We start from the raw sequence: 72,089 nt of genomic DNA, 5'->3' as shown, positions 1-72,089 counted from the left end.
TTTGGCCTGCTTGCTTACATTTCTTTCAAAAAGGGGATCTGATTATTTGCACTGTATTTACAATTATATATTTGGTCAAATTGAACCCAGATGTCAATAATGCCCAGATGTAGAGTAAAGCAGAAAAAGGTAGCAGAAGTGGAAAATTCTACTAGTGGTGGTGAGTAAAACGACCTTACATAATGAACTATCAGCCAAAAGAAAGCTGAGATTTCATGTGGATCTTGTCTCAAAAGTAGTGTTTGGGATTAAGGTAGGTAACAAGCCAAAATTATTGTAATTTATATCTATTAATATAAAAGAAAAACATTAAATCAAGATTTAAGCTAAATTTCTGTTCTTAGTTTAGAGTATGTGCAAAATCTATGCAGTAATTAAACTCTGAAAGAAGATCTAAAATGTGACCCGCTGAGATGCAGCCATCCGTTCTTTTCAGAGATGTGTTTTAGTGATGTTGGATACTCTGGGTGTCAAAGCCTTGCTTACCTTATGAGTTTCGTGAAGGCAAAACTTTAGTTTAACCCACACAAATTTCCAAAACGTTTCTCACTCACTGCACAGTTAGATCACCTGTTCACTGAGTGACAGTTCATAGCTACACACAAGAAACCTACCCCATGTGAACAGAGCGCAGTTTCCAAAGGTTCACACGGGTCAAAACACAGCCAATATGTACCAAATCACTTCCTCTCAAAAGAGGCTATTTCCATGGCAAGTGATGTCCCAAATTTCCTGCACGTGAAAATGACCACAAGTCCCGATTCTCCTATCGACATTTTCCTATTGATACCAGCAAAGTATTTGGCTCTTTATCCTCCTCCTGAAGCTATTTTAATGAAAGCTGTTCATAAGAGATAGACTTTTTTAGTTATTCTTTCTATGGGAAAAATAATGGTTTTGTGGGATTGTTTTGAGTTTTGTTTTGTTTTGTAGTTTTGTTACTCTCAAGAATTGCTGGAACATTTTTTACATAGATTTCCACAAAAAAAAATCACTTTCGGACAGAAACTATGAATACAAATGTTGGGAATGGATAGTGATCAATTAAGAAAACTATGAGAGAATTAAAGAGGATAGAATGGAAGAGTTATGCAACATTAATTATATTTGCATTGCTCTTCCCGCTATCAGCATCACTAAGGAAAAGTAAATTATGGATTTTTTAACATTAATTTGTATTGTTGCTTCACATTATTCTTGTTTGGCTCAATTAAATAAAAAATAAATACATAAGAAACAGTTTATGTTTGAAATATTGGTTATTTCAAACCAGCATATTACTAACCCAAGAATATCCAACCAATAGGGAAATTAATTTGATATTTAGAGTCATTAGCTTCACAATATCCATTTTGTCTAACAGGCATTCTAGAAATGTTCTAAAGGGATTGTTAGGACACAATATATATAATAGCAGATTGAATGAATGATGGTAGGAAAATGCACAAGAGGACAAATGAAATCTAACTATGCTTTAGGCTTAACTTTTCATTACCTTGTATCTTACATACTAATTTAAAGGATTAACCAGAAGAAAAAAATCAGCGTAAAACATGCATCCTGATGTGCAAAATCTGGACAAAGTATGAGAACAGCAAATTTATTTAAGAAATATGGAAGCAAAAAAAAAATTAACAAGAAGAGAAAAAAACAGGTTTTCTTAGCCCTCCCCTAAATGGGATTGTGTGGTTAATTTTTTCTATAGTTTCAAGGACAACAAGCAGTCTGACTTATGAAGAGTACTGCAGGGTTTTCCCTCGCTTTCCTCAGTGTAAGCAAAGAGTCAGTGGAATTGCTGTGGGGTAAAAACCCAATCTCACACCGATGAGAAACAACCCGAAGCTGCAGAGAGAATCAGTCATGCAACCTTCATTGCAGAATCAGAGCCTGAAACAATGGTAAAGTTGTTGCTAGGAAACAAACCAAAAAAAAAAGCAAAAAAAAAAGCAGAAACTGTGATTGCATCTCCTCAAGTAAATAACACAGGCCAGGACCCAATCTCTGGCTGCGGGCCAAAGGACGTGGCGTGACTCACACCCTCACCACATCAGGATCCTTGCAGCCAGATCGCTCAGGCGGTTCCCCAAACCTTGCCAGGCGTTGTGCAGGAGTCTGCTCGCCGGCCGGGGCCAAAACCGTGCCAGGGACCTTGCTAACAATTTAACAGCAACTGCATGCAAGTGCCCTGGCCTGTGGCCTTCCGCCATGGGGAACTGATTTGAGGAGCAGTGGTGGAGTGAGGTTTGTGCAGAGCAAACCAGTGCTGTGACTGTACGGGGAACTTTTGTCTGTAAGCTTTTGTTATTCGGCTGAAAGGCCTACTTCCCGGGCAAAGCTGTACGTATTTCAATAGAAGATCAAGTCTCACAAAGGGTTGCCCGAGTTCTTACTGTCTAATAAAGAGTCAGCAAATTTATGTTGTAGTAAAAACAATTGGGAGTAAAATTCCTTTAAAAAAAAATACTCCATTCATCTGACTACAAAGTGAGTTGCAATAAATACAGTATTGAGAAACAGAGCGGCCTAGCAGGGTTTTAAGTAGTCTCTGCATTCTCGCTGCTGCTCCCACACACGCACACACACACAGGCTGGCACACACTCTTCATCGTGCTGCTAAAAGCAAACAGTGGATATGATGGACAAACATTGTAAGCACAGATGTGTCCATTATAACCAGCATGAACTATGCTCATGAGGAGCGCTGTCACTTCTGAAAATCCAAGTGTCTCCGGCTGCGAAAAAGCAGTGGGGTGTGAGAACAAAAGAAAGAGATGTTGTGATTAAGGCAGGGCTAATGGTTCATTAACAGTATCCAAGGCCTGGTTCTCCAGCTTACAAGTTAAGGATTTATTTCAAAATTACCTTTTGACTTTTTTTGTTGTTGTTGTTGTTGCTGTTCATTTCTTTTCTCTGCCTTTTGAAAAGGATTTGTAGCTTCCTCTCTTGCCCTTTTGTCTGATGGCTCCTAAAATATGAAGCAAATGAAAACACGGATCTAGAGAAAACAATCTTTTTTTCCTTTCTCATCTCTTTTTTCAACTCCCTCTCTGATGTGCAAGTCTAAGGCAAGGATGGAGGGGAGAGGCAGCATTCCTTGCTTCGAGGATGTCCCTACCCTAGCTTTTGGGGTCCAGCTTGGCAATCTGAGGGCAACCTTCAGAGCAGGTACGGTACTCACCTGAGCAAAAAGCACCACAGAGACCGTTCCCACAATTTAAGTTACATGGTTATGTTTCAGTCCCCTTTTTGGCACTGGTTCATTTACCATAGAGGCATGATGTTAGCTTGTGTCTACACAGCTAAATGAAGAAGGCCAATGAGTGAACTTAGGTGCAGCAGGGCTGCTGTCAGCTCACACTCCCCAAACAGTGCCCAGGGACAGTTCACAAACTAGCTTGTGCCAAAAACCTTTTTCCAGCTGGCACTGAGAACAACACTGCATGAGATTTGGCTCCTTGGGCTCTCTGGCATTGTTCAGCATCGTCCTCAAACACCACCATCAGCCCCCACTCATACCTCAGGCGTGCAGCACGGACTTTCAGTTTGATGCTGCAAAAGCACCTTGCTGATGGGCTGCAGTATGGCCCTAAAATTGTTTCCGTCTGAACTAGGAAAAAACAAACACACACACAACCATAATTATGTCATAAGGCCAAGGGAGGAGCCACAGGGTCAAGTGTGATATGCTGGGAGGTCAGTCAGTCTGCTGCAGAGGGAGCCAGTCCCAGAGAGCCAGTGCACAAGCGGGTGTCTGGGTGAGGCATTGCTCCCTGCTGCGGTAAGCAGTACAGACAGTTGTTGATGCTGGCTCTGCAGCTCCCAGAGCAGTTCTAGAGCACCCATTGGTGCCTCCTAGCAATTCACAAGGTTTCCTTGATTTGCATGACTCTAAGATGTGCTTTTTAGTATGTTGGAAGGGAGGAATCTTCCTGTCCTTCCTCAGCCACTGGCCCAGAAATGCCTTCAGATATTTCCAGGTCTTCTCATTCCTGTCTTCCCAGCCAAAGGCATGTTGCATGTCACAGGCCTGATCCTTAACTCTTCCTAATTGTGCTGGTAGTACAGAGAGATGTAGACAGGAGAGTACAGAGGCACTGAAGAGTATTTCAGACATGATTTCAGACTTCTCTAGGCAACAGTGAATATTGGTGAGGTCATCTGCAAGCTTCAGGCTCATGTGGAAATCACTACTGTGCCCCCTTGCTGCTGCAATGACTCTGCTGTAGGTCAGGGGGGACCAAGTAGTAGATGTTATTACCATGAGGAATTCACAGCCTTCAGTTAGGCACTTCCATTTCCTATATGATACCTGGCCTCCAGTAAGAACTAACAGGTAGAGCAGAGAAATCCTAAACAACAGCACATTTGACCTGAAATTGCTTAAGCTGGTTAGTTGGGAAGCATTATACACAAGGACATATCTTAAATCTCATGTTTTATTGTAATTCATCAGGATATTCCTTTATATCCTCTTCTCATCCAGAACCTTCTCTGGCTGTTGCCTCCCATACATTTGCTATCAGAACTGTGGTGAGGGTGACTCCTTTAAACTACAGCTGGAATTAGAAGACTGAGATTTACCACAGGGGTTCAGATACCTCCTGGAAGGACGTCTGGTGGATTAATCCTTTAGTTTACACATTAACCTCTTACAAAGGTACAGGCTGGACACTGCCTGGCTGGGAAGCACCTCTGCTGAAAATGCCCTGGGGTCCTGGTGGGCACAAGCTGGTCATGATCCAGCGGTGCACCCTGGCAGCACCCTGGGCTGCATGAACAGGAGCACAGCCAAGACATCAGTGAAAGTGACTTTCCCCTTTACTCAGCACTTATTAGACCACACCTAGATATTGTGTCCAGTTTTGGACTCCCCACTACAAGAAAGATGTCAATAAACAAGTGAGTTCAGCAAAGAGCAACCAAAATGACTGAAGGACTTGCCCTCTAAGAAGCTGGGGGAGCTGACCCTGTTCAGCCTAGAAAAGAGGCAGCTTCAGGAGGACCTAACAGCAGCCTGCCAGTGCCTACAAAGAGATTACCAGAAAGACAGAGACAGGTTTTCCATGGTGCCGCATGGCACAGGATGCCATACTGACAAATTACATAAATTGAAACAGAAGAGGTTCTGACCTTATATATGGGAAAACCTTTTCACTATTAGGACAACTAGATTTTGGAACAGGTTGCCCAGAGAAGTTGTGCAGTCTCCATTCTCGGACATTTTCCAGACCTGACTGGATAAAGCCCTGAGCAGCCTGGTCTGACCTCATAGCTTACCCTGCTGTGAGGAGGCTGGACTAGAGATCACTTGACGTACCCTCTGATCTGAATTATCCCATGATCTGAAAGTTGGATGTGTTGAGCCTGTGTCATCGCAGGGTCTCCTCTTAGTCAGTGGAGAGAAACAAGCACCTCTAAAGGGTTATTCATCTGACCTAATTCAAACGTCTACCTAGAGTTGAGGTGGCTTGCCTGTGAAAGTTGTTGTTTCGATCCATAAACAGAACCTAGGGTAAGTAATTTAAACTTAGTAATCTAACATATACATCGCTAAAATTTGGTGGGAAGTATCTCAATCTTGTATCCTATCCTTTCTTTTGCTTGCTGAGATTCAAACTTTCCTCTCTAGTGATCATATCCTAGGATGCTCCTGGAGGCCAAGGGACATCCACAGGATATCTTGTGCAGAAAGCTGTTGTAAGATACATGGGCAATGTCTGTATTAGCAAATAAAATGGGGAGAGGTGATAGCTAAAGGAGTGAACAACAATTGCCTGTACTCTTGAACTGTTAACACCCTCTGTCATGGCTGTAGCTCCTGCCAGATGCCACTCTAGACATAAATCTTGGCAACGTTTGGGGACTATCTTGTTTGGGAGAAGACAGAAAGCCAAACTGTGTGGTTGCAAGCCATGCTGTCCCAGGTCAGGGACAATCCCTAGCCCTGCAGTAGGCAGCCCTGCTGCCCTAACCATAGCCAGTGGACAGTCCTGAGCAAAACTGGTAAGAGTGTAATCCTTTCATGATCACCAAACTTCAGTTTATAAAACCTGTTTTATTTTCCTAATAACTAAATGACCTTCCTGTGCTAGCTTCATGACTGGAGATTAATACACTCTGGGATCACTGCCCAGTCACTTCTGCCAACACAGGAGCCATTCCAGGAGACATGTTCCTCCGACTCCCTGGTTAGATTTCAGTATATTTCAATTTTCCATTTGTAAATTATAATTTTTTCCAGCCCATGGTGTTCTGGTAATGCACTAGATCTATTGGAAAGTAGAATCAGCAGCACTTTCCCATACTAATTCATCTGCCACAGTGGCAGTATCTAAACGTCCACTTGAAATCTCTCTGGATAAATAAATCTTCCCCTATTGTAGTGAACTATGCAGTAGTTTGCTCTTTGCATCATCCTGCTTTAGAAGTTTAGCACTAAGGCTGATTGTTAAAGAAAAATTCTGTAGTAAAACTGTGCACTACAGTATTCTGCATCAAAAAACGGATCACAAATGTGAACAATGCATCACTCTGAATCTGATCCTGCCCAATCCTTCATGTATTTTCAACTTAAAGTTCCTGTGGGAATGCCTACAAGTTATTTTAAGACGCTCCTCCAGAACAAATTAATTGCAGATACAGGCAGCAAATCTACAGGCACTTCCCAGGCATGACTGGAGGCCACCCTCTCAAGTGAGCAGACCCATTTAAGCTGTGGAGATGACTCCACTCAGTTTAAAGCAAGAAAACCACTAAGTGGTGTAATGGATTAGAAAATCTCTAGGCTTGCCTGGACATGAGGTAGGTGGCTTTCTGAGCATACTTCCCCACGCCTCTTCTACTCCAGATGCCTTTTTACCAAATATATGTGTATACTCCATAATACTAGTGGAGTATCAGAGAAGTTTGGGATGCTAGTGGCATAAGAATCTTGCAAAATTAGGATCTTAGCCAGCACCTCAGAGACCATTCACTTTAATAGCAGTAATAATGCTAATTATAGCTAAACTCTTCATACAAGAAGTTCATAAATCACAATATGTAGACCTTTAAAACTGTTTTGCCAGTGCTAGCACCCAGTTCTTCCCATGTGTAATATCTAAGGATAGCGTTGTAAGTGCCTCACCGATCCGATGACAAAGTGTAACCCTGCAGAGTAAGGAGCTGTGACTGCCACTGCCTTGCATGTAAACAAAACTGCAGCTGACTCTCTGAAGCTGCTGTCATTGATGTACCATTCTGAAGTCTGTGAGAACTGCTCTTCTCAGACCAACATTAGCGCAGGTGTGTGGCAGAATAAGGCGAGGTGCCTGGGACAGAGATGGTAGTACTGGCCTGTACACCAGAAGGGTGTTAGGATCCTAGGGCAGTTTGTCATGATAGGTGCATAGAGCTAAATGAAGGAATATATGTGGGCTAGAGGCTTAAACAGGCTTGACAGAAAGATCGGCCGGGTGAGGGGCATGGGATTGGAGTCCTTGTTTGAGGAACGTAAAGAAGACATGGAGGTCAGAAGCCAGGAGACCAGGAGCTGCTGCTATGCTGCTTCTGAGGGCAGTCCTCAAACAAACTCAGTTTGAGAAACCCCTGGCTTATTTCAGACTTCCTCCCACCATTGTATGCAGACCAGAGCAGCAATCCTGTGTATGCTCAGCTACAAATCTAGGAGAGATCTTGCTGCCAGCATGAGAACTAACATGAGTGACATTAAACATGTTCATGCAGTTTGGGTGCTACTGTGATATACATAATAAATAATAACAAGTATAAAAACAGACCTACTTTTTAGCAGCCGTATCTCATCTATATTTGTAGATCCACAGCCATAAACATTATAAATACAGCTGAAATCATCCAATATGTATTGAATGCAGATATTCCAGGATGTCCATAAAACACATTGAAAAATGTGAATTGATTACATAAGCAGCTTTTTTAATGAATAAGGTCTATAGATTTTATAGTATTCCTCTCTCTCGAATCTTGTAAAATACATGGAAGTCTTAATTATAGCTGAAGATATCTGAACTATGTTGGCCTTTGATTTTATAATGCAATATGTAATTCCTGCTGGCATAATAAACCAATAAATTCAGTATTTGTTATAAATGAGTTTAAATTTATAAGTCTATCAAAATACCTCCTGGTTCCTGTTAATATTTAGGAAACATTTCAGAAATGTTTCAGGTTCCTGGCTGAAAGAATCGCCTCACTCTTTGCTGAGCTTCTGTTGATCCAACGTCTTGAAGTAATCAACAGTTATATGTACTATACGAGTAACACACACACAAATGTTGTATATGTAGGTAAGAGAGATACAGAAGGAACGGAAGGAAAGTAGAAGTAGTAGTTTATGTGTAAGTACTTCCTCCAGTGAGATGTTTGGACTTAAGAGGCCCATCCTGAGCCAGCTGTAAATCACATTTTGCTTTGGAAGGTATGAAATAGATGGGCTGCCTTTCAAATAGCACCCTCAAATCCCTGCAGCTCCTGGCCAAGGACATTCAGTAGTAGACAGCCAGCTGGTGAAATTCATACAATACCACTGTCGTGCTTGACTTTGCGGCTTTGTACTGAGGCTTCAACTTTTGCTTTTTGGTCATGTTCATATCAGTGCACATGTAAAATGAGTTTCACTTCTCACCCTGGAGATAATGAATATCTGGGTCCCAGCAAAAGGTGACAAGAGTCAGGTGTTGTAGCTGAAGATGGTTAAAAAATGTTCCTTCTCATTCTATGAGTTGGTGCCCCTTGACGTGGCTCCTGAAGCTGCAAACAACCAAACCTGTAGCAGGAAGGAAGGACAGTGAAAGGAGATGAGACTTGTTTGCTGATATTATTAGGCTAAATATGTAAAATGAAGAAGCATCTGGATTCTGCTTTTAAGATTCAAATTTAGAGCATATACTAGCATAGTCTGGTAATGTTTTGTGACAGAAAACCAGTAAAATTTTCTTGTCAAAATACTAAATACCACATAAAGGAGTTATGGATGCTGTATTTAGGTAGATTAGCTAAAGCATGGCATAAACTGTAGTTTCTTGAAATTCTATCCCCAAGGCAAAACTAAAATGTTCAATGGTTGGGGTTTTTTTTGTTGTTGTTCCTCAACAAAAAACAACTTTAAAAATATGATGCATATAAAGTGTTATACTTTCTAAATTATGCTGGCTTTTGGCTAGGTACATGTTTTCTATTGAAGTTCACACCATAATTTGAGACATGTTAATTTAGGGTAGGCGTCTACTCAGTCAGCTGTTCAGTAGAACATATAGACATATCCATTCAAGGCCTTTCATTCCCTGGAAGCCCAAGGAACATTTTGGATATTGCCTTTCAGCACTAAAACCGGTCAGCTTATGGTAGCATTTTCTCATTTCAGTTTCTGCAGGTCCAAACCACAACGATCCACAAGGGGATTAAAGCATATATTAATGAGCTTTTTAGCCCCTGTAGATTTCTCCTTCTAATTTGCCAGAATTTTATGTACCCCTTTCCTGACCCTAGAAGTGATATTTTCTTCCATCTGGAATGATTGTTTCATGTTAATATGTTGGTTTGAATATAAAACATAGGAATGTTGGTTAGCACAAAACCTAATGAAGGCTCTGGGGCTTTTAGCTTTTTGGGCTTTATTTTTTTCCTTAAAGAAACATTACTCATTTGTTCAGGCCAAGAATGTAAGGTTTCAGATGTTACTCATGCAAATCTAATGTAAAATCCATATTTAGGCACCTAAATAAGCAGCCTGATTTAACGCATTAGTATTCTGGTAAAAGCCTATGTTTTATTTCCTGATCCCTGTCATCTGAATTCAGTCAAACTTATTAAGAATTGAAACCCCATCTTATAAGAGGGACCTGTGTCTACTAACTGCTGTAACTACCATTATGACAATTACACTGGTATAAGATCCCAGGGAAAGTTAGACATGGACAAACAGATGACATTTTATTTAGGTCTTTTCTCTTGGACTGCAGCTTCCATCTGAAATGGCCATCATAGCATGGAACCGTACCTCCCACTGGATGAAAATCCAGCTCGTGTGACTTTCCTCGTAAAGGCTCTGGTAGCTGAGTACATTTTTGAGGGCAGAATTTTGTTGCAATGTTCTCTCGTTGAGAATTTCCATTTGTTTGATTTTTTTGCTTTCTTCCATGTGTTCTACTTACTCTAAAGTAAAAGTGTGTGTTTTCTCTTGAGTTAATGAAAACTCAACTATCATTAGGCCCACTGAATTTTTAACTAAGCAGTTCTGCAAGAATGAAAAGGAGAAAAATATGCACATGGTAAACACAAAAGTGCTTAAGTAGATACCCATATATGGCAATACGTATGGGTTAAATACTAACATATTTGGCAGAAATGCATGACAAGAATCCCTGTCCAGAGCCAAAGCCTCATAGACAAAGGGCAAAATTTACCACAAGCTTCCCTATCTCAGCTGCACGCAAAGCACGTTTCTTTTTTGGATGCATCTGGACCATCATCCGTTATGCATTCCATATGACATACATCTCAATGGGGTTTACTTCACCTGCTTTCATGAAATGAACCTTATTCTTGCTCTCATATAATAAGAATGTTTGCTACCGAGTATTAAAATGTGTGCAACATGTGGCAGACATCTGTGGTGTGCTGCCATTGCACTTGACACACAACAAAGTGAGCCATCTCACCTTCTAAAATCAACCCTGCCCTTCTTCAAACTACATCTTATTTCAGAAATGCAGGTGCAAAGCAACACACCTCAGCAAACACTGAACACATAAAGAGCTTCAAAGAGGTTTTGTCCCACTGTATTTTGTTTAGACGTGTCATGGAACAGCACATATGTAGAAATCAGTTTTCACTTGGTCTGGTCCAGGAGTTTTCAGTCAGTTGGGCTTTGTTTTATCTTTTGTTTTGTTTTCACTTATTCTTTTTCACCAAAATTTAAAATTATTCTCAAGAGTGCAGGTCACTGTTAGTGGAAGGCAGTTTCATAGTTCCAATACACAGCGCACCACACCAAGCCACTCTCTGCCCATCAGCCAAAATGTGGTAATGACTGGATTCTTTAAACTCTCTGGTGAGTGTGACATAAAATGCATTAGCTTCGTTCACAGTAACAGTGGTTTAAATTAATACATCTTACTTCATATTTGCAATATCTTAAGTGCATGCACAAGCTGAAACTTTGGTAGCTTGTGTTCTTTTGGGAAGCAAAGTAAAATAAATATAATTGAGCTCCTTTCCTTTTGAATGGGTTCCTGAAGCCTTTTAATTACCCTTAACTCATTCACTTTAACAGCTGATTCACGCTGCCTCTCCTGAGCATCCTTGTGTCACCAAGTTCTGGCTCACAGGTATGGAAAGTAGAACATTTTCTGCTGCTTTCAGACTGCGCCCGCAGAAGATGTATGTGCAAATGTCCAGCCTCTCATGCCCAAATGTTGGCATGTGCTGCCTCTGCTCACATAGCTCTGGAGTAATCATTTACACCTGTGCCATGAGTTCAAATCTCAGGGATTTCACTCTTATTTACTGTCTGGCAATGTAAAGGACTTGAAATTATGTCTTCTTTAAGATCATTCTAATATAACAGGTAGTATAAAGGCATATTAAAGTAAGGCCTCTCTCTCTCATCCATCACCTACCATAGTGGTGGACATTTACACTTGCTTTGTACTTGCCTAGTCACCGACTTGAGGTGCAAGAACCTGGAAAACGAGACCCATTTTGTGCAGAAGCTGAACATTTGTCTTGTGTTACTTTCTTGTGTTGTATTGCATCAGAAATGCTTCTCCTGATAAGATATTAATACATAAATCAAAAGGTATTCAAAATGTATTTGTCTTGCATGAGAATGAAAGAGATCATTAAAGCAATTCAAAACAGACTGATGATTTTTGGAATAAGTCTTTCAAAAGGAAAATAAAAAAACTCCAACACATAAGGAATTTCTAGAAGCAGGTAATGGGTCGTTCACATCTGCTATCTGCAGCGGATAACTTAGACAAGCACACTGCTCTAGTACAGCTGCAGCTGTACTACTATCACCTTACTGTAACTCTGTGTAACCTCTGTTACTGCAAGAAGAGGTGATGCTCTGACTATTCACAGGCAGGAATGGGAGCCACCTGTGTGAGTATTGCGTGCCACGAGTCTGTTTCAATACCGAAAACTGACACACATAGACACATATGCAGAAATATATGTACCCTTTGAAAAACTGCTGAAGGAATTTCTGGCATTCACCACTATACCTGGCTCTGCAAGGATTACAACTGTGAGCCATGTCATAGGTGTTGCAGGCATGGAACATTTGCAGTGTGTCAAGAGAGCATATTGCCATTATTACATGAATGCAGTGATTCAAAGCAATTTCGACTGAAAAGGCCTCATTTTAATTTACAGTTAGGGCTCTCCCACCACGCCTGCAGTATAAAAATGCCTTCAAATGGATATAAGTAATCCTAATCAATCCCACTCTAAGTCATGTTTATGCTGCTTTATGGCAAAAAAGAAAGTTCAGGCTGTCAAGAATTATGTGTGTAAAGCACTTACTGAATTGCACCCATTGCTATCTTTTCTTTGATGGCAACACTTTAGGGCAAAGTACAGAATCACAGCATCATCATATCAAACTCTACATAAAAATAGTGTGTAGAAAAATTATAAATCGGTGGAAGATATATACAGCCAGATCCATACTCAGGCTACAGTAAAGAATTTCTAAAACCACCTTAAAAGCATGGTAGGAATCAGAACAAATAGGGAAAAAAATCACTCAGAAATATTAGCCTAGTCTAAGGAAACATCATGCATTTACTTTAAGTTAATCTGATGCTTTATGATATCTGATATCACAGTATTGTATTCATAATAATTTGATTGTGTGAGGGAACTAGTCTCTGAAGGCTTGAGCATGTGACTTCAGGCATCTCTGCATTGTATTTTCAGGTGAATCCTAAGTTATTCCTTTCCCAAAGTGCTGCACACTTTGTGCTTGCCACAGTGTAAGCATGAGAAACCAGTGCTTGGCTATCATTTCCCTGTAAGCCTGCACGGCACTTTGCAGTAGCTAGGTAGGCAGTATGGATACAGCCATTGGTTGTGCCGGTTGGGAGAGCTTGTCTTGGTGGCCATGAGCTGTGCCATTTGGCCGCAGGGCCACAGGACAGCCCCTACGTCAGTATTAGGTGTCTGTAGTTTGATGGACAGCAATTGGGTCATAGTACGCGACAGGTGTGATGTGACTTCTCTTGGAGTAAGCTGCCTTGCACAGAGGCACACACCTCTCACAGGCAACACCCACAGAGGCATGGGGGAGCTAGTACAGTGCAAATTCAAACCCCAGTGTACCACACATTAATCTGCTGTTTTAAGCGAACACTTATTCCTCCTGGTCTATTGGGATGATGAACTCTTCAAGGCGGAGACTTTTATTGGATGTCCATTCACCACCTAAGTTATTTGAGACAGCTGTGTTTGAAAGCCGATGTCAGTAAGCGATGAATAAGACCAAATTCATGTTTGCATCCACAGTGAAAACCCTGCTGTGGACACCTAGTCAGAAGAATGAAACAACAACCGAAACACTGAGTTAAGGAAGGAGGATGGGGTCGGTGGTCAGGGTAGTGGTCCCTGTTGTTGGCATGCCTGGGGGTAAGCCTTTGTCCTCCTGGATGTGACACATTGCTTCATCTCCATTCATAGAAATGGAGACAGGAATGTTTCCTACCCACTTCAGGGGTGTGAAGGTTAAATCCAATAAAGAGGTTGATATAAATGTGAATATGGGTATCTAAGAGGAGGCATGGTGTAGACAGGGCACCTCTATAAGTCCTTGTACCACTACACACAGCAGAGCCGAGCAAGGCACGGCAAGGCTTTGCAAGGAAAATTATGTGGATGTTGGAAGCAGCAGAGCCATGTTAGCACATTGCTGCACCTGAACTAATAATACTGGCACCTGAACTAACAGTGCCATGCTGAGGTGATCACATACTGAAGCAGGCAGCGTTAGCTCAGTAACTCTGCCTTACACTTTGTAGTGTACTTATGCGACAGGCTGTCCTTCCTCAGAAAAGTCATCATAACATGGCCAGCTACAAGCTTAAAGTGGGATACTTTTTTATCTGACTAAGCAAGGAAGATGGCATCCATCTGTGCTGAAGGCACAGCTGTAAGACAGTGTTACCCATACCAGAATAAATGAGGAATAGCTTCCCTGAAGACATCAGAGTCAGACAGAGAAATAGGGGAAGTGATATGTGAATTCAGCTCAAGAGTTCAGTTTCATTCACTTTTTTCCTGTCCCAACTGATGTGTGCAGAGAGTGAATGATCCTTGGCAGCAGACCAGGATGAAGGATATTGAGATCAAAGGAGTACCAGCACACCACTGTACACAGAATAGTGTGTATTTGGCACAGAAACACCTCTGATAAGCATTAAAAATATCTTTTTAATGGATATTTTATGCTCTTGACAGAGGCTATTTAAGATTTGAAAGTGACACAGAAGTAATTTATCCTCACATGTAAAAATGCACCCTCCAGATAGAGATATCACATTAATTTTACTCATTCATGTAACACTCTGAAAACTAATCTTAGGTTCCTCCCTCAATACTGTGGAAAGCAAAAATTAATTAACTTAGGTACAAGGAAAGGAATGAATCTGCACTTGCTTTACTTTAGGATTCTGCTTTCAAAGTAGCAAACCTAGGTCATCTGCAAACAATCATTTGTTTTCTACTACAAATTCTGCTTCGTAATGTGTTTAATATGTCATTTGCTGATCAGCACATTTGTTCATTAATTTCTATTTAACAACACACTCTACGGTCCATCATGTTTTTAATTTCTCCAGTCATCCAATATACAGTACATAATGTGGTCATAGTTGCATAAGAATGACTTTATATTTATACACTGTCTTTCAACCAGGAGAATCCCAGAGCAGGTTCATAAACTTATCTTCTGTGAATAGGTTTGTAAACAATGGTTTAGGGCAAATGTAATCATGGATCTGTTATACCTTTGTATACATATTTTCAACTGTTTTGTTTTGTTTTTTTTTAACTGGACATGTATTGCAGGTCTGTCATAACATTGGCCATTTAATCCTTATGTTCCTTGCTAATCAAGAAGTTTCTTCTCCTATTCTCCACTTTGAACTTTCTCTTGGTTACTCCTGGTGTTCTTCTCAGGATTCTGAGGCGTGGAAAAATTTAGCAAAAAATTGCAAAACAAGAAAAACTGACAGTGAAGACTACAAGAGAGAACATTGTGTGTTTTCTTTTCAAGACTTCATTGCACCAAAACAAAAATGGAGGCCTGTCTTTGAAAACAGAAGACTCCTTGAAGGAAGTAAGTTGCAGTTCAGAGATAATAAAGACAGAAGGGTATTAGAGTTATGTATCTCCCATGGGCCAAATTTCAAGAGCTATTTGCACAGCTCTATGAATTATCTAAGTCTCATGGAGCAGAATGAGGAGATTCTCTTATTATGTATTCCCTAGACTTAAAGACAGTCAGACCCAGAGCATAAAAGAGTGTATTTTTGCAAGCTCCAGAAAGGACAGTTCTGTCATGTGGAGAAAAGACAACTTTGCTTAGAAGTGAGATTAGCGACTCCAGTTCAGTGTTAAGTTTGTCTATATATATAAATATAGACAAATATTTGTACTATATTATATAATATATATTATATATATTGTGCTATATTATATACTATAATATATATTATATATATTATATATAATACTATATTTGTATTTTTTAATATATATACTATATATAAATATATTATAAAGCAATTGATGTAAGTACATTCCTCATATTTTTGTACAGGCATCTTTAAACATGGGAGTTTTTTCAGGGAGAAGATCATATAAAATATATGATTTGAACAGAAAAATATTTCATGGAAAGGATTTATCTCGGAAAATGTTAATGAAAATAAAATTTTTTAATCTAATTTTTCAAAGGAAATCAAGTAGTCAGGAAAAAAAATTTTAGGAAAAAAATGTCTCTGAAATGCTTTTTGGGGCTCAAAAACCTGCAGTTCTGATGCCACCTGCCATCCCCTTCCTCAGGCTCCAGAGCCAGACTACATTTTTCATTATAGCCCCTTATTTCCTCTTCTCACTGAGCTGCTGTGTTGCAGTATGGGAGTCTATGGTCACTGTGTTTTTAAATGATAATGCCTTCATGAGTAATCCAGCTGAGTAATCTAGCTCCTAGAGAAGAATAAAGACTTGAGACTCCTAACCTCCCAGAAATACCTCAGCAACAATATTCTCCTCTGTTTCCTGAGCTACTCTTTAAATAAAAAGCCATCATTTTATAGGAAAAGCCAACATTTCTTCTTACAGGGCTACATTTAGAAACTAAAGGCTTGAAAGTATTAGTCTGGGAGATTTTTGATGAACTATGCAGGGTGGTGAAGTTCATCAGAACTAACCAAGTCTTTCCCTACTTAACTTTGGACCTTGTTCTCTGAGACAACAGCAGCTGGTCAGCTGGAGACAAGTCACACACACACACTTTCCTTTACTAGTATCATTTCCAGTATATAGGCTGGAGAGATTAAAGTCCCTGTCCATGAACTTCGTCTGCATTCCTGATAAAACAGGGCCAGTTACAGGAGCAAATGTTGTCCTGTGATTGTCCCTGCTGTTGAATTGCTAGGATGCTCCAAGGCATAGCCTTGGATGTGATGACTCGCAGTGCCAGAATACAGCTTGGAAACAGAACAAACCAAGCAAAGCTGCCAACCAGCAGCCTGGACACAGCCACCCTCTTTGAGGGGACAAGCCAGATTGGACATGTGGACAGGAATCATGCTCTGCCACTTAGCTTCAGGGCCAGACAAGCAGCCCTGGCTTATTTTATTTAAGAATATGGATATAGTCATAGTGGTTAAATGATTGACCCCATGGGAGTATCCTCCCACTTCATGTGCTCTTCTGTTCAGATGCTGAGGACACTCTTCAGCAAACACAGTTAGAAAGTGTGCTGAATTGACAGCCAAATGGCCAACTGTATTTTATTGTTTCCCCCAAGTTTTCACGTCACAACTCAGAATCATCACCCTGTGAGTCTGATAGAATTTTAGGTGGCAGTTTTTCATTCTCCAAGATAGACTACATGTCTCCATCGTACATATTTTATTGGTGGATGTGAGTCTACTACTAACCCATGCTAGAAAGTCTAGGCTCTTTGCTTCATATTTTTAGCTCTGGAGGTCCTCAATTTAATCCACAGTGCGTCAGGCAGCATCACAGCTGTCACATTAGTATATTAATCTTCAACTGCTGATCTTACACCACTGTTAATTGGTGAGATGAATTGTCCCGGCTCTCTAATCTTACAAGGATCTGATTTCTCGATAAGCAGGTTATGAGATATTCATATGCATATGCATGTTCTAGATAAAATGATCACAAAATGTTATTTAATGACACTGTTACTTACCTGAAGTTATTCGGCTATTTAAAATTAGTCACTTGTAAATGACTTAACTGCATATGAAAGTATCCTTTCTATGCCAAAATGCCCTGAAATGCAGTAAAGGCTTATGTGCAGAGTAAGGTTAGATGAGGTTCACTGAGGTTCATTCATTCAATGAGCATGCATTGAACTTCATAACATACATATAAGGCTTACTGTCTTCCACTTCAAAGAGACTTGGACCATTGCTTCAAGTCAAACTTGTGCTGAAGTGTTTTTCTGAGCGGAAATGGACTTTTGTACATCTCTCATTGGTCTGCTGAATCAGCAATTCTAACACTAATTAGTATCAGCATTAAAACCCCCACCAAGACATGACGCTGAAATTCAGTGAAGGCTGGATAAAATTGCAGCTTGCATTCTTTAAATATTTATACAGTACATCAAAACAAATGAAACTAGAGATTCCATTTCCAGCATGAGCTGCAACATTGCTAGAATGGGGTCTACTGTGTCATGCCACTTATTTTCATTTCTTTGATTTTTTTTTATGACACTTCTGCTGAATTAGTAATCAGGGACAAGGGACAGAGTCATACTGTTTTAAATCTTCAGTATTCCTAAGAGTAAACAGATATCCAGTGAAGCAAGTTAGAGAGACCTTTAACTCTATGAATTATTTTGAGAGCATGAAAGTCACTTTCACAGATCAAGTTTATCACAGCATGGAAAAGATGTAAGTATTTCTATTAAAATTTGTATACTTCAAAGAAAAACACCTAAGAAAAATCTGTCCTTTTAATACAAATTCCTCATTTAGTTAATCAGGTCTGAGTGTCTCAGGTCTGAGACACAGATTCTCATGGAGGTTAATATCTCTACAGAAAAAAAATGGCTGTAGAGTTTGATAGCAAGAGCTATTTGTCTATTACTTTTTTTCTCTGTTTTGGTGCAACATGAATGCAGTAGTAGATCAGCTGTAATATCAGTGACTTCCAAGTGACCATGACATTTACCAAATATTTGGTGAAGTATTTAAATAAAATGTAGAATAGTAAAGACTACTCCTGCCACTCTGCTCTTTCGCAAGCTCCTGAACACTGTGGTTACACAGAGCCCTGGAATCCAATCCAAAGCTGTGCTCTGCATGGGTGAAGCACTGCACACACACAGGTCTCTGCTGTTGTTATTACTTTTGAGATAGAATTTTTTCATCACTTACACAACATATATTTTCTTTTACTAAAGATGGAATGGAGTAACCAGAGTAAGGTCTGATCCCAAGTGCGAACTAGGACTTTGTCTACAAAATAAAAGACTGAAAGAAGGACATAGAGTCATAGAATCATTTAGGCATAATAACATATAAAAGACCGCAACAAAGAAAATGGGAATAACACACTTCCTGTTGAGGCTGAACAGACAAAAAAATAGTATGATGAAACTGAAACATTGAAGAGTCATGTTGGACCTTAGGAATTCCACATTCTAATGGAAATAGAGTATCTGCAGAAGTTGTAAACTCTCCATCATTGAAGGTCTCTAAAATAGATTAGAACTACTTCTGTCAGAAATGACAGAAATACAGCACTTTAAGGCAGGAGAAGTGTGGGTGATTTCTTGAGACGCCTCCCAGCTTTGTGATTCTGTAAGCAGTTAACGTGTTGGTGCTTGGAGGAGGAAATGGGATGCTCTGAGTTTCCCTCTTACAATGGTGTCTGTAAAGTTTGTCTAGTTGCATATTGGAGAAAATGTCATTTTTCATTAAAGAAACAGCAATATTTTGGCCAAGATTTTTTTTTTCTCAGTTCCCTGAAAGTGTAGGAACAGAGCACTGTCATCCAGCATTTTGAATAATGAGGCTTTCTACATGAGAACAACCACAGTACCAAGTCAACCAAACACCCAGCTAGTTCAGTAAATGGACTCCAGTAGTGCCCAGTAGGGAGATGTCCATAGAAGAACAAGGAGAGCACAGTGAACAGTCATTCCTTATTCACTTTTTCCTTGCTTCACAAGATTTTACAGACCTTTTCCAGTCCATTTAGTTTCTTTCACTGTAGTGCATCGTACTGCCCCACATTGAAATTCATTTGGGGGAAGATGGACAGGAGAGAAATGATGGCCCAACTCTCTCATCTTTTTTGGTAGGAATTGAACACTTTCAGTTACAGTAAGACAGTTAACTGTAGTGAGCTAACATCCCTTATTAAATGTTTGAAACCTTTTACACTGAGACCCTGTGGCCCCAGCTCTCATTATTTCTTTGCATGGGGAGGGGAGCCTTAGGTTCTGTCAACATTCAACAGTTCATCTTCTAAAAGAAGGTCTAGAAATTGAGATATGCAGGGGAGCAGTACTGTTACCTACCTTACAAAATCCCATAAATGACATGCCATATTTTAGGCCTATATTAAAGAAGATTAAATTTCTAGTAGCTTATGGCAGTGAAAGCAAATATTTTCTTGTAATTTTGTTGATACAGTTACAGTCCACACACAAACTATCCAGACTTACACTGAGCTGGAAATAAAATTTCAAAATCACCTCCCACATCAACTGTATTTTCCCAACAAGAGCGTCTCGTGTAGATCTGATCTCAGTGCACTGAAACTAAAACCTCTGAACTCCCTGGGCTGAACTCAACTCCAGTGTAAATCCAGTCAAAATGTGTTTGTGCCATTCCAACAACTTATGAACTTGCACAGAGTTTCTGCAAGCCCTTGTTAGTTCAGCCATTTATAGGCCTGAGTTTCAAAGAATTTCAACTTCCAGAAGCCTCCCGCTGCAAACTCAGAACTAAACCAAATCCACCAGCTGAATCTCATTTGTTTATGTGTTTATTTATGTGTGTGTTTCATTGATTTATTTATTGATCCTAGAATGGAAGGGGTATTAAATCCCCTGCCTGCTACTGGGTTTTGGTAAACACCATCTGCTTCAGCCAGGCTTACTGAAAGAATTGCTAAGGTTCATGTTCTATCTGATGAACCTTCCTCAGTTCATTACAGCAATGGCCGAAGGCCATTTCTTTCTTTTCTCTGTTTTCTCTCCCCAGCCTTGTAACAGTACATTACAGTGAACTTACAGAGTCTCTCCTGCCCATGATCTGTGCACGCTCATGAAGTTTTTCAGCTCTCAAGTTCCTAAAGAAAATTCTGATTTGGCACAGCCTCAAGTTCTTCTTTTAAACACAAACACTATCTCCCTTGCTTTGGCACTCTCCTTGTTTTTTCTGTCAGCCTTTTCCCCTCCCTTTTTCCTTGCTATGTCTACCTTCCCTCTATCTCTCACTCAATTCCTCAGTGAAGAAAGCTAACACTTAGAAAAATCCATATGTATGTGGCGATTGTCTTAGCTTAGAGCAATGCTACTGGGCAACATGATAAATAAAACACTTTTCTGGGGCATTGCTAGATAATTTCTATCTCGCACTTTCCAAAACTTTCATATGCTTCACTCATTTGGAAAATTGTTTTACTTCATGTCAACATTCCCATCTGTTCTAATTTTGTATGTTTGTAATAATGATGCTGCTTAAGGCTTTGCCTCACTTTTGCACTGACATTAGGGAAACTTTAGAACTTGAGTCTGAGAGCTGTGATCTCCAGCAAAGAGAAAGTACTTTGAAATGACCTAAATCTTTCTGTGGTAAGTAGGTGCTCAGAAGAAACATCTGTATCAACATCAGGAACATCAGCGCAGACAGACCAGGAGCTCCCAAATGATACTTCAGGCAGCCCCACTCCTAACTGGGAGCATTCTGCATTATGTGCCAAATCTCCTGGAGGAACTCTGAATATAGCTCTTGCATTTTCAAGCCTCTGGATATAATGGAGATGAACAAATAATGTAAATGAACTTTGCCAACCTGTTATACAAAGGTCATGACAGAAGGAGGCTGCTTTGCACTTTCCCAGTCTTTCTTATGTGTACATGGCCATGCATAATGACCTCTCACTTAGTGAAAAAGAAATATTGCAGTCTTTACACAAAGGAATCTTTGCCTGGTAAAAATAAGGCTGGGAGAAATTGCTGCTCTTCTGATTTCCATGGCAATTTTGCAATTGATCTCAACAGCATGATGATTTTCCTCTTTGGATAAGATAAATGAGGCCTACAGAAAGTTCTCTGAAGGTGACAGACATTTTATGGACAGAATAGAACTTGCAGACCATATTTGGTCTTTTCAGTTATTTTTCTGACATGCATATTCATTTACTAGATTAAACCGCATTAAAAATAGACCTGCTCATATGCATATTAATGTTACTTTTTAAATAGCGTATTTCCATATATTAAATTACAAATATATCCTTCTTGTTCTTCTTTTCCTTAGGAGCTACATCAACAACTTATGATGGTTTCTTTAGAGTGTTCAGCCTTTTAAATACAAATGTAGATGAAAGACTTTCATAGGAGCAACTGATTGCTGCATTCATAGTGATTTATGTGGAAAGGGAAACATATTCATATTAAGCATATAATGAGAGCCCTGGAATATTAGTTTACATTTTGCTGGAAATCACAGTGGCTTTGGCAATGGATTTTAGATGACCTTAACATTCACGTCTAAAACATATGCAATAACTAGCTTCAGCCTTCACCTTACCGTTGATCTTTTAAAACAGTGAACATAAGATAAAGATCTGTTGTGGTTCTCCTCTCAGCTCTCCATAACATTTCATAAATAGGTCAGTTTTAGCATGTTTATATACATTGATTCCCCTTCTGGGAATGGTGGGCTGTGATAAACTGTTCTTTCCAATTAGTTTGTTGTTTGGGGTTTTTTTTGAAATAATTGGGAATTACTATTACAACTAAAAATTTTTTAAGTAAGTATCGTCTAAGTCAAGAAAAGGTTTTCTGTCTGTTACCGACAGATGAACTGCAAATGCCCACTCCTGCTCCTTTTAAAATCAATACTGCAGTCTCTACACCTGTGGACGACTTCTTTTTGACAATACACAGCAAAATAAAGATCTAGTCCTGCACCACAGTGCACACTACCATGAGTCCTTTTAACCATAAGGAAGGAATGATTGAGGCCAATGAGACTCCTTTGGTTTGTAATCCCTGCGCTTAACAAACATTTACAGGATGAACTCCGTTTTGTCATGCTTGCTTTAGAAGTCATTCTGTTGGCTTACAGATTTGTACATTCCTTTAGATGCCAGCTGTCCTTTTAATTCTCATTAACAATCCATTTGATTTGATTTTGTTGTCAGGGCCATTTCTAGAAACAATTTGCATGGTAAGTCAGGTCAACTGGTGAATCAGTTGTCCAGTAACCTCCCTCAGCAATGAGTAGCACTAGATGCATCAGAAGAAGATGTAAGAAATGGTAAGAAATCATTACGCGGAACAGAGTGGACTTCTAGTTTATGGTGATTATTACTCATCTTGATGATCATATCTTTCTTTGGAATTCTTAACAGAATGATGGTGACATGTCTTGTGCCTTGACTCCCACTTTTTCATACCATTGCAGCTTTAGGGGAGAGACCAAGTGAGCCTAGCTCTGCTGCTCACTTTGTGGTAGGTTAGATCTGACAGCAGATGGAATCCCTGAGGCATGTCAATTTAATTTTAAGTTGTGCGTGTAATGCACATGTTGCCAATTACAGTGGTGTATGATGTCTTTCTAGGAAGGAGGTCTCTCTCTCTCCCACGGGGTGAAAATGCTAAAGATAAATTTTGCAAAAGTTATTAAATCTGGGCTCAGTCATGTCTTAACAGCCTGCATGAGAAGGGTGCCATTGTTCAAAGATTATTTCTGACTCTCCAGAAACAAGACATTCCTCTCCTACTACTCTTTTAGCTACTCTCTTAGCAGTAATGCATTCAAACTCCCAGGGAACAGAGCAAAAGCTCTAGGTTTCAGATGGACTTCAGTGTTGATGTGGTTATACAGGTCCACTCGAGCAAGGGACTTCAGACTTCATTTGTTAGAGCCCTGTCCTGGTTTCAGCTGGGATAGAGTTAATTGCCTTCCTAGGAGCTGGTACAGTGCTGTGTTTTGGATTTAGGATGAGAATAATGTTGATTGATAACACACCGATGTTTTAGTTGTTGCTAAGCAGTGCTTACACTAGTCAAGGACTTTTCAGTTTCCCATGCTCTACCGACTGAGAAGGCTGGAGGTGCACAAGAAGCTGGGAGGGGGCACAGCCAGGACAGCTGACCCCACCTGGCCAAAGGGACATTCCATACCATGGGACGTCATGCTCAGTACATAAACTGGGGAAAGCTGGCCGGGGGGGCCGCTGCTCGGGGACTGGCTGAGCATCGGTCGGCGGGTGGTGAGCAATTGCATTGTGCATCACTTGCTTTGTGTATTATTATTATTATTATTATTATTATTATTATTATTATTATTATTATATTTCAATTATTAAACTGTTTTTTATCTCAACCCACGAGTTTTCTCACTTCTACTCTTCCAATTCTCTCCCCCATCCCACTGGGGGGCAGGGGCGGGGAGTGAGCGAGCGGCTGTGTGGTGCTCAGTTGCCAACTGAGGTTAAACCATGACAAGCCCTATAAGAACAGTTCTGAGGAAACTAGAAAACCCCAAAACAGGCTCTCAAACAAGTGTTCAGATGGATAGATTTATGGCGTCAGCTACCTGGTTCCTCAGTAGAGAAAAATACAGAAGAGCCAGGTAGCTAAGTTTAGTATCCAAGTCGACCTAAAAGCACTGTTAGATGCAGGACAGCTTCAGACACAAAATTTGCCTGGGGAGAAGGAGGAGGCTATGTTTTTCTTATTTCTTCTAGCCACTGGGAGCAGTGGGAGGAAGCTCTGCCTAGCAGAGCAAGGCAAAGCCTTTTCCAGATAATCTGTGGTGTATTTAACTGCTGGGTGATTTGTTCTCTGAAAGAATGGCGTATATATATATATATATATATATATATATATATAATGACAAGAAGAGAGCCAAGGAAAATCTCCATCCTTTATTGGATGCAGGGGGGAACATTGTCACCGAGGATGAGGAAAAGGCTGAGGTACTCAATGCCTTCTTTGCCTCAGTCTTTAACAGGCAGACCAGTTATCCTCAGGGTACTCGGCCCCCCGAGCTGGAAGACAGGGACGGCGAGCAGGATGAGCCCCCCGTAATCCAAGAGGAAGCAGTCAATGACCTGCTACGCCACCTGGACGCCCACAAGTCTATGGGGCCGGATGGGATCCACCCGAGAGTGCTGAGGGAGCTGGCGGAGGTGCTCGCCAAGCCGCTTTCCATCATTTATCAGCAGTCCTGGTTAACGGGGGAGGTCCCGGACGACTGGAGGCTTGCCAATGTGACGCCCATCTCCAAGAAGGGCCGGAAGGAGGATCCGGGGAACTACAGGCCTGTCAGCCTGACCTCGGTGCCGGGGAAGATTATGGAGCGGCTCATCTTGAGGGCACTCACAAGGCATGAGCGGGACAACCAGGGGATCCGGCCTAGCCAGCATGGATTCATGAAAGGCAGGTCCTGCCTGACCAACCTAATCTCCTTCTATGACCAGGTGACCCGCCTAGTGGATGAGGGAAAGGCTGTGGATGTGGTCTACCTGGACTTCAGCAAGGCCTTTGACACCGTCTCCCACAGCATTCTCCTCGAGAAGCTGGCGGCTCACGGCTTAGACAGGTGTACTCTGCGCTGGGTCAAAAACTGGCTGGACGGCCGGGCCCAGAGAGTTGTGGTGAATGGAGTCAAATCCAGTTGGCGGCCGGTCACGAGCGGTGTTCCCCAGGGCTCAGTTTTGGGGCCGGTCTTGTTTAATATCTTTATCAATGATCTGGATGAGGGGATGGAGTGCACCCTCAGTAAGTTTGCAGACGACACCAAGCTGGGTGGGAGCGTTGATCTGCTCGAGGGTAGGAAGGCTCTGCAGAGGGACCTGGACAGGCTGGATCGATGGGCCCAGACCAATTGTATGAGGTTCAACAAGGCCAAGTGCCGGGTCCTGCACTTCGGCCACAACAACCCCATGCAGCGCTACAGGCTTGGGGAAGAGTGGCTGGAAAGCTGCCTGGCGGAAAAGGACCTGGGGGTGTTGGTCGACAGACGGCTGAACATGAGCCGGCAGTGTGCCCAGGCAGCCAAGAAGGCCAATGGCATCCTGGCCTGTATCAGAAATAGTGTGGCCAGCAGGAGTAGGGAAGTGATCGTGCCCCTGTACTCGGCCCTGGTGAGGCCGCACCTCGAATACTGTGTTCAGTTTTGGGCCCCTCACTACAAGAAGGACGTTGAGGTGCTGGAGCGTGTCCAGAGAAGGGCAACGAGGCTGGTGAGGGGTCTGGAGAACAAGTCTTATGAGGATCGGCTGAGGGAACTGGGGTTGTTTAGCCTGGAGAAAAGGAGGCTGAGGGGAGACCTCATCGCTCTCTACAACTCCCTGAAAGGAGGTTGTAGTGAGGTGGGTGTCGGTCTCTTCTCCCAAGTAACAAGCGATAGGACGAGAGGAAATGGCCTCAAGTTGCGGCAGGGGAGGTTTAGATTGGATGTAAGGAAAAATGTCTTTACTGAAAGAGTGGTTAAACATTGGAAGAGGCTGCCCAGGGAAGTGGTTGAGTCCCCATCCCTGGAGGTATTTAAAAGACGAGTAGATGAGGCGCTTAGGGACATGGTTTAGCGGACATGGTGGTGTTGGGTTGACGGTTGGACTCGATGATCTTAGAGGTCTTTTCCAACCTCAATGATTCTATGATTCTATGATTCTATGATTCTATACTGCTTGTTTTATGCTCTCTGTTCTGAAAAGACTTTCCTTGTTTTCTTCTATCCCATCACTTCTGGAAGCCTCCACTCCAGCGTACTGCATCGGCCTAGCTCCACAACCACACCACATCATCACAGATGAGACTTCCAAACGAAACTTCCACCAGGCTTCCTTTTAGCATGAGGCCATAAAAGTCACAATGTAGGCTGGCTGGAGCATGAATTACATGTTGCACATATGATGTGCAAAGGATGATTATCTTTCTGAGGAATATATTCATGATACAACACCCATACTTCCCAATTTTAAACAGCATCCTACAGATATCACAAAAGGTTGAAATAATTGCACCTCTAACACTGCCGTTTTTATAACAGCATATGAGATAAGACATTTTTATTGTATAAACATAAAATTTAATTGTTTTAAGTGTATATTCATAAGTTCCTGTTGGTCTCACAGTCAGAGAGCAGTCCCTGACCCACTTCACACACTGGCACAGATGTAGCTTCAGAAGCATGTTATCTAAAGAGCTAATAGTCTATCAGTCATGAGCAGTTCAGATGTTACCCTGAAGCCATATATGGTGCCTGCCGTCCTGGCCCATCCAAGACATTGAAGCTAGGCTCTCTAGAGCTCAAACCTATAGTTCGATCTTTGCAGTAGGAAAAAACAATAAATTCATATGTGCAACATGTAATTGATGCTCCAGCCAGCCTACATTGTGACTACAGAACACCAATAAAAAAATAAAGCAGAATGATTCTTATTTGCACATAATACAGATAAACATTTGAAAATATCTATACATAAAAATGTAAAAATGTAAAAGCTTATATTGAAAATTCCATCAATATTAAAGTATGTTATCCCTTATTTTCAAACTTTTTTTTCAACAAAAACCTGGGTGTGGACATTGACTCAAAAACAAATTCTGAAACATTCAGACTTGACTGTAAACCCTTCAGCAGGATCATAATTTTTGCTTCTGAATACATGGATACTTATTTGACCCTTGCAAGACACTCACTGCTCTGTGTCTGGAAATAAAGAAAAAAAGTAAGACAACTGTCTTCTGATTTGCTGACATGAGAGGAGCAACCAAGCACCATCTAGCCACCATATGAATACAATGAGCTAAGCTTCACCACTGCTGCAAAGTCTAACTCTAAACACTACACTTCCTCCTGCCAAAAGACCCCTTTCCACAAGTTCCCAAGTTGCAGAAGAAAAAGGGCAAGATGCAAACTAAGTTCAAGTCCAACTTGAATCTGACCCAGTTGGAATAAGAGAAGAGAATAAACTGCCACCCACACACAGTTTGCAAGCAGGAAATAAAATTCAGTTGTTTTATTTATGTACATTTATTTCCTTATACGTATCTGCATTGTCTATCACCAGAGAACGGGTGTCTGTGTGTTAGTCTGGGGAAAATAGTGCAATTTATTTTGAAGAGAAATATCCTTTTGCTTTTATCATTAACTAATATCTTCGAGCCACAATTTCCGTGAATTTTGCTGGCACAAAGGATTCAAACACAAGATTTGAAGGACAGATATGTGACTATTTGTGGAACCCAGAATTGCAAAAATATTCATTGGAAGTACTACTCGCACATCTAATCAGGAAAAAGGAATGCTGCCAGGCAGCCAGTCCAACCAGTGATAGTTTGAAAAGCAAATATTGGCTGTCCACAAACAATTTACATAGCAAAGATCATCTGGACAACATAAACACTCTAATACTCTCATATAGCAAATATTTGTTCATTAATTTGACTAATTTTGTATTATGCTTTAAACAAACATTCTGAATATATTTTTATTTTCTCAACTTTTGCCAAACTTCAGTTACAGGTTGGTGTATCTAAGTTACAGGCACAAACACTAAACCAAGCAGTGTGTGGCTTAATATGTTGTGGGTACAGAAACATCGGTGGCAAGTAAAAACAGTGGCCGGTTTGAATAAAGGGTTTTGATTCATTGTCTAATTCATCCTAGATCACAAGCGCTGTTGATTTTGGCGTGTCTTCAAGACACTGTATCTAGAACACTGCCTTCAAGTGGGGCAGATATGTGACTGTTAAGTTGTCACTGTGAACTGTTTCTATGACAAAGAGATTAAAAATAAAAGAAAACAAGAAAAGGTTCTCAATTTGAAACATTATAAAGTGGCCTATACTACAAAGTGGTCAGACAAGTCTTCAGTACAACCAACTCCCTATTTTAAAGGCAACTCCCACTTTGTGGCAAATTCCCCTTCAGCAAATCACTCCTCACTTCACATCAGCAGAAAAGGTGGAAGAGTTAAATCTCAAATTACTTCCCTCAACTAGTTTGTCAGCATTTTGAGGGATTAATCCTTTCCAAGATCCAAAAAATCATGAAACTATCCCTTAGATACTTAAGAAAAACTGTAAGTTCTACCATCTAGACCAGGAGTTCCCCACAGGTCACAAAACGGTACATGAATGCAGCCAAGGAGCCATGCATACACCTCTTCATACATGCATGTTCAGGCATGAATGACTGCCCTCAGCAATGCCAGTTTCAAGGATGGCACATATTCTCAACAGGACTTGGTAGCTCTTGTTCCTGACAGCAGCAACATAAAAAAAACCAAAGGTGGATACATACTATTTTGAAATCAAGAGCCAGACTTAGCATGTCTTAACCACCTTTCAGTGTCCAGTAATTTCTTATGTTTTTTTAATTGAAAGTACAAAGAGACAGGTTATAAATTCAGGTTGAATTGATTTAAAAGTCCTTTGTATGCCTATAGAAAGAAATACTACAGTATTCGAAATACTGCTCAAACCTCCATATGACATGAATAATTTCACCATAAATATATTTAAGCTGTATTTCTGCATATGCTTTTTCATTTATGGTATGTATTTTTGTTTATACAAATACACAAATTGTTCACGCGAAGACATAATCAGTATTTGAACTTTTTGTAAACTGTTCCCTTTCAATCTGTTATATAAAATTTCTTACCTGTGTTCCAAGAAGTTATTCTGCAATGAGTTTTTGGCTCTGAATCAGGAAAGCAACCTTTGTTAGGACCAAACCTAAGGCATTTATGGCTATATTAAATCAACTGGTTTTAATTGCATGTTTTTCTGCTTTCGTATCTAGATACCAAAAAAACAAAAATGGGGAGTGGGGAAGGAATCTCCCATGAAGATCTCCACCTACCACATGAGAAATAAAATACTATTGATATTAAGCGCTACTATCAGTTTGTGGTCCACTGATATTTTCAGTAACGAGTTTAAACTGACAGTGAATAAGTTTTCCTTCCTCAAAGCAAGAGACAGCACATGGAGAAAACAGCATCTGTGATCTTTGAATTCTGCAACTAGTTTCATTATTGATTATATTATTGAGGAGTATAAGCGAATACATCAGTATTGTAATGACAGTGAGATACAAAACTTTCCACATCTCAATCTGACCTCCCAGTCTTTTATCAGCGTAAAATCCAAATGTAGGAACTTAAAATGCAGTTTACATGACTTCTCTTACCCCCACTTGAAACTGGGGTTAATTGATGTTTTGTAATACTGCAGCTTTCTCTCTCTATAGTTAGGTTTTCATTACAGCAGTTGTGTTACATTGACTCATAGGACTGAATATCTGAATTAGCATGAGAGTCAAATATAGAGTTGCTGTGCCACAGCTCCCTCAGCAGAGCAGCGAATGATGCCGAATGCCTGGACACTTTAATATTAGTGAATCTATGGCATTCATTTATTCATAACAAGACTGTGCTGCTGACCTAGTTTGCTCATTAAATTAATGGAAGTTGGAAAAACTAAAAAGAAAATCCTAGAGGGGTTTCATTTCTGTGCCTACTTGGTTGGATCAGTAATTCCTTTTATTTTCATTTCTTTTCTCCTGGCTGTATAACTGGATGAATTTGTTTTAGATTATTTTCCTATTAACTAAAATTTCCCAGAGGTTCCTGGTATTTGCATTCAGCTATTTCAGTAGCAGATATAACATTGCACTGAATACACCATCTACTGAAACAATGAAGTCGTAAGGAAATCAGACACGTTCCCTACAGATGTTTGACCTAAGGCATATTGGAGTTGCCAAATCCACCTTTGGGTCACACTCTTCTCCATCTGGAGATCTACAAACATTGGGCCAAATGCAAGGAGTGATTTATAAACTGGGTAGCCCTACTAAAGTCAACTAGCAAACCTGAATTTAAGTGTCAAAATCAATGCTGTAAGTGCTAAGAACTTGCAGCCAACAAAGACTTCAGTTGGGACTTTCTGGCACGATGTATCTCTGAAAATTGGGACACCATGAGTTTGGTGCTTACATGTTAAGTTTAGAAGTTTGGCTTTGGAGTTCTGCCTTTCAAATCCATATTCACACCTCCAGGTTTAGCCAAACCTCTCTTGATCTTTTGTCTTCCATATTCTCCACAGTGGCAGGAATGGGCCGGAGAAATATGCCCATGCTGGACAGACTTGTATCCAGCATATCTGCTTCACTGCTTGGCCATGGGATTGCATGCAAACCAGCATGCCTAGCAGATGGGCTTGTTCTCTTGTTCACCATTCAGTCCCTTCTGATGCATCTCATTGCTCTCACAGGACTGCCAGCTTTGCCCTTATGATCAACTTTTTGCCCATAAGAGCTTTGCCCTTATGATCAACTTTATCCATTGTTCATTCTACTTTAGCAGGATCGCCATCGAAGGGAACCTACCCACTGCATCCCAGAAGAACAGGATAGTATGTGCCATCCGTCTAGGACTGAAAAGTCTGTCTCATTAAAATCACAGGTAACTATATAATAGATGTTTCCCCCGAACTCAGAAGACACAAAATCCCCACCTTGTAAGTAATACAAGATCTCAGTAAAAAAGGCAAAAAGTCTTAAACTATTATGTGCCAGAGGAAAAGAGCAGGAGACTTCATGGATCACAGGGATTCTGAGCAAATGGCACCAAGCACTGAGTCCTCCTTGCTGACTATTTTATACTGAGTGAAATCTTTGCAGAAAGTTAGTGTTGTTTCCAATAATGTGATAATCGGGCTGATACCAGTTCAGTGGAAAGGTTGCATTCAGAGATACTAACAACGCCATCTGCTTTCCCCTTCCATTTTCCCCAACGGATGCAATTGCTTTTATTATGTTTTACATAGTTTATATCTATATATATATTGATATATAATATATAATATATAATATATAATATATAATATATTTATAATTATAATTATAATAATTATAATATATTATATGTAATATAATTATATTATAATATATAATTGTATAATTATAATTATAATTTTAATACATAAATATTATTTATTATAATATATAAAGATATATAAATATAATCTATAATATAATTATTATAATATATCATATATCATATAAAATATATAATACATATATATTCTATCAATATATAATTTGATTAGGTACATTGGAAAGTTAAGGAAACTCTGAGCCATTCATTTAAACATTTCCTTTGCAGTGCAGGGAAAAGGGAGTTTGATGAAAACACTGTGTCACTATGAATGTTCTTCCTTCCCCATTTTGAAAATCTAGTTTTCCTTTTTGCAGCACTTTGAAATAGGCTTATTAATCCACTGAGGGAAATAAACACATGGAAGTAAACATTTCCCAACTGCTGGAGAAACACTAACTGTTTCCTAAGCCATATCCAAGTGGTCACCAAATAAATGCATAAGGGAAAACCAGTTCTTGGCCTGGATCTATGCCTGTGCTAATGAAGAAATCAACAGTAGAGGGCTAGCTGAGTCATTCTTCTTTAAGGATCATCAAATATCCAGCTTCTTAATTATTTACTGGTTTCTAAGACCAGCAGCCAACACTGTGCTCAGAGCTGTACAGGGCAGCCTTCACCACACAGTCTAAATTTGGCATACCAACATTATCCAGCAACTCACTGGATGTTCAGTAGATATCCAGCAATGCACTTGATGGGTGGTAAAAGACAGAGCTGTTCAGAAAGTGCTAGAGAAGTCATTTTGCAAGAGAAGTGCATTTTAAGGAAGAACACGAAAAGGAGTACACAATAGGCACCAAAAGAATTGACTGACAGTTCAAAGGAAAGTGGTGGAAAGTGGCACATTCTTGAAAGCCTGTGATTTCTCCTTCTGCCACAGATATTTTTCATGTCATTTTCAAGAACGCTTACATAAACCAAGTTTCATGTGTGTAAAGAAATAGTTAGGGAGAAGAACCTGTAAGCCTATAGCCAACATAGACTATTATTACTGATAATACAAAATTCCCTGTCTGAAGTGGAAAAAAATCATCTTGGGTGCAATAAGGAAGTTCAGATCAAACAATTCCGAAACAAAAATAGGAGTGTGTAATTAGCTGTCCTGTCACCATGCTCAGTAAAATGAAACTCACCCCACATGAAAAAATCCATCCTTAAGGCCTCATGGCAGTATGGCCAGCCACATTAACCCATGAGCACATCCCAGTGAGAGCAGCTGAGTGTCAGACTGGAAGAGTTACCAGCATGAGACTGCAGGTGGTCTCTGTACACAGCAGAGACAACCAGCAGAGAGGAAAACGTGCAGGACAGAGGTGGCTGGGCCTGGAGCACTGAAGTGGCCTCAGCAGCCTGTGTAAGTTTGGGAAGAAACACAGGGGGTTGCTATTTGTGAGGTTTGAGAATTCAACTAATAAGGGATGGAAGAGCCTGAAAGAGACTTTTCTTGAGCAGAGGAAGAGTCCCACAGCCCTATATAGCTGTGTATCGCTGACGTCCTGCTTCCTTATTGGGAAGTTTTCTCCTCTGTTCTCTGAAAATGTACCTGAGACTTTTCTGTAGCCTGCTGCTGAACTCCTGGAGAATAAATAGATAAAGAAACAGCCTCAAAAGAATTTACAAGACATATATAAACTGAAATATCTTCACATACATTTGGAAGAAAGCCATGCTGTGCCTGGACAACTCTTGAATGGAAAAAAAGTTGTTAAATAGATTAATCATTCACCTACAACATGTGATTTGAGCAGCCCCAGTTAGAAGCCAAAAGGCCAGAAAGAGAAAAGGTGTCATGATGAGAGAAAGGTGGTAATGATGCAGTTGTTTGAACAAGTGAAGGAAGCAAGAGGATGAAGAGATGAATGAACTCAGAGACTCAGAGAAAGACAGATTTGTGGTGAGTTTCATTCTGGAAGACACAAACTTGATGCAGAAGGCCAAAGGGTAGCCAAAAGAAGGCCAGATTGAAATAGAATCAACAGGTCCAGTGACGTGACATATAAAATTACAGTTGCAGCAACATGTAGGCAAAATAAAATGGAGCTGAATAAGAGGCAGAAATACAAATTGAGAAATGAGATGGGCAGGGCAAGAACTCTAGCAACATTGAGGAAGCAAAAAGAAGACAGGAAGCATTAACACATGTGGGGAAAAAAAGGAATATTTCCTGAGAAATAAGGATTGAATAAAAAAAAAAGAGGAAAACTGGGTATCAGGTCTCTGGTACAAGCTGATATACCTGTTGAAAAGCCAGTAACAATTGCTTTTTTCCCCCCCCCCTCTTCAATTTACCCTAGGATGAAATACAGACAAATAGGGACAGAAGACAAAGTGGTAAAATAAAACTTAGGAAAATTAAATATAGGCAAAAAGTAATAGTGGGTCTCAGCAATGTGGATTTTGTGGCTGCAGCAAACCCATCAGTAGGCCTAATTCTCTTCTCACAACTTCTGCTGTAAAACTAGAATAGCTCCACTTGATTCAGCCAAGTCAAATTGTTGTAAAAGAGATGAACAAGCCCATAAACTCAGGTTTCATTAATTCACACATATAATGTAAAAATATTGTTCAAATCAAATGCAAGTTCCATCACCAAAGTTCTAGTAAAGACAGAAGGCAAGTTAGAAATCAGGAAAAGAGATGCGACATTCATCCCTTGGAAAATAGTTGAGGTACCTCATATGACCGGAGCACGCATTCTGCTACTCAAACTTAGTAATACAGTTCTCTAATTGTTCAAGTTGACTCATTCCTTAGAAGATAGAATAAGAATGCAGAATCAATAGACCTTGCAAATAATTTAACTGACTAGTGGTGACAAGCTCTGTAGACAAGATATAAATCTACAGATTTATTTTTCGATAGCTGCTGTGCCAGGAACTATAATACTAGTATAAACATTTTTGTATGTTTGGTGCAATATCAGACCCCAGTAAAGCACAAGCATAAGGTGCAGGGGGAGTCAGCACCAGCAGCTAAGGCACAGGTGGAGGAAGGAACGCTTCTTTTTAGTGATTTACCATGTTCTCATCAGGTATAACTGGCAGTGGAATTGCAGCCCCAGAGAGCAGTCTAAAGGGAGATGTGAGCTGGAAGTGGCAGAGATGTATGAGCATGACAGGGATTCAGGAACAGCTAGGCCCAATAAAGGGCAGAGCCAAGCAGCGCCGGCACAGCACCGTGCTGAAGCCACTGTTCTGCTTGCAGGCCTCATGCCGATATTCCTGCAGGGTGCTGCCCTGTGTAAACATGTCTGCTGGGTATCCATGGCACGGTGTTTCACCGAGCCGTGTGGACAAATACAAAGTTTCATCGAAAGCTATGAACATTTTGGGGCAGCTGTGGTGGTGGTGTTTTTTTAAGTTCTGCTGGATGCTGAGCACACTTCGGTTGCTCCTTGAGTTTAAATAAGGTAAATTTGACTGTGTAAAACAGGTCAATGGCTTAGCTTGTGTCTCCCAGACTCAGAAGTGATTCTTTCTAAGGCAAGGAAAGCTTCCTTCACTGCTGCAGCTCTCTGAGCAGTTAAATATGCATGTGGCCGAACTCGGTCCTCGTAAAACCCAATTGACTTCATTCAAAAAACTCCTATAAAGATGACTGATGTCATTGGAGTCCCACCAGGGATGAATTTGGCCCATGCTATTCCTCCTGTTTAGTCATTGGATAGGAATGTAGAGAAGAAATGCATGCTGGGCTCTAGGACTCCATCTCTCAACAAAACTGCCAGGGCTGAAAAAGAATTACACGTGAATATAAATTTGTCTTGCACACTCCATTAGATCTCCCAGATCAGCCACTGCTTTCAGCTGCCCAGGTACGAATTGGAATATCTCCTTTCACTACTGAGGGCTGAGCAGGAGTTTCTACACAAGCGTGCCAGGCCTCTTGGGAGCAAAAGCAGAAGCATTATCCCCAATTTACAGATGAAGAAACCAAAACAGGGAGCTGAAGTGATTTGCTTCAGCTCACATGTGGCGACAGAGGTAGAAGAGGTATTGAAACTTAAGTACTTATGGCTCCTCGCCACTTAGGACATGTATTCCTGTGATATATCTTTTTAATTTCCCTCTCCTTTCCCCATCTCCCTTCTCCCCTGCCCCCAACCCCATCAACATTGTCTGTAGCCACACAACTGGGAAGCTGGGATTAATCCATCCCTAGGGAAATTGGGATTAATATACAACTCATGCGGAACCTTTAAAAACTCAATGATTTGTGGTCCCCTTTTCAGAGGCACATGTAATCCACAGCTGAAAAGTAACTATTTGCTGTTCCAGTGCACATTCTGCGAGAGGTTTTTGCTCTGTTTCATGAATGTACACTGAAGACCCCATCTGACAAGATTTCTTCCTGCATCCAACAAAAAAACCAGGCTGAGTAGGCTGTGCAGAATCAGGCTCTTGCGGAGTAGTAACAGTTTACGGGCAGAAAAAGAATGACTGGAATGCAAAGGGGGGGGGGAAGAGAGAGAGAGATGCCAAGACATCTTTACATTTTTTCCTGTAACTGGAAATGGTTAAAAAAAAAATAATTAAAAAAGACAAAAAATCTGTGTTTCCCTTGTAAATCTTGCAGGAAGAGACAACTAGAGTCAGGTGCCCTGGTTTTTACGCTTGCAAACTCCCATTCAGTGATGTTTTTATGATGAAAATGCAAAATTTAAAGCAACTGTGAAAACAGAATCAGCTCTCGATTGGCAGACAGAGGCCTAAGTAAGTTTTAGTCACTGCATGAATGTCAGATTAAAACACATGCAAAGAGAGAAAAGAAAAAGAAAGGAAGGGGAGGTAATTAATCATTTAAATGATTTGTGATCCTGATTCAAAAGGCACATTTCCCGTCTAATTCTTCTCATTTATTTTTGGGGGTTAGTACGACTTATCTCTTCTGACTGTCATGATTTCATCTCTTCTTTGCTTTCCTTGGACTCACTGAACTGATACTGCCTAGCAAAATTCAAAACACTGGAGGGAACAGGCGAACTGTTCACCAGTGCAGCTGAAAGTATGACCAGAGAGATAGCCTTTGTTTGCACAAGGTCGAAAGCGGCCTTCTGGAAAGAGGAAATACACACACGTATACGTGTAGTACAAATGACATTAAGAGGCTGTGCGTGCATCCTGTGCTTGGTATGCCCACGTAGTTTTAATACATCTGTAATTCTGATTATGTCAATTCCGGGGATTTTTTTTTTAATTGCACATAAAAATACATGTCCAAGGAAATTCTTGGCAGGCAGATCACCAGGCTTCAGCCTTACAAATGAAACACTTCTCATGCCCAGCTGGGAGGAGCGGTTTCTCCACCTTCGCGACCCCGCAGTTATAATGGTTCCCAGGAACCAGTAACTGACACGGTTTCTTACCTCGCCACGGGTGTTTTGGTATCCTGGTGTTAAGGAGGTGGTGGAGCGACCGTGGGAAAGCCTCAGTGGGGTGACCCTCCCTGCATCCCTTCCTCTTTCCCTCCCTTTGGACCCGACTCGGATTTCTGCCTCGTAGTCACGACACCTGAAAAACGACGGGCTCCAAGAGACAGAGCCCTTCACTTTCTCCCTCCACGACAGGCCCCCGCGAGCATCCCGGTTCCTTTACTCTGTGCCACGAACGACACAAGAGGGACGGGGAAGTTCATCGGGGATTTTCTCTCTGAATCTCCCTTCAGAATAAATGCGGGGGGGGGGGGGGGGGGGTGTGAGAATGAACCACCCAGCCCTTAGGCTGGCAGTTAACGCCGTGTCAGTGCTCGGGGCTGCAGGTCCCTCCTCGGAGAGGCGCGGGATGCCGTGCCCCTGTCCCGGCAGCGGGGCACGCCGGCGGCAGCCGGGGGCCGCCCGCCGCGCTGGCGGGGGCGGGTGGCGTTTGCGAAGGAGAGCTGAGCAGCCAGCGACCCGCGCGGGGTGAAGCGGCCGCTCCCGCTGGGCTTGCGCAAGGCGATGCAGCTAAACCCCAGCGGAGGAGACGGGGGGGACCTTCAGAGGCAGCGCAAATTGCCCCCGCGAAACGCTGCCGAGAAAACGCAGCCCGATCCGGCTCGGCAACGCGAGGCCAGCGCAGCGAAGGGATTCTCCTTGCTCCTGCGGGGCTCCCCGCAAAGCGCGCCCGGCGGAGCGCCGCGCAGACCTCCGCGCTCGTTCCACGGGGGCGGCTACACGCTGTCGAAGCGCGAAGGGCCAGCCCAGGCTTCCCGCAGGCTTGGGTGATTTCACCCCCGCGCTCCTTGCTTGTACCGAGCTGTTGGTTTTCAGATGCCTTTTAAGACAAAACCAACAGCCTTTACGCGGAGTGGAAAGCGAGTGGCGGGTGGGAAGCAAAGCAAAAGCAAGCCGGCTTCAAACTCTGCCCATTCTCACAGCCTCCGGAGCTGGATGCACGCAGAGGCGTCATCTCGGCACCCCGCGCTTCCCAAGGGCTGAAGGTGGACTCTGCAACCCGTCCAGCAAGTGCGTTTAAATTAGTTACGATGCGCTCGAATCGGTGTCCAATAAAAAAGAGGGGGAGAGAGGTTTCTCCCCCCTCCCCTTACATTAAGTGAGTTACAACAGCAACTTTTTCCCTGTCGTTGATAGGATTCCTTGACCAAATAAAGAAATATTTTCTACAAGCGGAGCGGGGAAGGGGGGAACGGAACCGCTTCGGACCGAGCGGCTTGCGGCGTCAAAAGCATCCGCGCTCCGGCAGCGCAAAAGCCGCCGGGGTAGGTCCGACGTTACTTCGGACGTGTCGCCGCGCTAATTTGTAGGATAATTTCTTATCGCGGGGGGCACTGGCTTGTGACGGGGAGAAGGGGGTTTAGGGTTTGCCGAGGGGACGAGAAAAGACGGCAAGAGGCGCTTCAAAGGCTCAGGCGGATACCCCAGCTCTGAGCTCTCTCCCCCGTCTCGATCCAAGGCGGTTTCGCAGTGGAATAAACATCTCTGATCTAAGACAGCTGCCGGGAATCAAAGCCCCCCCCCAACCAGCGCTCAACCGGCCGAAGATGCTGCTGAAAAATGCCCGCTCCTGACAAGCGAAGGGAAGGGTGTGCGAAGGCGGCTCTCCCCGCAGCGCCTTCAGGCTGTGAAGGCAGCAACAATTTGCCCATTATTCATCTGATTTGTTTTGTAACACTTCTGACACCTAATCTTATCAGCTAATACCCAAGATTTAGTTACCCAAGACGATTTTTTTTTCCACACTAGCAGCAAAATTATTTGACTCCCTGCAGATCTGTTTACTTTTGTCAGCCTTAAAAAAAAAAGAAAAAAAAAAGAAAAGAAAAGAAAAAAAAAAAGAAAAAAAAGAAAAAAAAGAAAAAAGGAAGGGGGAAGAAAAAGAAAATGAGGAGGGGGAAAGCTTATGCGTAAAGGAAAGATCCAGACTTTCCAAGGCTGGTAGAAACAAGCACTGAGGAAATACCAAGTTAACTAAAAAAAAAAAAAAAAAAAAAGAAAGGTTCTGAATAGTGACATATTGACAGAGAGGGTTTGCTAGGGAAGAGACCAAAAACAAAATGAACACATATGTAGTCCATGCAGACTTGCCTGTAAAATAACGATTTATTTTAATACTTAAAAAACACACACAATCCAGTGATAAATGTCAATTACCAATAATCAGCATAAAGTGCCAAACAGCCATACAACTTTTTTTTTTTTTAATAAACAAAACTTATTGGAATGTCTCTTAATTTGAATACACTGTTCAGAAAGCCAGCATTTAAAAAAATATGCTCTCAGGTTGAGATTTGTTCTCTCTCATCAGGACATACGAAGACTTTAAAGTACCACTAAAACCACGTTGTGCATACCGTCAGTTTGACGTATTGCCATCTTTCTTTCCTCTGGGTTTTTTTAAATAAGTCCACGAGTTACAAACCTCCTCACAGCGCACTAGACCACAAGGCAAAAGAAAAGGTCTCCATGTCCCATGAACACTGATTTGTCCCAAACACCGGGGACGCGCAGGTCTAAGAGCTGGATGCGTTTTCTAGCGCATGATAGGACTCATCACTTGAGACATTTAGGTCATTTCCAAACATTAATTTTCTTCTCCTTTTAAGAAAACAAACTAGCAAATGAGATTTGCAAGTTGCCCTTCTCCTTGTCCTAATGGTGCTGTGATGAGAAACCACCGTTTCAGTTCTTAATCGTCTTCCGGAATACTCTGTATTTCCTGAAGTGTAAAAATAAGAAGCTTTATACAGTCAAAAAAAAAGTATAAAATAAGAGGTTGTTTTTTTTTTTTAAAGTAATACTTTTGGAAGCTACGATTTGGGGTTTTTTTTGTTGGGATTGGGGGGGGGCTTGTGGGTTTTTGTTTGGTTTTAAAGAGATTCCTGTCCAACACGTGAGCACCACCTTTTGGCATAAAGTTTATCAAAGCCACACAAGTCAGCTAGCACTCTCTGCATCATTCATGTATATTTTAAATGCAAAATAATCTTTTCACCCACAACTTAGGAAGTTAGTTGCTGGGGGGAGGGGGGGGCAGATTTTGCTCTTTTTAAAGTACAAACAAAAACAAAACACAAAGTTCAGTGCTCCCATCCTGAAAGTTTTGTTTCTGCTCTGGTTTTGGTGTAAAGTCTGAAGGGGAGGAAAAGTTCATAGAAGTTGGAGATTCAGCACTTAAGTTTGGCAGGTTTCAGTTCCTTTACTTGCGTGTGCAGTGTCTTGTGGACAGCTAGCGTTCTGGACTGGCAAAATCCTTTCCCGCATTCTTGACACTTAAAAGGCTTTTCTTTAGAATGAATATATCTAGGGAGAGAAAAACAATCGAGATGTCAGAAATAACCGGCCTGAACTCAGCAGTGATCTACCTGATGGAGAACACGCTGGCGCTTTTTACACCTACTGCTGAGACCAAGAGTGCTGGAGTGCAGCACTCGGGCGACGATCCGTATGTGTGTGTGCAAGAAAAGAAGTGGGTGTCAGAGGCTTACAAGGATGCCTTTCTTAGGGATAAAAAGCTTCTCTCTAACTTTGAGGTCACCAGGCTGTGTGTCGTCACGACACTTCTGATTGATCACAAAGGCAGAGGACACAAGATGACACAAACAGAGGGCGAAAACGTCTGTGGAAGCTAAGAAGGAGGCTGTGCAAGTCATTTTTGCAGGGTGAGTGAGTACAACAACAGGCCTGTCTTCTGGAGTGAGTTATCTGGGCTTCTCCACCAGCAGTGGGCAAAGGAAAACCTAGAGGGAACACTGCCGGCTGGCCAGGGACATGACTTTTCTTACAAGCACCTTCATGAGTGTAAGTAGGTAACCAGGAGAATATGGATACACAGGGAAAAAAGGACAGGAGAAGAATAATCATTACCTGTGATCCCTCAGGTGATCCTGTCTTCTGAAGGCCTTGTGGCAAATGTCACATGTGTAGGGCCGTTCATCGGTGTGGGTTCTTTCATGGATCAAAAGGTTGTAGGACTTGGTGAAATGCCTGCCACAAAATTTACACACGAACTCCTTCTTGGTTTTGGATGGTAACCTTCCCCGTGTGGGTTTCTTCTCTGGAGAGAGTTTAGTCACCTCAAGCAAAGACCCCAGCCCTGGGGTGGAGCCCTGACTGTCTGCCTGTCCCAGTTTAGAGTGGTCCTCTTGTGTGGCAGCCACTGCTAAGTTGGCAAAGTCAAAGCGGGGTTTGGCTTTGAGGGTCACATTGGTGGCCTCTTGCTTAGGCTGGATGACATGTGGGAAGAGCGGGAAGGTTGGCAGCTGGAACCGTGCATCCACCAGGCTTGACACACTGGGCACCTTGGAGAAGGAGGAGCGGGGCAGATGCATGGCCGGGTACCCCAAAGTCCACTGGTGCAGGTGTACGGCGTGCAGGGCGCTGAAGCCGTAGAGGTTGGAGAGGTGGTCAGAGGGCACGGCGGGCAGCCCGTTGAACGCTTGCAGGAAGGAGTAGTTGGTGAGCTGGAGGGAAGGATGGATAGGCACTGGGGCTGGCAGGGTCTTACTTCCCATGGTGGCCGCTCAGGAGGAGGATCTTGGGAACAGGGGAGGAAAAAATCTGGAAAATAAAGATGAAGAGGGGAAGAGGGAAAGGTGGATTTACACGAAGATAAAAGCAGAGGTAATTTCTCACCTCACCCCTCATTAATGCCCTTCTCCAAAGCCACAGGAGGAGGCTGACTTGGACTTGGAGAGACCTGACCAGCTCTTGGCCACAAGTGTATCTCCATAGGTCTCCAGACTCTCTCTCTCCCCATCCTTTGCACACAAAAGTTGTACCCCATGCACAGTCATTCACCCCCCAACAGCATCCCTGTGACAGGTAGACCTCTGATGACCCTCTGCACAGGGACAGGGAAGAGGTGCCATTTTGGCCTACAAAGCTGAGGTTTCTCTCATGTAACCTCAGCCCCTTCCTGGGCATCCTCAGCCTTTAGAAAATGGTGGGATACTGCCCACTACATCTGTCCCCAAAAACTGCCTTTAGCCCTGACCGTTGAGGTGACGTGGGGAGGAGGTGCAGAGAGCTCACTGCCCCTGGGTCGCTCACCTCCCTGAGGTCTGGCCTCAGCCAAGCCTCTGCCTCTGGGCTGGTGGAGGCAGTTGGGCACTCAGAACTGCACGTCCTCCCTCATTCAAAGAAAGAAAATCCCCAAATTTTTTTTTGGGGGGGAAACCATCCAACAGCCATCCCTCTTATGTGCTGCAAAAAGAAATGGGAAAATGCTGAGTCCTGGTGACAAATCTGAAGTGCCATTTGCTTTCCTCAGGGGGAAGTGTCTAGCTTCAAGCCCACATCCTAATCTAGGCAATCGCTTAATTAGAACCCTTCAAAAGGCAAAAAGGCGAGGGCTGGAAGGACCCTTCCCGTGGGGACAACCCAGCCCACCAGCTGCAGGGCCGCAGGGCCACAGCCCTTCCCTGGGCTGGGTGCCACCACTTTGCTCTGTGTTTCAGGGTCCCACCAAGCCCCCAGCCCCTCCTCTAGGCCAGATCCCTACCCATTCCACCCCACAAGGCGGAGGGAAAAATGTTACCAGACAGCAGCATCGAGGAGCATCTGGCCATGCCTGCAAATTCAGCCCTGGCTGCTGTCAACGATTTGGCAGGAGGTGTCTCCTGAGGGTCGGTGGTGGGGACGCAGCTTCCCCTCTTTGTGGGTGTGAGAGAGCACCCGTGGCTTTTAGAGGCATCACATCCCTGCAGCCCAGGGAGCCTCCTCCTTACTCGCAGCCCAGTTTGCACTCGCTTTCTCTGAAGCAATCTCCAGGATTTGCCCTCGGTGGGGCTGCTTTCCTGCAGGATCCCTGTAGGGTCCCCATAGAGTCGCTGCAGGGTGCCCATAAGATCCCACAGGTTCCTGCAGGATCCACACAGGGTGCCCATAAGATCCCTTATAGAGTTCCTGCTGAGTCACCATAGGATCCCCACAAGATCCCTGCAGAGTCCCAGCAGGATCCTCGCAGCAGTCAGCCTGGAGGGTCAGTTCACCCCCACATGAAGAGTAAAGCCCCTTTGGAGAAAAGGAGGCGGCAAAGTGCTGCAGAGCAGTAATTGTCCCTCTGGGCTGGAGGGCTGGGGGGTGGAAACTGGTGGCGGAAGAGGTCTAAAGACCAGGGAAACAAATCTGATTTATATGTGGCCTGTTGCCTGGACTGAGGAGCTGCGGCTGGGAGGGTGTGAGAGGGAGAAACTTACTCTGAGCTGCCCTATACGCCGGGTCCACCTTTCACACCGCTTTACATAAATCAGCAGCAGGAAGAGAGACTCAAACCTTACAGGAATTCCATTGCAATGACCCAGAATAAGAGATTGTGACATTTTGCCTTTTTTAATTGGATACATTTTGGATAGTGGCTGATTGAAAAATGCACACATTACATTTTCCTTCCTCTCCTCTTTCCCCCCCCCCCCCCCTTTTTTTTTTTTTGACTATTTAGGGCCTATGAACCAACCAGACTGTTTTGTTGTTCATCTGGGGAAGTGCTTTTTATTTTGTTAGTGCTGCCCATACACTAGGTGTGTCCACTTTGCAGCACAAATGCCTCAACTGATGACCCCGAGAACAAAGTGCACGGAAAACACTCTTGTTCGGGTACCTGAAATGTCTTTTTCTGTCTGTCACAAGGGCTCCGTGCCTATTTTCCTGTCTAGGTAGCTCTAGATCTCTCAAGCATGAAACACGCTATTGCAAACTGAGTTAATTTCTGGGCTTATCCGTCTGTCTGTCTTCGTGTCCTTAGGAAACATTTAATATGGAATATATAAGCAAAAATCTACTATGCCAATTTGGGTGAATTCTTGCTCGATAACATTTAAAAAATCATCTTTCGATTTCCCAAACGAAGAAGGGGGCAGAAACCAAGGAGAAATACAGTCGGGTCATAATAGCATCCAGTGCACCCGCGGTTTTTTGCTAGAGCAGTTCTATTATTTTTCAAAAAAGAAAATGAAAAGAAAAAGAAAGAAAACAAGGGAAAAAGAGAAAGAGGAAACAAAAAAAAAAAAATAAGAAAAGGGGAGGTGGGAGCAGTGTGTTCACGTTACTACAAGTTTCTTGGCACTTTTCCAGAATGTAAGCTACACTTTTGCTCTGTGCGACCGGGATGGTAAAAAATATGGATGCAGAGCAGAGTATTTCATAAAGAAGTCCCCTTTCCCCGGGACATCAAAGCGAACGTGTTTCACAGCGCAGCAACTCTCCACTCTCCCACTTGCCCGCAGAGAGATCAATGTTTCTTTGATTTCGGTGTCACCTCCACCTTTAATTCTGTTTCATGTAAACAGATCGTTATCGGGGCTTCTTTTTTATTTTTATTTTTTTAAAGAAGAAGACCCCGCGAGTTCTCTGCTTGAATTCCCCCATCACAATAAAACTGTGCGGGGTTTTCTTTTTTAACACAAACTAGGTCGGTGAGTAATTAAGAACAAACTACTTGTGTTCTGACTGAAACAAAACCCACTCATGCCAAGATAAATTTACCCTGCAAAATAGGATCATAAACTTGAAAGACTACATCTGTCTCCAGCTTTCTTACCCTTTGTCCTGTTTGAAGATACGGTAATGCTATTGTCCAGTTGCCATTGTTTAAAGACCATTGTAATCTTAACCTTCCAGATTAAATTCTACCTCCCTTAAACGCCAAAAAAAGAAAAAGAAAAATCCAGCCGGCTTTTTGCTGGTAGCATAGCAAGGGGCCAAATTAAATGGATTTTTAAGTAATCTTGTGGCTAGTCGGTATTTTTCCTTTCTACCTTGAATTATCAATTTCCGATGTGTCCTTTGAAAGGGATATTTGTTACATTAAATACCTGACTCATAAATAATGAGGTTTGCTAATTAGTTCCACATGGGAGAATGGAGGAGGTAAATTACCCTGAGAACGTTGCTTATTTTTACAAACATGATAAAGTAGCGGGCATAAAATGCTGCATTCTTGCGATAGCCCCAAACTACAGCAATCAGGTTCATCTGTCAAAAAAAGTCCCCCTGTTTTGCCTGAATCCTTTAAAGTCTGGTAGCCCTGTCCTTTCGGCTGCATCGCATCGGTGTGCAGCATTTTGCCACCAGGTCGGCTACTTATGTTGTCCCCTTTGAAGGGACGAGATTTTCCCTTCCTATCAGTTTAAGCGAGGAAATAGAGCTTACAATTTATCTGTGTTTGGGAAACTAACTGGAAAGGGAATAAAATTGCCCTTTCGCTCCGCATCATTCGAGCGTGGTGCTCTTGAGGAATAAAGCGCATTGTTCAGCACAGATTTATTCAAAGTATTAATGAAGTGTGCAGAATCTATTAAAGCAGGTTTATTCGGGGCTAATTGAGCGTGAAAGAGTTAATTGCTAACATTAATGAGGACTGGAGGGACTCAGTCAGCATGTGCCTTGGATATCTCCGCTCAATCCTTATAAAATCATCATTCACATTTTATCACGAAATCAGTGTTGACAAGTTTCTCCAGACCACCGTTGCGAATGCGGATGAATGCGGCGGATTTTAGTCTCGCAGTAATAATAATAACAAACAATAATAATAAATAATAATAACTGGGGTCCGACTGCACCAGCGATGGCTACAGTGCCCGGCGCAGCCTTTATCCAAACCAACAATAACAACAACAATATCCCCGAGTCCGGATCCTGGTGGGACGGTGGCTACGAGGGCCACGGGCGGGAGCGCAGCCCCACGGCGGGCTCGCTGGGCGGGAGGCGGGCGCGGGTGGGTGCCGGCGGGGCGGCCGCAGGGGCCAGGCTCCTCAATCCTCTCCCTGCAGAAGCTTTTAGGTTGGTTTGGGGGTTTCGCGTGTGTGTTCTTTTAATCCCCTCGGGTGTAGAAAGGCCCCCAGCATAAGTTTCGTTCTAGCTTTCTCCCTAGAGAAACGCCCGGAGCCTCCCCTGCGCACGAATAAATCGTCCTTCCTCTCTCCCGGCGGCGGGGAGGGTTTCTTCCCTCTGTCCTCCTCGCTTCCCACGGCCACAGCACGCACGGGTGGGGGGCAAAACCTTTGCGGCGACACCCCCGCGGGGCACGCCGGGCACCGAGGCACATCCCCGGGCCTGGCCGGCCGAGGCGGCGCCGGCCCCGGCCACCCCGCAGCCGGGCTCCCGCCGCGGGGCTGCGCAGCGCGGTGCTAGCGCGGCAGGGTCCCGAGCTCAGCCCTATTTTAGGGGTTGGCCCCTTTTCTCGGTTGGCTTCGGACTTCCTAAACTGGACCTACTGTGCACCTGTCCGGGACACGGCTCTCACCCTCCTGTCCTGCTCGCGTTTTATCGGACAATTCCCGCAGCGCTACGGTAATCTCCGAAATGCTCGATTTTTATAGTTTCCCTCCCAAAAGCCAACTATAACAACTACATCCTAATCCTCGGCTTTGCACTGACACTTTATAGGCTCGGCCTCGAGAAAAGCTCAGTCTCTCCCTACACTGAACTTGTTTTGATCCATTCAGACAAATATAAACACCAAATTCATTTCTGTTATGGCCTTGGGAGGAAACAGAGAAGGCTTCTTGGACCCTAAAACACTAAAAATGGAGTAGGAAAGAAAGAAAGAAAGAAAGAAAGAAAGAAAGAAAGAAAGAAAGAAAGAAAGAAAGAACAGGAAAAAAAAGAACGAACAGAAAAAAAGAACAGAAAGAAGAGAAAATGAAAGAATAGAGAGGAGAGAAGCTGAACGTTCAAGTCCATAAAGGACACTCAGACTTCTGGTTTGCAGCTCGTATGTGTCATTTTTAGCTCGGGTTAAAAACACAGCTCCTCCGCAAGGGGGGATAAACAACATTGAAAGGGGAAGACAAATCTTTAAATAGCATCGAAATACCCGAGCCCCATGTGAAGGCTTCCCCCAACCCTCCGCCCGCCCCAAGGAGAACAGTCCTCCTCACGTGAACCACAATTTCCCCACTTCTGCACCATCCAGGGGATGGTGGGAGGGGATGGGGGGAAAGAAAGAAAGGAGGGAGAGAAAAGGAGGTGTTTGGATCCGTATCCCCAGCCCCCGAGGCTTGGCAAAACAAAAAACCAAACAAAATGAGTTGTTCTTTTTATTTACCTAATCCCGATCTGTGCTCCACCGCTGGCAGCAGTTAAAAGATCCTGGGCTAAATTGGAGCTGGTAAAATAAAATAATAGAAAAAATAATAGGGAAAAAAAAAAAAAAAAGAGGTTGGGCTAGGTCAGTGTCAGCAGAGCTGGCCCTGGGGGGCACAGCTCTCTCCCCACCCCACCCCACTGCTCCTCCAGCGGGTACAGGCAGATCCGAGCGAGCAGCGGGGCCAGGTGTCCAGGTGCTCTGGCTGATGGAGACGGAGGTGCTCTCCTTCCTCCTGCTCCCGGCGCCGTCTGCGTGTGCCGGAGTGCAAACGCGCCCGGGAGCAGCCGAGCTCAGACTGAACCGATCCCTTCCCTACAGCCTCCTCCTTATTTCAACCCCCCCTCCCAGCTCCCCCCCTCAACCTCCCACCAGACTCCGGGCATGCGCACGCAGGGAGAAAGTTTCTGGCTGGGAAGAACCAACTTTTCAACCCTCTTCTCCTGGAGGCGCAGCAGCCCGGGGCTCGCAGCCCGCAAACGGGTGATCTCGCCCCCCCGCCCGGCTCCCGCAGCCTCCCCCGGGGCATCTCCCCGGGGCCCGCTACGCGCGGCCCCCCGCGGCGGAGCGGCCTCTCGGGGGGAGGCGGTGGGGGGGGTCCCCGTGCAGCTCCGCGCTGCCTGAGCCGGCCCGACCCGCCGCTCCGCGCCGCCGCCGGCTGGCCTCGCTGCGCCCCCTCCCCGCCGAGCCGCGGGACGGGACTCACCGGGACCTGCCCAGGGAGGGAGGGGGAGAAAGGCAGAAAGAAAGAAAAAAAAGAAAAAGTGGGGGGAGGCTGGAGGGAGGGATCTGCTCCCTCCGGGAGGATTTTGGGATCGCAAGTAGTTCTCCCTCTCCGAGAAGATCCTCCGAGAGGATCCCGGGAGCCGCTTACCTGTGAAGGGTCCACCCCCGGGTTAGAGCCGCTTCCTCCCCCCGCCCCAGCATCCCTGCCGGTCCCCACTTTCCGCCCCAGCGCCCCTGACCTCGGTGCCTTCCTCCTGCCCCTCCTCCCGCGGCCCGGGACGGTCTCTCCCCGCACCCCGGGCGGGGTTCCGCGGCGCGCGGAGTCCGGCGGATCCCCCGCGGATCGGGAGCCGCAGAGCCCTGCTTAGGTCCGGGGGGAGTCCAACACCCGGGCGAAGCAAGCAAAGCGAAATAACCCTCGAAAGAAAAAGGTTAAACGTGCTTTATAATTAATCCTGAGGCCGTAATCTCCTTGCTTATTTGTTTTTCTATTCATCCATCTATTCACACTCCTTTAGATCCGTGAAGGGGGAAAAATTGCTTGGGTGTATTACATCGTCCCGAGGAACCAGGGTAATATAATACGCTAGGGAAGACAGATCCGTCAGGATAACATGGTACCGTGCTCAGGGACAGGCATGTGGTTTTTTATTGTTCATGTCACTGCCGTTGTTAGACTGATTTTTGCCCATCTCTGAAGGAAAAACAAACAAACAAACAAATAAATAAAAAAACCAGCAACAAAACAGCAACAAGAAAACACTGCGTTATCATCCTGCAGAATAAGCGTTCACGAACACGACAGTAGCGTGGCGAAGTAAGCCCTAGCACTGCCATTTCATCCCCAAAACATCCCTATTTCTGGGGAGAGTCTGGGGTCCAATACTGCTCACTGCTCTGGGCAGGCGAAGAGATTTTCGTTCCCTCCTTTTGTAAACGAGTGGCATTTTTATGAGGCAGACGCGAAGCAAAGACGTTCCCCCATCCCGGCTTCTTCAGTTCTCTCTCATTTCGTGCTGTTATTTTCTTTCTTTCTCTCTTTCTTTCTTACTGCTTTCCCCCCGCCCCTCAAAAAAAAAAAAAAAAAAAAATCCCAAACCCAAAACCTAGCACTTTTATTCCTGTTCTGGGGGTCGAAATGTCGAGAGTGTGATCCTGTGCTCGATGCTGTAAGTTGATGCCTTCGAATAAGTTTGCATTTTCAAAAATAGTTTTCAAGTCCTGTCCTCAGAACACGAATGTAGGATCCCCAAGTGTCCCTAAAGCAAGAAAGAGACTGGAGATATGCTCTTCTAACTGGAGATTTCTCTTTTCCCAGAGGAAGAATGTTGGTATAGCTGGGGGTGGGTGCGTGCGTTAATAAAAAAAAGATCGCAATTCTCTTTAGAGAAGTAGCAGATTAGTTGAGACGGTAAACACAACAACGGCAATGATACCTGCACGTGCTGGCTTTAAGGGAGAAAAAAAAATGCACTTCCAGTTACAGAAACCATCATTCCGGAATAAATACTTCAACATCGAAATAAAGGGCAGCAAAAGACCTCAGTGTCTAACGGGGAGGGAGACATAGAAAGTTATTCCCACGCGAAAATAGTTTATAATCAAAGCGGGTCGTTGGTATATTATTCTATCCCAGAGTATTACTGGAAGCTGTAGCTGAAAGCTGCCTGGATAACGTATAGTCTGATATTTACGTATTTGTTAAAAAATAAAAATATTTGGACTTGTCAACCTACTGGCGATTCAACTGAAGTTTCAGGTTAACTGTCTTGTTAAATGCATTTGGTTTAAATATCTGGTGTTTAAGTTATGAAGGGTATGCTGTTCCAAAACCTTTACACTCGGATGGATTTTTATGATGTCCCTTGCTAATTTGCATTATGTCAACTTGTAACGGTGGGGAACCTAATACCGGGAACGGGATACAAAACCACTATTAGCACTGACACGCAGGGAATACGCTGCGCTTTTCCACAGCGAGGATCTGCTGTCGATTAGGAATGTTACAACTTCAAGAGACTCGTAAAAAGTGAAGGCATCTGCTCCCAAAGCCAGCCACGTTTGTAGGATTTCGACGTGACAGCGAAACCCAATTCGTTTCGAGAGATCTGTGGGGTGACTGGGGAGATGGGAGCCCCCATCTCTATTCCCCACCTGTATCCCCTTCCCAAAACCATCCCCGCCCCCGTCCTGCCCCACGTATCTGCAAGGTGAAGGGCCCCCCCGGGCTGTGCCCCCCTTTTTTCGGGGAGCAGCATCCCGGACAGCACCAGCCGACCACCACACCGGGGATGCCTCCCCGGTCCTCGCCCGCAGCGCCGGGGCCGGCGCCGAGCGCTGCCGCCTCGCCACGCCGCCGCCCGTCCCGGTGCTGGTGCCCGTGCCGGGGGGGGCGGCTTCGTGCCCCACCTGCGGAGCAGACTTGGGTGCACGGGGAAGGCATCCGAGGGCATTTTTCTTTCCCTCCCTTAGGAAGCCCGCTGCGCTTGTCACCTCGTCTCCAACGAGTTTTGGGTTCAAGGGCTAATCCTGCGCAGCGCAGGTACTGGGGATCGCTCCTCCTCTGGTTTAAGCTCGTGTGAATGCCGGGCATCCCTGGATGCACCTACACGTCTGCTGGGAGAGGGCTGCACAGCCTGACCGATGTTCTTCTCCCCTGCCTCAGCTGGGGCAACCCGCCTTCACCTTCGGGACCCACTTAACCTTTGCAGAATAACGATTCCCGGCCCCATCCCGTAGCCATGTGCAGGATAGTACTCCCTTTTGCTTCCGTGGGACTTTCTCCCCACCCGGGAACGGCGCTTGTCCCTTGAAAAGTCTTTTATTGAGGAGAAACAACCATGCCACTTGCGAAGCATCAGCCGCAGGCGCCTCGCTAGGTTTGCGAGGAGAAGCGGGTCCGGCGGGGCAGGGTGGGGATGTTTGTTTGCTCGGCGGGTTTCACGGGCTGCATCGCCGCCCGGAGTCCAGCGAACATCTCGCCCCCCGCAACGCGGCAGTGGGTGGGGGATGGCTGGTCAAAGCTGCCTCCGGTCGGCAGCCCTGCAGTTCCCAAACCTCCCGGGGGAAGGGAGCGGGGAGCAGGGCAGAGCAGCCGGCTGTGCTCGGCGGCGGTTCCAAAGCCTCTCCGCGCCCGGAGCTTCGCTGGGAGGGATGGAGCCAGCCCCGGCGGCAGAGACGCAGGAAAGAGTAGGCACAAGTGCACTGCAGCGTCCCCCCCTTGCCCTCATGCCTCCCCGGGCAAGGTGTCCCCCCGAGACAGCCCCCTGGTTATCAGTGGCACCTGGGGGCTATCTTTTTTTTTTTTTTTTTTTTTTTTTTCTTCGCTTCGCTTTGCCCAGTTTTTCCTCTTCCTGCGGTTTTGGTGTTGACCGCCGTGAAGGATTAGAGTGCGCGGGCTCTGACCGCCCCCCTGAGATAAACCGGGCTCAGATGGCAACGGGAGAGCCAGAAAGGGCCAGGAAGGGAAACGAGCCCGGCGGGACTGAGCCCGAAGCGCGCAGGAGCGCGGCCGGGGAGCGCGGGGGCCGGCGGGGCGCGGAGCCGGGCGCCGGCGGCAGCGCTGGCGCTCCCGCACCCCTTTTCCGAAACCGGTCCCCCCCTCTCTCCCGGCCCCCAGTTCGCCCCTCCGGTCCCGTGTAGCCTTATTATTTTAATAGCTGCTAATGACAAGAGACGGAGGAACAGCGGCAAACGACGCGGGTGGAAATTGCTCCCGCGGTGCGAGTAAATACTCTTCTGATAGCAACTCCCGCCCCCATCCCCTAAAACCAAAAGCGGCACAGAGATGGATATAACGTTGTTCTGCCATCTTTTGCCATTTTCAAAAAACTTCTACTTCTAGGGCTCCCTGAAAATCAAAGCCAAACTTTGGAGCATCTCCATTTTGTTAGCGAGGGGGAAATCGTTTGCTTGATTTTTAGTGCGGTGCTGAGATGTGACCCAGCGCCTTAATATATTGCTGCCCTTCGCTAGCGAGCTACTGCAGAGGGGGAGCGATCCGCCGGCGCGTAAGCACAGCACCCCTGTGCCTGCGCAAGGAGTTACGGCGTGGCGCGGCCCCGTGCCCCTTCCACATCGCGGGCGGGTCACCCGGCAGAGGCAGACCTCTGCCAGCGACTTTTGCGGACTGGAAAAGAAAATCCAGAGCACGGAGTAGAGCGATAGGGGATTTGCCTTCTTCAAGAATCACAATGGATTTTGCAAGCAACTAATTAAGTGCAAGATCTCCCCCCCCCCCTCCCCCTCCCCGGCCCCCCAAACACCCACCCCTTGTTTGCAAAGTGGTGTGAGAAGTCGGTTGTGCAAATGATTCCACTTTAACTTCCAGCCCCTGTAGATCACTAATAATGCCGTGGTGGTGCAGCTCACACTGCTGCAGTGAGAGTCAGCATTTCCATTATAATTTCCTATTTTCAGGAGTTTTTACAGTGGTCATAAAAATTCAATCCAGGCTCAAACTTGGCATCCCAGGGCTCCTCCCAGGAGTCATTTCTTTTTGTTGTATTTGAAAGAGGAAACCATTTATCTGTTTTTACATTACAAGAGAGCAACAAAAGGAAGCGAAAACAGGGTTTGGAGAACATTTTTGTATTTTATATTGCTTGCTTTTCCTCAGCTTTACAGTATCTGCCATCGATGTTAAAGGAGTACAGTACACAATAATTAATAACACATGAAAAACCATCAGGTTATAGAGAAGCCAGAGTCCGCAATCAGAACTGGTCATATAAAATACCCTTTATCATACTAAACCACTTTGCTTTTCTAAACTGATAATTTGCTAGCAATACATCCAAAATGTAATTTGATGCTGGGGGTCACTTTGATTTAAAATGAACTGATCATTTTGGAAATCTGAGAAAGTTTATGTATGTGCTCATATTTAAGAAGAATCTCCTAAAAGTACAGATGTTCTCACTGCAGATTTGAGGGGTCTGTCCTCCAGCCCCCTTTGTGCAAGTATATGTATAACAGTCAAATAATCTTTGGATTTAGGTGTCCCTAAGTATTCATTTATATGATGGATTGTAATGGCTATATGGTTCCCTTGAAACCATTATATTCTATCAGGTCAAAACCAGCTTCTTAAAAAAGTTCATTTAATACAAGGGTGGCTGGAATGATTTGTGTACATTGCATTCACTCACATACAATTCCCATATCTGCTGGAAATTGAGTAAGGATTTAATGACCCCACAGGAACCGAAGGTTTTGGTGACATGAGCTCAGAATGGGCCTATGAGACAAAGACCAGTGTGAATTGGGACACTCAAGTGGAATGCCAGCAAAGCCTGGACATCACATCATTTCGCTGTGGATTATGCCTATGTCACATGTTTTACGGAGAAGTCCTTTCTCTACTGCTACAAAATATACATTTCTACTAGCCTGGAAACTTAGTAGGGGTATCCTCCAACTCATCCAGCTCAGGTCTGGCTAGGAAAAAAGATCACAAAGAATGATATCTCACAGAGGTGAAAGAATTATTTCTAGGTGGTAAAAAAAAAGGTTTGTATGGAATTAGAGGTACATATGTGTATATATATATATACATATGTACACACAGAAAAGGAAATTACCTTTGTATGTATATGTAGACTTAGAGAGGGATTAAGACAGACAGCCTTACAGTATGCATGATAGAATGAGGGGTACAAGTATATTGATTCAAGGAATGTTAGCCACCTTTATCTTTTGAAATTTTTGGAATAACATGTATTTGATAAGGCTTATATTCACTACAGCTAACGGCTAAAGTAGGACTCCATACCTTTTAGGGAATGAAGGCAACATTTCCTTGCCATGGTCTGTCAAACACAGGACTGGAATCAAGATTCCACAAGATTTATCTTCCCCTGAGGGATTTCATCACAGTGACATTGGGCTAGCAACCTCCAGTGGATCCAGCACTTCCCGAAAGCAGAGGAAACTCATACTCTGACCTCACTTATACCTGTAACTCAGTCCAGATGTGTTACTCTTCCAATTAAACTGTTGCACCTAATTCAGGACTGTTGGCTCCCAGATTCTTCAGAGTGGCGGTAAATCCAACCCACACTGAGATCTGATTCACATTTCAGAGAAACCTTTCTTTTTTTGATTGTCCATATGCCGGCACATACACAGAGCCAAGGGTCCCTCTTCTAGGCATCTCAATTCATTGCCTGAAGGTAAGTGGGATGGGTATAAGTCTTCTTTATTTCTGCATTTTTATCAGGCTTTATCTTCAGTAGTTAATAAAGTACATACCTGCAGTAGTTGATAGATCATACACCTACATGACAGGAATCTTGTTACAACTGAAAAATGAAACCTTTTCTGTGCAAGAAGTGGTTGGAAAAGCTTTTCCTAGGACTTACAATAGCAACACTTCATGGCAGCAATTCAGCATCTCCTTTGGGCTTATCAGGACTGGAGATAGTAATACAAACAGGACTCCAAGTTTTATATCCTAATCATTTAGGATCTTGTTCTAGCTTTGTTCACTATGTAGATCCTGGGATAAGTAATGAAATAAGGATCTAAGTTCAGGCAATTGCCAGCGCTCGTATCTCCTCACCCTGACAGGCAGGGCAACGGAGCCCAAAGACACATTCAATCCACGTGCAGTAGCATGAGGGGAGATTCAACCAGCGTTTGTGCCACAGAACTCCAACCCTCTTCCCAGCGCTGTGAGCACTGAGGCACTTCATTTCCATGTCTTTGATGCATCGACTGCCATGCTTGTTCAGAACAGAAAGCAGAGTGAAGAGGCGCTGAAGATTGTGAAGATCCTGTGCAAACCCACTCTGCAGCCTCGGACAGGCTCCTGGGTCAGATCTGTTGACTCACAGTCTACAGCTCAGAAATGTGGGTGGTATTTTAAATATCCTGTGCCTGGGCCTTGGAAAGTCTTCAAGGGAGGTCAAAGCTGGTCCGGTAGTCGATGGGGGTCAACTTTGGAAACAGGCTTGGGACATTGACTATTTCGGTGAATATTTGGGACTGTCACTATTTCATCTCCCATACAGTGACAGTGGAATCCACTACAGGACTAAAGGTGCATGCACTGGGGTCACCTGCCCTGCTGCACACAAATGTGTTGTCAATAGCTGGTGACCGCAGCACTGTTTCCCATTCAGCTGGCTGCAGCTCTGCAGCTAATTGACCAGCGCTGCTGGCAGATGCAAGGGCCAACCCTCCACAGGGGACAAGGACATTTTTAATTCAGCGACATCAGTCCCCAGTCCTCTAAATACATCTACGCCCCCTCTCTTCTATACTATGATGATGGCCAGAGGCTAGCTGACCTCTGGCCGTATACACTGCTGACACAACTGTGTGACTTTGAAGCAGTTGTGGAGTTACAGTTTTCTTCCACAGAAATCTATATGAGTTTTTACGATTGACTTCAGTGACAGTAATATCTAACAACTGCTGTACTGTGTCACTGCGGATTCAATTTCTTGGCTTGTACTCGGTGGAAAGGCGTTATTTTAACACAAAGTATTATTGTTACCAATACAGAACTAGTGTCTGGCTAAAGTATGTAGAAATACTGATCTCGCAAGAATTTTATTATTTAGAACAATTCTAAAATGGGGTTTATTGAGGATAATATATAAGAAATCAGAATTTTAGTTGTATAATCACTCACAATGTCATTCCTGTTTTTAGCAGCTTCTAAATATATACCAGCACTATAGAAAAAATGGCATTCCTTTTGTTTGTTTTTCTTTTTTTTTTTTTTTTAGCATTAGCTTTTGAAAAGGATATAAATTCCCACTGAAACTACATGGAAAGCTGAGGGATCAACTAAAAGTCACAAAAGCAAAGGAAGTTAAGAGTCAAGTCGGAAAGACAATTTTCTATCATACACAGCTATGCTGAAGTGTTAGAGATAAAGGTCATCTAACGGAGGGGGGGGTTGTGCCGTCAGGTGATCCTAAATACCAAATATGCTGTAATACCTCAGCCCAAGGGGAAGGTTAAATACTGACAGAGTTTCAACCCTAACTGAGAACTTCCTGCTATTTGTGGTTTGGGGTCAGACCCTTCAGGTTGTTTTTAGACAGGCTTTTGTATGTAAAACTGTAGGAATAATACAGTCAGGGCATTATTGAACAGACGGGACCATAAAAATCTTTTCTTGGAAGTGCAATCCTGAAGAAAACTCGCCACCTGCTGGCCAAAACCCTCCTAGTGCTGCGCTTTTCTAACCAGCATTTGCTAAAGTCATTATTTATCAGTTTACAGCAGCTGAAATCGTCCAGAGTTCACGCTCTCTCCAGTTAAAGCATTGATTTGGGGAGCTTCCGCCTTAAAGGAAAAAATAATTTTTATCTGAAAATCTCTGTGTGACACTGGTTTGCACTGACGTTTGAAAATAATACTAATCAAATATTTCAACATGAATAATAGTCTCTCGAGGCTTAAATGCTTTTGTACGGGTGAGTTTTGTTAAATGCTATTTTAAAATGTATATATCCTCTTTTTTCCCCTTACGATTGTATCAGGAACCTTTGTGGTTTCCTTTGTGATATTTGTGTTGCCACGGAGTCTTTTATTTGCTGTTACTACTTTTATTTACTGTTACTAAATAGTAACTGGAGATTTTGACATCTCATTAGAAATAGTCCTCATTCCTGTAATGGGAAAGGGAACCTCTCAATGCTAAAGCTCACCATCTTATGACTTGCCTTTTTTCATGTAGACTTTTTGGTAAGCAACACTAGACTATTTAGTAGAGATAACAGAGATTTTTTTGTCAATTAAATAAGTCCGGTATATAATGTTACCTTTTTTTCTTAGTGTCTGCACTACGGTCAGCTAAGCCAGATGACAGATCCCATTGATTCCAATCCACTTTGGGTAGACCATTACACAATAACCCAAAACACAATGTGTACGTTCTTCAGAGCTAATATTGGGTTTACAATTTCTTGGTGAGGATTGTGAATGCACAAGCCACAGAAAAAAGATTCTCAACCAGCAGGTTCTGGACTCAGCAATGGAGAAGGCAATGAAGGCTGGGTTCATCTGGACTCAGTGACCAAGTGTCCCATGAAAGTGGGCAGCACTCAGTGTGAGTCTAGCATGTAGCAAGGTATAGGAATTCGTCTGTCAATACAGCCAACGAAGCAGAGAAGGAAAGGAAAACATGGATAGTTCTCCAAAATGGAAGAGAGCGATAGAGAAACATGAGAGACTATTAAAAACCCTTACTTCCAATTTACATTACATTTGAATTTCAATTCAGTACTTTACATCACAAAACTGACAAAGGTACTGAAGTTCAAAAAATTTTGTAGGAAGCAGGAATAGTGGAAGAATTTAAAAAAGGATGTATATATCATAAAATGTAAACATAATACTGAGAAGCCAAAATGGAAATATTGGCTAAAAGAGTGAAAAGAATTAAAAGAGGTTCCTGTGAGTTCATTTAGAAAATAATGCAAAAGTAGTCTAACAAAAAGATGAACTCCAAAATAACAATTTCTGCTCAGTTTGTGGTAAGAAGGATGATGAGAGAACACGAGCAGAGTAAACAAATGCAACTGAAACAGCTAAGGAGAGGATGTCACCAGTGTAACGGTGAATGTGAACACTAAAACCATGCTTCTCTACCCAAGGAAGGGGCAAAAGGGGCTATAAGAGGCCTGGGATTAGGTTAACTGCTTCTACCAAACTCATCTATAGCTTTGTTCAAATCACTTGATCAATTTTCTGCTCTGGTATATACATCTGTAAAAGGTAGGTAAAAACACTCACCTAACTACCAGGGATTATGTAAAGAAAAATATTAGATATCATACTTCACAGAGGGGAAAATAGCTGCTAGCAGTCTGCATTTTCTTTGATTTGGCCTTGTCTCAGCTACTGTTATATTCTGTCCTGGTTTAGTCACAATGCAATTTTTAAGCAATTTGTGGAGCATTTGTCTGGAACTGTCAGTTTGCCAAAATTACTTCCGAAATTGTACATGTTTTCACAAAACCTTGCTCATATAAAGCAGCAGTAAGCTGCTAAACTGCCAGCCTCTCTTTTGGGGCAGATTTAGGGCAGGACCAGAGACATGTATTTCTGACCTCAAGTGTAAATGAACAAGGGAAAAGAGCCGAGGAAAAGCAGATGTCTCATGTCAAACTGAATATAGTAATCTGTCTTTCGAGCAGGTGGCAGTGGTGCCCAGAGAACAGGGATTGCTGGCAGTGCTAACTGGCTATGATTTTAATGTCCTTCCACATTTGATCAAACAAACTCCAGCAGAGCCCTGAATTAAAGTGTATCAGGATTTGGATGAGAAGATAGGACACAGAAATCAGTTACTGTGGCACAAGCTAGGCTGTCCTGTGTTGACTGGTTGCTCTGTAGCAATTACTTACATGCATGCTTTAACTTGCTGTATAGAAAAATTTTAACTTTGATTTCTAACTTTCATGCTTTTACTTGCAGTATACCCATATATGTCACGGAGCACAAGCAAAGCAATACGCTGAAGCTGAGCTACAAAACAGCAGAAACAGCAGCTGCTGTAAGCTCATATCCTGAAGGTAACCTATCCATATCTTCATCCCATCTACATTCAAATGCTAGAGAAAGAAATCCAAGAATAAACAGTTACATGGGTGCTAGGACGTTTGTGGTTGGTCAAGAAAGCTTTAGATAAATTCTGACAGAATAAGATGGAAGATCTGAGTAAGGGCATCTCATATCTCAGCTGAGTATATCCAAAATTAGGCTAGTGACTATCCCAAATAACTTTCTCTACTCTTTCAGAGTCTGATGGAAAACAATTCCTAACTTAACCAGCTGAAAACATTACATATGTCTTAGAGCTAGGAGTGGAACCTCAAAATTGAACCTCACCTCTTCACTAACAGCTGTTCTTTGGTCAGACATCATGACTTCTTCTGGCTAGTTACTACCCTGTGATCATTACCATCCCCTCCCAAAGAAGAAGGGCAAAGCTGGAATCAGGTAATACTGCTTTTCTCACCTGTGGATAGTTATCCAAGAGAGAGGTCTATGCTTACATTTCTTGATGTTCTTTGGAAGTTGCAGAGGCTGTCTTTTGAATCATGACTCTTAGCATAATCCTTTAGGAAGGAAAATAACTTAAAGGTGCAACTGAGACCTATAGTTACGGGAACGAACTAAGGCTAGAAGCTGAACTTGAATGGTGTTTCTGAGTCAAGGCAGTTTGGTCCTCTGCTCTCTGGGCATTCGGTTTTGTATTGTCTTCTCATTAATTTCTTATGCATCATTGTAAAGCTACTGAGAATTATTTTGGGGTTTTGTTTGTTTATTTATCCCTCTTAGAAAGCCATTTCAGACTCTAACATCCCACATCTTACATCTCATGGGCAGTTTATTACACCCATGTGTTCTTGTGCTAATTTAAACTGTTTCTCTTCTTTGGTATTCCTCTCCCTTGGCTTTTGTACCCTAAGGTAAACAAACTGTTCAGAAAGATGGATGCTTCATGTGCAGCTTCCTTTTGATGACCCTTCTCTGCATCTTTTTTTTTTTTAATTCATACATAGGCAAATGATACAGATGAGGTCTTAATGGTGGCTTCTACAGCAATTTAAGTGCCAGAGGTACTTGGTACCCAAGACAGGGTATGCAGTGTTTGCATGTCCAGTCACACTCATCCATACAAATAGGCTTAATTAACATACACCATCTGAAATATACTCACCTTTGGAGTAAGACTGTGCTATTCATAAACCAGACAGTTGTACAATTTAGTTATTTTATCCAATTCAGTTGGCCTAAACAATGTTGTTGGTTACAAATCTGCTTTCTGAACAGATACAACCTGTCAGTGCACACCTCAGTACTTGAAGCCTTGCTGTGTACAGGCCAGTTGAGTGTCCTCTTAACAGAGATCTTCTTGAGGCTGTCTCATCTCTCTCTGCTTGGCTCAAGGGAGAGGGCCTACTGAGGAAAGAGAGTATGGAAAAGGTTATGATCTTCAAAGATGAGATCCTTATTGTGGCTGACCATACCCAAGCTCCATTTCTTCCACTGAAATCCGAACAGTCCTGTCCACTGCGTTGGGACTGTCATGTTTCCATCTGGGGGCCATTAGCCTCTTCCAGTAATGTCTACCTTGAACAGCGTAAGGCTAATTCAAACCAAGAGGACAACTGCACCTGCTTCCTCTCAGCCAACAGGGCAGCTGAGCATCCAGATGTTTGTAGCTGTGGTTGAGTTTAGAAATTTTCCATCTACTTCTCACAGGAACTAACAGTATTGCATTCCAGTGACCATACAATCCTGGCTTCCTGTCTTACAGGACTATAGTATCCTTTTCACCTTTTTTGTCATTGTCAAAGATCTTCCCATTATATTTCTTTTTTCTGCAGCAAAGGGTTTGGTTTTGGTTTTTATTTTTTGCATAAAGACTGAATCTGTACTTTTTTGTTCTTAGACTTTAAAGCCAGTGTTTAAGTCAACTATTGCTAGAATTAGCTGAACTACTGTATTGCTAAATACAGAGGAGGTGCTGGGGAATAGTTGACTGAGTTTAACTTTTCAGATCAGATGAAACTCTTATATGTCACACTTCATGATGTTTTACTTATGGATTCTGAATTGAAGTTCTTCTTAATCTGGCTTTATTTTAAATTATTTGATGGATGGCATATTAAATTTTTTGTCTGGCAATGGATTGCTTGCAAGCTGTTTGCAATGGAGACTGCTTTGTGTTTTCACACGTTCAGTAACTTTCTGATCATATATTATTGTTCTACTTTGATTCAATACATTGTGTTAAAGCTCTCAGCATGGACATGTAAGCTGTAGACATTTTACAGCAACCCTACATTCCCCAGATTTCCATGAAAACAGAATTTCACTCTCCAAAATATTCTTACAGAATAACATGACAAAAAATGAGTGAGAAACTTTAGGTGAATCCTTCTTCTCAGATATTATTTTTGCATCATTTGCACAGCCTGACTTTGACTGTCAGGCTGAAGGTTCACTTCAAAGCAATCTTCTGCAATGGAGTTTTCCTTCAGTCTCTATGACTTTATAAGGGTAGTCATCGCTGAACTGCGTTGGACTTAAACTCCACGTGCAATGGACTCTGCAGATACACAGTGAGCTTTTACCATGCTGGTGTATGCACAGGGTTTAGTATGGTCCAAAAAACCAGATGATACAGAGAAAATAGCCAAAACATTTTTTTTTAAGTTTATATTTGCTTGGTTGGTTGTTTTTTTATTTTAACTTGAGTTACTAAGAGATCGATCTCTGGTTATCACTAGCAGTTATAACTGAAATAATTCCGTTTTCTGAGGAGGAAGTGCAAAAAACAACAGGGAAGAGCACCATCTTATTCAGTTCTAGAAATCTGCAGTGTAGAAGTTTGCCTCTGGAGTAGGCTGCCTTGGAATCGGTGGGAAGAAGCAGGCAATTGCAGAGTGCTATTCATCTAACCTATTTTAGACCCTATTCCTTTAGCATCTGCTGCACACAAATACACTCCTGCTATATTTGGCACAGAATCACTTTCCCATATTGCTTGTGGCCTTCAAGCCTTCAGGATACAAGGTGGTAAAAAAGATAGCCCTATCCTCCCCTCATTCAATCTATGGTTTCTCTGTTGATGCTTCCAGCAAGCCTTGCCAAGTAATACCAGTGGGTAGGGTGTAGCCTTTGCAATGCACAATCCTGTCTGGTAAGACTTGGCCTGAACCCACCAAATCTGTTGATTTCATGTTCAGTTAAGTGAAGGTGACGTTATGACTCGATGACTTCTGTTAACCATATTTTTCCAAATAATGCATGAACATGCTTGAGCCTTTTAAGTTTTATTAAAGATTAATCATTTGAAGGGGTTTTCTTTTTGGCAAGGATCACAACCACCATTCATTCATCAGGAAAACAGAACTAATCGGTATAAGGGCAGAATGTGCAGAATTCACTCTTGAAAGAGGTTTGTGTTGCGGATGGGAGGACGAATGGCTCTGGCTAACCTTCTTTACCAGCTCTCATAGCCATGAAGAAAAGATGTCCAAGTCCGATTTCCTTCCTGTGCCATCTGTTCATTGATTATACAGTTGCCTTTTAAGCAGGTACAGATTTCCTGGAGGGATAGAGTCAGAAGCTCTCTTGATATGAGATATTAATCCCTAACTCCTATTCCCTGTTGTAGGATTAGGTGTTTCTCACATTACCAAAGCAGTGGGAACATGAGTTTTGACACCACCACATCACAGGAGAGGAAACAAGGTGTCAGAGGGAGGGGCAATCTCTTGCTGTGTTTATGGCAGGTGGGATCAGCCTGAATGGGTCGACTGGTTGTAGGTTTGGAGCTGAGCCTTAGGCTACGCTACTTTCACTAGCCCTGCATTGAGTGTATGTATCTCCCAGCATACAAGTCACCATCCTGGTACCACGCCATTCACTTAGGGACCGCATTTAGTCCCATTTAGAATCATAGAATCATAGAATCATTGAGGTTGGAAAAGACCTCTAAGATCATCGAGTCCAACCGTCGACCCAACACCACCATGCCCACTAAACCATGTCCCTAAGCGCCTCATCTACTCGTCTTTTAAATACCTCCAGGGATGGGGACTCCACCACTTCCCTGGGCAGCCTCTTCCAATGTTTAACCACTCTTTCAGTAAAGAAATTTTTCCTTACATCCAATCTAAACCTCCCCTGCCGCAACTTGAGGCCATTTCCTCTCGTCCTATCGCTAGTTACTTGGGAGAAGAGACTGACACCCACCTCGCTACAACCTCCTTTCAGATAGTTGTAGAGAGCGATGAGGTCTCCCCTCAGCCTCCTTTTCTCCAGGCTAAACAACCCCAGTTCCCTCAGCCGCTCCTCAGAAGACTTGTTCTCCAGACCCCTCACCAGCCTCGTTGCCCTTCTCTGGACACACTCCAGCACCTCAACATCCTTCTTGTAGCGAGGGGCCCAAAACTTTTTAACGTCAAAGGATAACATTTCTTGCTGGTGTTAGAAAAAAGGACCAAAAAGAGGGATTTCCACAGTTCTCAGGGAACAGTCCTAATACATGGTTTCATGATCAAGCACCATTTGTGGATGCACAGAGATAAACTTGGGTGTTTGTGTGCATGTGTGTGTGCACAAAAGAATAACACATGGTGCCTTCTTTCGTTGGCAGTCTAATATTTCGGATACTTTCACAGAGGGTGGGAGCAGAAGGTTCAAACTTCTTCAGGCTGGGGTGGGTCTGAACCAGTGTCCCAGCTACAAGCAATATAACAAAAGATGTTTGTTTAGTTCCCATCTATTTTTTAAGAAAAGTGGCTGTGCATTGAGCATAAGTATGATCCGATTACCTCCCCTTTCAGGTCCTAGACATTATGTCTATAGGTTAACAGTGCTTAGACTGCACTCAACACTCAGTTGTCCTATTTAGGATACTGTGTGTGTCTTGGTTACCTACAGAAGCACTCCAAAGTCAAAACATTGATTTTACATGCTTTTGGGAATTAATAGAGCTGGAATCATTCTCTGAAACCCAGAATCTTTAGTTGAGACTTAAGCAGACACAGTCAGTCGGAGTCTCAGTCTTTACTTGCTGCAGGAACAAGGAGGAAAAGCTTTTCCCTCCTCAATTCTAGGGCTGTTCAGACTTCTGTTAGTTTTGTTTCTTTGTTTCACTCCTTTTGCTCTTTGCACTGACACACTCACTATCCCACAATAGCTATTTTGTTTCTCACCATTTGCCTTCAGTGGGCTATCTTTGGCAGAGGGTTTCTGCTAGGGCAATGAAGAAACTGTGGACATGTTGAGGAAACTGTCTGTGATGGGAGCAGAGTCAAAGGTAATTAAAGGGGGAGTTTGTGCAGAGATTCCATAGCCAAGTTTTGACAGTAAAAGCGTTTACAAGGTGAATTCTCTCCATCAGGCAGGGGAGTAGCTCCCCACACAACTATGCATATGCTAGAGAGAAAGGGGTTTTGTGTGTGTTTTAGGCTGTTTGGACAGAAATTAGCATGCCCACCAGGGCTGAGGGGTGTGGGGACAAATTGTGATCCTTTTCTCTTGTAGCCTGGTTGGACAGGACCTGGAATAGAGGGTGGCCCATACATATATATTGTATCATGGCTGAGGAGTGTATAAACACAGCATAGCCAAAATCCATGATCTAAGATGACAGGTTCAGTGAAAAGCTCTTCACCTGCCAGCACTAAAGTTTATAGGTTTCTTTTTCTTGGGTCAGTGGCTTTATTAAGACCTGAAATACCGCAGGGTGAGTATTCTTTAACGTACTTCCAGCTGCTGGGGATATGCTTATTTGCAACATACAGATTTTCCAGTAAGAGGGGAAATTCAAAGAGAAACTGGGAGGAAAAGAAGTGATGAATAATCCAGAAAAACAGTTAGATGTCTAACTGCCACTTTAGACACTTAAAACCTGTAAGTGTAAGGCTCGTAACTCCAAGGCGCCTGCTTGGATGAATCCTGGAGACAACCAGGTTTTTGTCAGTAAAATGTGTCTGTGCTTGCATACATACAATGTCAGTAAAATGTGTCTTCTGCACACATACACAGCTCCCAGCCATTCTTTAATAAATATTTTTTGGAGGAGGGTCTAGAGCCCAGCTTTTTTAAGTTAATATACAGGCTACAACCCAAACCAGAACTTTTTATCAAGCAAGCTAGAGAGAGAGCCTCAGCCCACATTCACCTACAGAGCAAAGGTGCCTCCTCCCTGAGTGAAATACTTTGATTCAGATTCCTGTTATAAATCAGGAAGGGGAGGATATATGGGGCTCTTGTACACCAAATGACTTGTCTAATCTCTGCCCTGCTGATCATAATACCCTTGGGTTATTCCTTGTGAGCAAGGCACAATCTGGGCTAGGCACATAACTTCAGGTGAGTAAGCAGTCGTAAAGCCAGAGGTTGACTTAAACTACAGATGGAGTAGGGCAGCAGCTGAAGGCTGGAAACTGGTAAAAACCCAGCGTTCACTCTACCTACTTTGTCTATGGCAGAGCCCAGCCATCAGGGCTTTTCTTTTCCCTCTGTTTTGTGTCCAATTCCCTTTATCCCCTTCCTCAGCAAAGCAGCCCATTCTTGGTTTTGAAATGACACCTCTTATTTGGAGCAAGCTTCTGAGAAGTCTCAGATTGGTGCTGTGGTATAGAGGGAGGCTATAACTCCCTGATGGGATGGAAGGAGAAGACTTCTTCTTAGGTTTTTTGTTCTATTTTAAATTTTTTTCACTAGCCCAGGCAATTATACACAGAAGGCAGTGTTTTCTTAGTCACTTGCTTATGTATAGGGTGACTGGGCGGTTTTTTCTGGGGCTAAGGGTTCCACAGAAAGGCAAATTACTTATGGTTAAGGTGGTACAGTGCTTGATATCCAACATTAAGTAGAAGAAATACTGCTTAAGAAATATAAAGAACTAAGTCATAACAAAATCCATCAGTACTGAGACACAGGACACATGGAGGATCAATGCATTTGCTTTTATGATATATCCTTTATTATCTTAGCTCTAGCTGAAGCAAACACTTAAAAGCTGTAAGGCATGAGGAGTCTAAAGCATTGAACTTCTATGTGCAAGGCACTAAATGAATTGTAAACACGTACATGAATTGTACATGAATTTGGGACTGAAGGAATTCCAGATCATATTCAGGTTCCTTTAAAAGCCAGACTGTGATATTTGAAAAATTTTTTCCAGACACCTGTCTATCTTCTTAGCTGTTCACCAGAAGTATTGTATATTGGTTTTTCGAAGGACGTATCTCATATATTAATTATTCTCTGAGTAAAATCAAGTTGAATTAAAGCTGTTTAGACAGGAGGAAAAATTGGATAAAAGCTTAACTAAGTACTTCCTATACAAACAACATCCTCAGTGCTGGACCATGGTACTGGTGTTTGCTGTTTGTCCTATCTTACTTCTCCAGAGACTTAGATTTCCCTGGTGCTCTCTCCTCTTCTGCTAACACAGATAAGGTTCCCTGCCTTCATTTGTTGAAAGAAGTCTTTCTTGGCCTTGAGATTCTGCCCATTTAGAAAACGTCTTTGTTAAGCAGGGAGGCAGTTATGAGTAAACTCACTAGACAAAAGCATATATATGAGCATATATAAAGCTTCTTTCTTGTTTCTCTTGCTGTAGGCTCCTCAGCCTCTTTGAAATGGGAGTTTTTCTCAAAATGCTCAAACAAGAAGCCACATTCTCTGTTGACTTCTTCTGTGACATTTTTGGCTTTAACCTTTCTGTCTCTTAGTTTCCTCTGCTGTAAAACAAAGGTAATAAAGTTTAGGGGTTTTTCTCCCTAAGATTATTTTGAGGTCTATAGTAATTCGCAGAACAATTCTAGTTTCCCTGAGCTACAAATATTTTGGCTAAAGGGGATGTGCTATTTTCAGAGGTGCTTGCCCAACAATTTCTACATCTTGGACTCCTGTGAGGTGTGTCATGTTAAGCACCACAACATGGACACACATTGACATGCAAAACTTGTAAAAATTGCTGTTTTCGCCATTCTTGCTGGGTGTTTGAGAGGAAGATATATCCAGATCAGTAAAAAGTAGCAATCTTCTCCTGTATAAGAGAGAAATGTGTATTTCCATAATAATGGAAATCTTCCATTCTTCTGATATAGAAAACTTATTTTTTAATTGACAAATCCTCTGGAAAAAAAAAATATCCTTACATACACTAAGCATTACACCCTTCCCTTCATAATTTATAAATTACATGTGCTGCCAGTAATGCTCCAGCAAAACTCTCATCGGTAAGATATCATTTTAACTGAATACACCCTGTGAGGGAGAAACCTCCATTAATAAGCAACAAGTAAAAATCACCTGTAGAAGAAATGGTTAAAAGAGGCAGAAGTGCTGTAAGACAGAATCAGAGAATGCACATAATCCCAGCTTGATGCAATTACTCTAACATGAATTTAAAATAAAATTAAAGTTAACAGTTTAAACTGATGTTTGAGGGGTTTTAAAAAGATTTAGTTTCCCTTGGAACCACTATGTTATTTGAGCCACTGTAATCTCAGAGCACAGTGCTCATAACTTCTCTCAAGCACTGTTACTACTAGATTATGCCCACAGGTTACGTTACAAATGTCTAAAAACCTTAAAATTATTAAACCTAGATTAAAGTGTTCAGAGAATATGGTGTTATTTTAGTCTCCTGCCATATCCTACATTTACTATAAAACTGTTATATTGGCATTCTAATAAAATGTCATAAAGCAAGTATGTAAGGAGGTGTTTTGGGTTTGTTGCAGTCTGATGGAAGCCAAGTTAACATGGCAACCAAAATGTGTAACAGAAACACTTAAATGTTTTTCATAAACTGCAAACCTTGTAAGAGCCTAAGAGAACATTGACTACTGGGCAGCACATTACTGAAGATTACTGCCATATATTCTTGATGCTTCATCTTAGATCATTTCGACACAACTCAAAACTTAATTATCTGAAGTGAATAACCTACTTTCAGTCATACTCTTACCCACTAGACTTTGTCCCTTTGACTCCAGTGGCCACATTTAAAGAGGAAGAAATGATTTGTTCCTTGAAACTTGGCAGCAAAGTTGTTACACTCTGACTGATATTTAGAAAGTTTAGAGCCAGAAGGGACCTACAAGATCCTCTGGGCTGTCTTGTTTTTCTTAAGATTCCCCACACCTTGAAGAGCACTTTATCCTGATGCCTACACAGGGGATATACAACACTGACAGGGTCCATAATGTCTGTAACGCCTCATCTGCTGAATATGCTTCCGTTATTTTTCCTATCTGTAATGCACTTGTTCTTTGTTCTGGTACACAGATGTTTCAAAGTTCTTTATTTAACTCAATAAAAAAAAGAAGGAGTCTCATTATTAGACGTCAGCTGTTGTTCACAAAAATAGAAGGGTTCAATGATGTCTGGACTATAGCTTAAAATTTTACCTCCTGGCATATTCACAAGGAGAATAGAGACAGTCCACCTTGACTAGCAGGTCATCTCAAAGTTCCCATTTGAGACACCTGAATCAGCACTCTAGTCTTGCTATCAAGGAATAAACAAGTTTATCCAGGCTCGGTTCTGGAGAAAATGACTCGATAAAGTTCCTTTCACCTAATGAACTCCAGATGAATCCTTTAAAATTGTTTAGTGCAGTTACCTGTGATAGGGCTGTTTTTTTTTCTCAGTAGCAAAACCTCCACTGAGAGTATGGGTAGCTAAATGAGTATATTCACATACAGTACAGCAATATAGAGTAGGAAACTATATAGAGGTATGAAGGAAGAATAGGGGAGGAAGAGCACTCTGTGAAAGAGAAATGCTAACACTGTCTGGGGAGGTGTCTTACATTTATTCACCTCAGCTGATTGGAGAGGAAAATGCAAGAAGCTACTCTGCTTCAAAAGTCAGTGTGGTCACTTACAGACCAATCAAAAGTACGTATAATAATAAAAAAAAAAAAGACATACATCTGACCAGAGAATCAGACAATACACTTTGCATTGGTCAGCAAGGTTTGGGCAGTCTGGAGGAAAAAGTGCTAAAAACAAACAGAAAATCTTGAGGAATAGAAAGAGGCATAGTATTTCCAAATAATAATAATAGTAACAATAATTAATTTAAGAGAATAGTTAATTAAAATGATTGAAAAACGCAACTCAGAACTGACCACAATTTTCACTGAAACCAATATGAATTTAATAAAATAGTTTCTGCTGAAAAAGCATTTAGCAAAGCATTAAAAAATATTTTAAACTTTTTCTTAGTGCATACCCCCCTCCAAAAAACCCCCAAACTCTACTAAACATTTCATTTTGAGACAATATTTAGAATGTGACAAACTTTAATTTTTGATTGAGGGTACAGATATTTCAAAGATAAAAAGAAAGGCATCTTTGATTTGAATATGATGGTAAATAATCAGTTATCCACTGTGGCTTGACAGGTTTCATTTTTGACAAGATGAAAAAACAAAACTTTTAAATCAAAACACCTGAAAAGCTATTGTTGACACAATCTCAGTCGCAACTACAGATCTCAGCAGCACAAATGACACTGAGGAAGTGAATACAGGCAAATGACTTCAAACTGCCCATTAATCACTACCTGATTTGAGCAGACTTGTTCTCCCTATGGGTGTACAGCTCCTGCTCCCTTACTGCCTATCTGTCTGATGGTAGCTGAACTTCACCTGTGCTCAGAAACCTTAAGTGATGCATAGCAAGAAAGGTGCAACCATTGTGTAAACTCGAAGACAAGATTGAAGCTAAGTACCATGCTTTGTTCAGAGCTTTTAAAATCTGAATGAATTCCAATTATTCACAGCACAAAGCAGAAAAAAAAAGTATTAAACCAGCATCTGCAAGCCAATCACATCACCAAAATAGAAGTAGCCGTAACAATACTTCTAGAGGAAACACATTATAAAGGCAGGGGAGGGGCTTCTTCCTGTCAAATCTACTATATTTGTTTCCAATCAAGCAGTGGTGAGGATCATTTGGAGTCCCATCTGTGCATCACATAGTCTCATGGAAATGGAATGTGAAGTGTGCCATTAAAGCTTGTAAGTCTTTAACAGAGAACTCAAGTTTGCCAGCACCGATGGGCCTGGTACATCCTTTGGATCATTAATGGTTCAAGTGCATTGCATTTGAATGTCCTGTTTGGCTAGCTCAGAGACATCACTGTTTCTGTTGGTACAGCTGGCAGAACTTGTAAGTCTTATTGTCAAAATATCTCCATTTCATGAACCATGAACCTCTCTGATATAGCTGGTAGAACTCACCATGAGATAAGTGATGATGCTTGAAAGGTCTTTTAGCACAAGACCTCAACATTCCCAAGAGGGAAACAGTTATAGGTCAAAGTAATTCCAACGTTTTGCTAGCTCAAATGATAGACAGCATAAGTGCCATAGTGGAAAACAGCAATGGTTCATGACAGGTTGAACATTACAGTCGGGAACACTTACGAAGCGTTACCGTCAGAGTCTGCAATCTTTGTTTGATTTTTAAATTTGATTAAAAGTTGATTAAAAGGAAAACAGTTGCTGAATTTTCTATAAACCTCACAAAAAATACTGATCATTGTGGCATAGAACAAAAAAAGGAAATTATTCTATCAAACAGGACAGATTTTAACATATCAGAAGTTTTGCTGCCTGCTCCAGAATGTAGTCAGACTCTTCAATGTTTATGTAATTAATACAATTTATCCCCAGTTTCTAGTAGACTAAAATTTCCCATGTGAATCAGGTGGAATTTCCCCAATATGGATTTCCCCATACTCTTCAGGATCCTCATGAGAGAGCTATTTACTTCAGATAAATAGTTATGTTCCTAAGGATAAGAAATTCCTTAATAAGAAAAACTTTCAAAGACAGTTTATTGAAAATGGTTATGTTTATGGACACCAGTTTTCCTTCTGATAAATCGGCATTTTCCAACAGAACAAAACTAGCAATGTGGAAAATTCTCAGTCTGCTCTCATATGGATGCTTTTAATCTTTGTCATTGATCAAGATTAAGAAATATTGTCATGAAAGTGGGGTCTTGAAAACAAACTGCAGATTTCAGAAATGTTTAATGAGTTTTCTTTATGCAGAGAAAGTGTGAAACACACTGGTAGTATCTATTATTCTTAATGAGCCTAGTATTAGGTATTGCCTTTGGAAAAGTTTAACTGGATCAAAGGATGCTGGTAAAGGTCATTAATTCCACAATCTAGTTAATTTCCCCAGAAAATTCTGTCTTCTCCCCAGAATAACTTGGACCTGAAGACTGAGACTATATACCAGCCTTCACCCCAGTGTGCAAACAACTTTTGATGCAATAATATGGCTTCAGTCATATTTTGAGTAACAGAAATGTACTTCAGCAAAATGTGATTATAGAATCATACAGCTCAAAGACACTTCAGGTAGCCATCTAATGCATACCTCTGCCCAAAGCAGAGTCATCTGTACCTATGGTACTCTCTAAGATCTCCAGTAATGGCAACTTCACAACCTTCTCTGGGTAAGAAACACCAAGACAGTTAATTTTTTGTTTCCACTGACACAAGACTGTAAACATTGTCATATTTGTTGTCTAATGTATGAAAAGACAGATGCATCCCTTTCTTTTGTGACCTGCATTTTATTCAAGGACCAATACAGCTCGTGTTCCAAGTCTGGAACTTTGGAGGCAAGATTTTATTTGCTGGCTCAGCATCTGCTTTTCAATATGACTTTGGGTAACTATCTTTGCAGTGTTTTATTTCCTCAGAAATATAATGAAAATAGTACCTCCCTGTTCCACTAGGAAGGGTAAGAAGAAGAAACATTTTCAAGGAGATTGACAGTCCATTGTTGACAAATTTCCAGTAAAGTCCCAAGACCTCTCCTGTAAACTCAATCTTCCCATTGCTCATCAGGTCAGGACAGTGCCAGGAATATCAACCTTTGAGATTCTTTGTTATTTGGGAACCTGGTTCTTTGGTCATACAGGAGGCTGTTTTAGGCCAATGACTTCAAAATTTCCAGGCTACTTCCATACTAGTAAACTAAACTCATGAGGACTTGAACGCAAGCATTTTCCCATGACTATACACACGACTTAACTGCTGGCATGACCCCTGGCCTGGTTCTGGCCCACAGTCATGAGCACTCTCCCACACAGTGCCCAGGCACATTGTGAGGGATTTCATCAGCCCAAAGCTGCTCTCAACAGCATGTGTCAGACCAGTCAGTTTTGGGAATTCAGACTTACAGATGCGAACTTTACCAGGACACTTAAATGCTGGAGAACAGCCACTGTGCCATTTTATTTACTAGTAGAGATGTAGCCACAGGTCTGAAGGCCAGGAATAATCCAGCTTGACTCAGACTCAGGGACACCAGCAAATTAACCAAGAAAAATGTCTGGGTTGCTGTAGCAAGTTACTCTCTTCCAGCAGCTCTTTAGGTTCTGTACTATCCTATGTAGCTGGTCAGGAAAGACAGGTGCCTCAGAGATGGGTGCCGAACACATGATGTGAGACATAGCTGGGTTAGCAGCTGTTAACATCAGGTTTAACTTAGATTACCAAATCACGTTTCTAAGGTTAAGCAATGTAAATAGCAACTGTAGTTAGATAAGGGGGAAATCAGAACATAGCAATAGGCTTCAGCATGAGTGTTTCTAGCCTTGGTTTGGACTCAGACTGACATGTTAGTTTTGAATTCTTCCATGAACAGAAACATTTCACAATAGATAAACCTATTATAATGTGGACGCACTGCAGAGGGCCTTCCACATAGAAGTCCTGCCAGCACTCTTATTATACCTGAGCGATACCAACTCAGATTCCTCCCCTCATATCAACTTTCAGAGCACTGCTTCATGGGGAAAGAAAGCCAGTCTCTCAGGTAACCAAACCCCAAACCACTTAGGTCTTTATAGGTTAAAACCA

At 42.7% G+C, this 72,089-nt stretch overlaps 1 protein-coding gene across 2 annotated transcripts; it reads right to left on the bottom strand.

Annotated features, from left to right (window-relative positions):
* Positions 1-38,948: 38,948 nt before the first annotated feature.
* Positions 38,949-46,961, bottom strand: OSR1 (odd-skipped related transcription factor 1). Of its 2 annotated transcripts, XM_076335429.1 has the most exons (4): positions 46,923-46,961; positions 40,739-41,431; positions 40,075-40,174; positions 38,949-39,590 (listed from the first exon to the last, which is right to left on the bottom strand). In XM_076335429.1, exons 2-4 carry the CDS (start codon positions 41,383-41,385, stop codon positions 39,561-39,563), a joined length of 777 nt encoding a protein of 258 aa, XP_076191544.1. In that variant the 5' UTR covers positions 41,386-41,431; positions 46,923-46,961; the 3' UTR covers positions 38,949-39,560. The 2 variants fall into 2 exon arrangements, with proteins under 2 accessions (XP_076191544.1, XP_076191542.1); XM_076335427.1 differs by having other exon boundaries at positions 38,949-40,174.
* Positions 46,962-72,089: the final 25,128 nt, after the last annotated feature.

Source organism: Aptenodytes patagonicus, chromosome 3 (assembly GCF_965638725.1).
Source record: "Aptenodytes patagonicus chromosome 3, bAptPat1.pri.cur, whole genome shotgun sequence".
Lineage (NCBI taxonomy): Eukaryota > Metazoa > Chordata > Aves > Sphenisciformes > Spheniscidae > Aptenodytes > Aptenodytes patagonicus.
Note: the sequence above shows the minus strand (reverse complement) of the source record. Positions and strands in the feature narration are given on the sequence as shown.

What these genes read in the sequence shown, in the direction of transcription:
- OSR1 (XM_076335427.1), bottom strand. Translation starts at nt 41,385, where the DNA reads ATGGGAAGTAAGACCCTGCCAGCCCCAGTGCCTATCCATCCTTCCCTC. An exon ending in GATCACCTGAGGGATCACAG is followed by an intron (nt 40,175 to 40,738) that starts GTAATGATTATT and finishes TTCTCTCCCTAG; the next exon opens with ATATATTCATTCTAAAGAAA.